Source organism: Mustelus asterias, chromosome 6 (genome assembly GCF_964213995.1).
Source record: "Mustelus asterias chromosome 6, sMusAst1.hap1.1, whole genome shotgun sequence".
NCBI lineage: Eukaryota > Metazoa > Chordata > Chondrichthyes > Carcharhiniformes > Triakidae > Mustelus > Mustelus asterias.
Genome location: NC_135806.1, coordinates 82,923,545 through 82,995,633, shown reverse-complemented (window position 1 = coordinate 82,995,633; position 72,089 = coordinate 82,923,545). Strand labels below are relative to the sequence as shown.

Here is a 72,089-nt window from a genome sequence, read left to right as displayed (position 1 = left end):
TCTAGCCCTCTCGACATGAATGCTAACATTACGTTTGCTTTCCTAATTGCCGACTGAACCTGCACGTTAACCTGAAAATAATCTTGAACAAGGACTCCCAAGTCTTTTTGTGTTTCTGGTTTCCTAAGCATTTCCCCATTTAGAAAATAGTCTATCCCTCCATTCCTTCTTCCAAAGTGCATAACCTCACACTTTTCCACATTGTATTCCATCTGCCGCTTCTTTGCCCACTCTCCTAGCCTGTCCAACTCTTTCCGCAGCCTCCTTGCTTCCTCAATACTACCTGTCTCTTTACATATCTTTGTATCATCTGCAAACTTAGCAACAGTGCCTTCAGTTCCTTCTTCCAAATTGTTAATGTAAATTGTTAAAAGGTGTGGTCCTAACACCGACCCCTGAGGCACACCACTAGTCATCGGCTGCCATCCTGAAAAAGACCCCTTTATCCCCACTCTCTGCCTTCTGCCAGTCAGCCAATCCTCTATCCATGCCAGGATCTTACCCTTAACACCATGGGCTCTTAACTTATGCGGCACCTTGTCAAAGGCCTTCTGGAAATCTAAATAAATCACGTCCACTGGTTCTCCTTTAACTAACTTCCTTGTTACCTCCTCAAAGGCATGACCTCCCCTTGACGAAGCCGTGCTGACTCAGTCCTATTTTATCACACACTTCCAAGTACTCTGCGATCTCATCTTTAGTAATGCACTCTAAAATCTTGCCAATGACAAAGTCAGGCTAACCGGCCTAAAATTTCCCGTCTGCTGCCTCCCACCCTTCTTAATCCGTGGTGTTACATCAGCTACTTTCCAGTCCTCTGGGACCCTTCCTGCCTCCAGTGATTCCTGAAAGGTCACCACCAATGCCTCCACAATTTCCTCAGCATACTAAATGAATACTTTGCAACTGCCTTTGCTAATACAGCAGCCAAACAGGAGACATTAGCAATATTTTATTGGATAAAAATAGGTTATGTGAAGGTACTTAAATGGTTAGCTGTCCTAAGCTTAAAAAAATACCCAGTCTGAATGGTATGCATAGAGAACCTGCAGAGGGTTTAGATAGGTTTGAGTGAATGGACAAAAATTTGACAGATGGGGTATAATGTGGAAAAATGTGAATATGTCCACTTTAGCAGGAAGAATAGTTTAGAAAAACAGTATATTTTTTAAATGGAGAAAAATTGCAGCACTCTGAGGTACAACGGGATCTGAATGTCCCAGTATATGAATCACAGAACGTTGGCATACAGGTATAGCAAGTGATTAGGAAGGCAAAATGAACATTATCGTTTATTGCAAGGGGAAAGGAATATAAGAGACAGGACATTCTGTTACAGTTGTACAGGGAATTGGTGAGACCACATCTAGAATACTATGTACAATTTTGGTCTCCTTATTAAAAGGATGCAAACACGTTAGAAGCAGTTCAGAGAAGGTTCACTTGACTGATACCTGGGATGGGAGGCTTATTTTATGACAAAAAGTTGAAGAAGCTGAACCTGTATCCATTGGAGTTCAGGCAAATGAGAGGAGGTTTGAATGAAACATGTAAGCTCCTGAGGGGATTTGACATGGTGAATGCTGAAAGGATGTTTACCCTTGTGGGAAAAACTTGATCGAGGGATCCAATTTAAAAATAGGGCCACCCATTTAAAATAGACATGAGGAGAATTTTTATCTCTCAGAGAGGTGTGAGTCTTTGGAACTCCCTTCCTTAGAGAGTGGTGGAAGCAGGATTGTTGAATGTTTTTAAGTCAGAGGTAGGTAGATTCTTGACTAACAAGGGAGTCAAAGGGTATTGGGGGTAGGCAGGAATGTGGAGTTGAAGCCACAATCAGATCAGCCATGATCTTGTTGAATTGTGGAGCAGGCTCATGGGGTTGAACGGCCTGCTCCTAATTCATATGCTCATATGTCTCTGATTGGATTAGGACTTAATGCCATGGTCTCAGTGATTGGCACTGTCCTGATTGGCATAAATGGCACACATCAGGCAGTGTGTTAGTGACATTCCAGCATAGGCAGGCCAGTAAACAGCAGAGGCAAAGAACAAAACAAACCTGAAGCAGTGAGAAATGAGGCAGTGTAGAGTTACAGCTGAAATTGTGTCAGAGAGTCAAAAGGAGCCATTAAGCCAAATTTCAATCCAGGAAGAGCAAGGAGGTGCCGTGTGGTGAAAATATTCAACAGACATGCTGTGGAACCTGTTAGGTTACCTTTCAGCTGAAAGGAAGATAATAGATTTCACATGCAGAGAAATGTGAAGTGATACATTTGGGTAGAAAGAATGAGGAAAGAATAAACTAAATTGTACAGTAGAATTTTAAAGGGGATGCAGGAATAAAGCTATCTAGGGCTGTAGATACACAAGTCTTTGAGGACAGGTTGAGAACACTTTTAAAAAAGAACACATGGGATCCTTAGTTTTATTAATAGAGGTAAAGAGTACAAAAACAAGGAAGTAATGCTATTCTTCCAAACCACTCACCTCAGCGAGACTATTATGTTCAATTCTGGGCATTACATTTTAGGAAGGCTATTGAGACCCTCGAAGGTCAGAGATTTACTGGAATTGAGACCCTCGAAGGTCAGAGGCTTACTGGAATGGTGTCAGGGATGAGGGATACGTGGAGAGATTGGAAAAGCTGCTGCTTTTCTTCTTTAAGCAGAGAAACTTAAGAGGTGTTGCGGTAGAGGTGTTCAAAATCATGAACAATTTTGATAGAGTAAATAAGAAAGTGTGTGGAATCATACAGATTTTGTTTTTAACAAGGAATGGGACTACCTGACCCCAAAAGGTTTCTGACGTCCACCCATCTGCATAATCTTTCTGTGTAGCAGCCTGTTAATTGATGGTTCCTAGAGCCCCCGCCCTTAAGGAATGCAGCCAAGCTGCACATAGAGAAGGACAGCCACAGCCTTGCTGTGATTGGTAAGCTTTGCAGGCTGGAAAACATAGAGAGGCTCTAGCTCTGAACACTTTCAATAGATTTAAAAATTAAGTATGGTCACAACTGCCAGGACATCATTGTACAATGGTACAATGGGCCAAGTGGTATTGTTCTATATGCACGATTCAATGAAATGCTCCATCCGGTTTCTGCTACACAACCCAGCGCTGGGCTGTCCTAAAAAACAAGATCCAACTTAGAAGTACATAATAAAAACAGAAAATGCTGGATAAACTGTGTAGAGAAAAACAGTTAACGTTTCGAGTCTAAGTGACCCTTCTACAGAATTGGGTTCTGTAAAAGGATCATTTAGACTCAAAACAGTGGCTGCGATTCTCCCATCGCAACCTGCAACGTTTCTGGCGGATCGGGGTGGGATTTGCGCGTCGCCGGCCTTGTTCCGGGATTTGCACATGCGCCAGGAACGCATGTGCATCTCCCAGAGCCGACAAACAGTCACAGGCCAGACCACGCTGGAAACTGATGGGAAAGCAGGTAATTTGAATCTGTTTTTAATATGTTTTAAATGTAGTTTGAATATAATTATCGGGAACTTACCGGTCCCGATTGAATCTCCCATCCTGCCGGGAGTACTTCATTCCGGCGGGGTTCGGACTAGATCCCCATGTTCAGGGAACTAGCGGGAGACCCCACCGGAATGAAGGGGGGCCAATCGGGGCCCCCCAGGGGGTCGGGCAGCAAGGGGTGGTGCCCCCAGGCATGGGCACCCTGGCAGTGCCAAGGCTTGGGGCCTTTTGTGGCCTAGGGGGCGATCAGTGGGGGTGGGGGGGGGTCCCGCTGCCACTCTGCAGACAGGATCGGTCTGGGATGGAGGGAGGGCAGTAATTGGAGAAGGCTGGGGGGGAGGGGGTGATCTGCTGGGGGGATCTGACCCGGGGGGGGGGGGGGCGGGGGGGGGGGGGTCAGTGGGGGCGGGGTCTGCCGGGATGAGGGGGGTGTGCGGATCGCCACTGCTGGACGGGGTGGGCTGGACATCGGGGCGCTCTGGAGCGGGATGGGTGGGGGTGTGGGTGTCAGGGCTGGCCTGGGAATTGCTGTGGTCAGGCCGTGGAGGGGGCTGGAGGGGCAGCACTGCGGTGGTCCCAAGCTGGCCAGCAATCAAGCTGGTCAGCAAACAGGGAGACTGACAGATCGGAACCACTGTGCAGATTTCCAGAACTGTCAGACTCCGGTGGGAATAGGCCCCGCCCCCCTGGGTTTTTAATGAGATTCACATTGGGACCTCTGCAGTGCACAGAGTGGGGAGATCCTGGTGAGAAGCTGAATTGACAAAACAGTCGGGATCTTGAATAGTTTTCCCGCCAATTCAGCGCTTTTGGGAGAATTTCGGCCATTAACTCTGTTTCTCTCCAAAGATGCTGCCAGATCTGCTGAGTTTATCTAGCATTTCTGTTTTTTATTTCAGATTTCCAGCATTCTCAGTATTTTCCTTTCATTAGAAGTACATATCTGTGTTAAAATAGTCAAATTTTTGGAGTTATGACAAATTCCAATTGATGAAGTTCACATCAGCCTGGACCTCACTTAGATCCAACTTCAGCATAGATGCTTGCCCCAGTGCACAAATATCACCTCAGGTTTAAATCTAAGTCTGTGACCTGGGATGTTTAACCATTATGACTGCTCTATTTCCTAAATATGATGATCCCAGTATGTTGCACGGAAATTACAATGCAATGTCCTAATACCACTCTAATTCATGCAAAGCCCTTTATTCATAAATATTCAATTGAGCATAAAGGCATGAAGAATTGTAAACAAGAGATTAACATCACAATTGTGAATATTTGATCAGAGTTGACAGTCGACGTTTAGACATATACATGTTAAAAAACAATTTGCAGCCTTTTATCTACTGTAGGTGGGAGTTTTGGGGTGCAATGGGTAGTATTCCTGCCTCTGAACCAAAAGCTCTGGGTTTAAGTCCCATCCCAGAACTTGATGGCCATGAAAGGTACATTCATAATGTGACTAAACAGTTTGAGTACCAACGTGCAAATCCTTACAATACACGTCAATGGTAGTTGGAGGAGCAGGAGAATTTCCTAGTTAGCCATGTGATGGAAAGAACATCAAAGCCTCTCCCATCACTACCCAAAGCTCCAAACTGCAACAAGGGCAGCATGTGGCACAGTGGTTAGCACTGCTGTCTCACAGCACCAAGGACCCAGGCTCAATTCCAGCCTTGGGTGACTGTGTGCAGCTTGCACGTTGTACCCATGTCTGCATGGGTTTCCTTTGGATGCTCCGGTTTTCTCCTTCAGTCCAAAGTTGTGCAGCTTAGGTAGATTGGCCATGCTTAATTGCCCCAAGATTAGGTTAGGGGGATTAGCGGGATAAATACATGGGATTACAGGGAAAGAGTGGAGGGTGGGTCTGAGTAAGATACTTGGAGAGTCGATGGAGACTCAATGGGCTGAATGGCCTCCTTCTGCACTGTAGGGATTCTATGATTCTACACAAGTACATGTTGCCACAGCAACTCAGATTTCCTGAGTGAATTGTAGCACGCTAAATCCACCATCTACTGTGGAGTCAACATTAGATAAAAGGCACTTTAAATGATTTAATAATTGTTATGATCTTATTGGATTGGAAGTTAAATGAGAAGGACTCAGAATTGGCTGCAGCAGAAAGAAAATTAATCAAAATCTGTAAATCAGTTCAAGATGCTTTTCTTTCTGTGGCAATAATCGTTCAATCATGAACTTTATTAGTTGAGACATGGGAAAAGTTCTCTTGTCATAAATGTTGTTTATTTCAGCAACATTCAAATTTAAATAATACCCTTTAATGTTGGAAAATGTTTCAAGGGCTTTGCAGAGTAAAAAAGAACACATGATCAGCCTTTGTGTGTAAGAAGGGGCAATGTTTCATTGACTTTGAAGGAAAGAGATTGAAATTGTTTTTGATCCTGCTGCAAAAATGTGGAGTTTTTGTTCAATTTCACTATTCTCATTTTGTTGTATTTTTAAAGTTTTCGTGTGTTCACCAAGCTGAAGCGCGTCAGTGCAATGGATTGTAATAGATCATTTCCAAAATATCCAATGAAAAGCAAGTTAAGTCATAATCTTCTCTACCAGTTGGTGTCAGGTGTGTCCTGCATATATAACAATAATAATTATTATTTTTGCTACCCTTGATATTTTGTACTAGACTATTCCCACCTGAAAGGATAGGTAGCAATCTACGTCTACATAACTTCTAATGGTCCAAAACTAGACACAGGGGAGTCATTAGTTCCTGTGCAGTGGTGATCAACATTCCATTCTTTTGTTGTGTGAGGCCTATTCATTTAAGAGTGCAGGCCCTTTAAATTTTTTGTACAGTCCCTCACATGGGGAATTAATGGGGCTGATCAGGGGGAGATGGTGGTTTTGTAATAATGTCACTGGACTGGTAATCCAGAGATCCAGGCCCAAAGCTCTGGGGACACAGGTCCAAATCCCACCATGGCTGCTGGTGAAATCTGAACTCAGTTAATAAATCTGGAATATAAAGCGAGTCTAAGTAATGTTGATTGTCATAAACACCCATCTGGTTCACTAATGTTCTTTAGGGAAGGAAATCTGCCATCCTTACTTGGCCTGACCTATAGGTGACTACAGGCTCTTACATACCATCTGAAATGACCTAACGAACCATTCAATTCAAGAGCAATTAGGGATGGGCAACAAATGCTGGCCTTGCCAGTGACACCCACACTACTTGAATGAATAAATGAAAATAAAACTGACATGTACTCGGCCTGTATGGGAACTTTCAGGCCACGCAGTTTACAAGGAACATTGGTGGTGATGCCCCACCTCCAACTTGCAGGAAGCTAACCAGTTCTCATTGATACTTGCAGTCAGGCTGTAATTAGAAACAAAGAAACTAGGAGGAGTAGGCCATTCGGCCCTTCAAGCCTGTTCCACCACTCAACATGATCATGGCTGATCGTCCATCTCAATGTCATATTCCCGTTTTCTCCCTATATCCATTCATGCCATTCAAATCTAAAAGAAATCTATTCTTTCATAGATACATTCAGTAAATTTTGCGGATGTCATTCATTCTGTCCTCATCCCAAGTGAAAGCCGGAGTTTCCTATCCACTTTGTTGTTCATGGAATCATAGGCCAGAATTTTTTGAATGCCAAAGTTGATGCCAACCCAACTCTAGTCCTGACAGCTGCCCCGCATCCATTTAATGTTGTCTGGAATACTTATTGGCTGGCAGTGGGCCTTCTGCCCCCTTTCTGGGCACAAAGTCTTCCTTCTGAGAATTGCAAGGCAATTAGATTGGCCGGTAATTCCCTAATCCCAGCAGCACCAGCAGGAGTGGTGGTCACAAAGTACTGGGAGGCCAGAATGCAGGTAAGTTTGGGGAATTTTCACCAGGGACAGGAGAGGAGGCTGCTGCATGGGGGGAAGGAGAGGAGTGGTGTTGGATTGCAAGACCAAAAGGAAGGGACAGTTGGGCAGGGGGACTGGCGGACCATGGGGGAAGGGGGGGGGGGGGTTCCCAATCAGGAAAGGGGGCCCAAGAGAGAGACACTTGTCTCTTTCTGCCCAAGTCTGAACAGGCTCGGCTGCTGGGCATCCCCGCTACTACCATCCACCATCCCATTCCTGACCTCCTCCATCCAAAACATTGCAGCTGGGTGGGAAGCAGCCCTCAAGGGCCTCAATGAGGGCGAGAGAGAGCAGGCCGTCATAGTCCTCACCCATTCCTGTAAAATTGCTACTAAGTCAGGGGCAGACAGGCAGGTGGCGGGAAGGACACCTGCAGAATTTTAGAAGTCCGTAGCCATTCAGCCCATCATGTTAATGCTGGCCAAATAAAATCCAACCTAATTCCATTTTCCATCTTTTGGTAGATAGCCTTGGAGTTTACAGCACTTCAAATGCATATCTAAGTGAGGCTTTCTTTCTTTACCACTCTTTCAGGCAGTGGATTTCCAAATCCTGACCACACTCTAGGTGAAATCATTTCTCCTTAACTCCTTTAATTCTTCTATCAGCTAATTGAAATCTATGCCCTTGGCTATTGACCCCTCTGCTTAGGGAAATAGCAACACTAGGCCCCTCATAATTTTATGCATTACAATTAAATTTCCTCTGTGTCTTCTCTGTATCTAACAAAACAAACAAAGCCTATTAACATTTTTTCTCTTGTCTAACATTTTGTAGTCCTGGCAATCTTTGTAAATCTTCCCTTCATCCTCTCGAATGCTATCATATTCTTCCTGTGTTGTGGTGACCTGAACCGTATGCAGTGTTCAAGCTGTGATCTAACTACTGTTTTATACTGTTCCAGCATAATCTCCCAGCTGTTATGTTCTGTGCCTCAACTAATAAAAAAGCATTGCTTGCCTTAATCGCTTTGTCTACCTGCTCTACGACCTTCAGGGATCTGTGGACATGAACTCCAAGGTCCATGTTCCTCTACATTTCCTAGTATCCTATCATTTATTGTAAATTTCTTCATCATGTTTGTTTCCTCCTGACGCATTACCTCACACTTCTCTGGATTGAATTCCATTTGCCACTTTTGTGCCCATTTGACTGATCCATTGATAGCTTCTTTCATTTACAGCTTTCTACCTCACTATCAACATCATGGACAATTTTTGTGTTATCTGCAAACTTCGTAATCATGTGCCTACATCTGAGTCCAAATCATTCATATTTGCCAATTTAACACTTTGAAATATTTTCATGCATCTGAGCCATTTCCAGCTCCCAACTCCACCTATGTTGGTGTGCGCACCCACCCTCCTGTGTGATCATAGGAATGTGGTTAAATGATGGACGTCCTCCACATTCGCCATCCAATTAGAGACAATGGGGATGAGGGGGCATTGGTTACAGATCAGCCATTCAGAGCAACCAAAGCAAAGGGCAGCTGAAAGCCCCACTGAGAATGATTAGGGCTGCTCAGGGCAATGGAGAAGGAGAGGGAAGTACAAAAGAAGGGGCAATATTAGTGCTCTTTGACCGGCAGCCGAAACCTGATGTCCAGCACAGTTCATGTCTGTAAGTGAAACATTTCCAAATGAATGCATTTCCCAGCAGATGTGCTGCGATGAACAATTTAGCTTTTTAAAAGTAGACGCAGCATGTGTCTGCCATGTCACTCCAACTTCCCACACTGCATGCACCTCCTGTGAGCAGACAAAGTGTGACAACCATAAGGGGCCTGTGTGATATTCAGAAAAGAAAAGTGTGAAAATAGGGCATAAGTGAACTTTTAATGATCTTAATTGACTCCCCATCACTGTCAGGGGATTTGCTGTTGCTAGTGAGAGTCAACTTCCGGGGAAAAAAATTTGGAGGTCAGAACACATCAAGAAGCTGGTCTATTCCCAGCGCCCTCATTCCATTTCAAAACATCCACCTCAGAGCTGGGGAAATTCCAGCTACAATTCTAACATGACTTACTGGGTGTTATGATGGCCACGGGGGATCATCAATTGATCTCCTTGTGGGCCTCATAGATTACGAGTCCCCTATTGAGTGAGTGGAGGCTCACCCAAAAGGGAAGGAGCAGTGCTGGGGGAGGGGGAGGGGGAGGGGGTGGTTTTAAAAACCAACTGACTTCACTCAGGCTGACAGTCAAAAGACTTAGGCTGATCTGTACTCTGTAGCCACAGAATGGCATTCTGCCACACTGTAAATAAAGGGTGATTGGTGACGGAAGACATTTTGGTAAACTTGAAGCCTATGAAGCAAGCCTAGAACAGTGGGCCCAATATGCAGAGTGCATGCTTTACTTATTTTGGGCCAACAATATTGAGGGGGCCAAGAAGCAGATAGCCATCCTGTTGACGGCATGTGGGGTCCTGACCTTCAGTGTCATAAAAAGCCTCACCTACCTGGATGCTCCTGGCTCCAAAACCTTTAATGAATTGGTGGACTTGGTTAAAGGCTATTTTGACCTGAACCATCCATAATACTCCAGCAATACTGCTTTAATACAGCTTTCCAATGGATATGCACATTAGGACAGCACCCTATCACCCTTTATCATAGAATCGTAGAATGCCTGCAGTGCAGAGGAGATCATTTGGCCCATGGAGTCTGGACCGACTCTCCAGAAGAGCATCCCACCAGGCTCTATCGCCATAACCTCATGTGTTTACCCTACTAATCCCCCTAACCTACACATCTTGGGACATAAAGGGCAATTTAGCATGGACAATCCACCTAACCTGCACATGTTTAGAGTCTGGGAGGAAACCGGAGCATCCGGAGGGAACCCATGCAGACCCAGGAAACTCCACAAAGACAGTCACCCAAGGCCAGAATTGAACCCACGTTCCTGACACGGTGAGGCAGCAGTGTGAACCATTGTGCCACCATTTGAATGGGTTGACTGAACGGGAGTTGCAGACTTTTAAGCTTGGCATGAAGAAGCAACCTGCAGTGTCCATAGAGACATTTTATGCCCATAGAGAATTTTTATTCGACTACAGGACTACCCCTCACACAATGATAGGAATCGCCCAAGCAGAATTGTTAATGGGACGGAGGCTTCAGATAAGATTAAGCTTACCTTTTCCAAACTTGACTGGAGGGTGAAGTCCCAACAAGAGAAGCAGAAGAAGAACTATGATTCTGCAAGGACAGAAAGAACGTTCAAAACCAGCGACCCAGTCCATGTGGCGGCCTCAGTTGGGACCCTGGGATCATAACAGAGAAAACAGGGCCTGTGTCTTATGAGGTGTGAAATTCCAAAGGAATAGGGTTGAGCATTTGTCCTGTAACTGCTGTTGGAAATTTTCAGAAACTGTCGCAAACTTGTGAATCATGTGACCTGCAGCAGCTATCTTTTGGTTCAACAGAGGCCATTTTGTAAATAAGCAAAGAAATACGGTTTGACTTTACAATCTTTACAATCTCTTTCATATCTTAGGGACATGACATTAGCCTTTTTTTATGTGCCTGTAAAACATTTCACTTTTATAGGGCGGGACGGGGGTATAGTGGTTAGCACTGCTGCCTTACAGCGCCAGGGACTCGGGTTCGATTCCAACCTGGGTGTCTGTTTGTGTGGCATTGCAGGTTCTCCCCATGCCTGCATTGATTTTTGCAGGGTGCTCCAGTTTCCTCCAACAGTCCAAAGACGTGCAGGTTCGGTGGATTAGCCATGTTAAATTTTCCATTAGTTTGTCTGTGTGAGAGTGACTACGCTTGATGTGGTGTAGTGCCCCTCAAGCTATAAGCCACTGGGGACAGACTAGAAACCTGTTTCAGGAATAATTAGCTACAGCCACAGGTGGAAGTCTGACCAATGCACTGTCGGGATACAGAAAGGTTGAGAGAGAGGGAATTTTTATGTTCTTTGATAATTTAGTTTCTTAGTTCTTCTTTGCCTTCCTAATTGTTTTTGACATCTCTTCTAAACTCTTTTTATCCTCTGCTGTCTCTGTATTCCTCTTTCCTAATCATAAATTATTCCCTTATATCTTTATTCATCCATTGAGTCTCACTGGTTAGCTTTTAGTCCCCAACTTTCTCCACTATAATTTCTTTGCGAATATCCTTGTTGTCCCACAACTCATTTTTACTGTCACCTTGAGTTCCCACTACTTCTGGAATGGTATATTGTGTCCTCAATCATGAAGACAGGTCAAAGGATTATCTCATGTATTTGCCATTTCCTTATTTTCTTCCATCCTCTATATCCGCTTCACCAAAAACAGCTTAAAAGGTTATTTATCTCTCCTTTTTGTCAGACCTCACAATGCACAAATTAATCCTGATAACAACAGCGACATTCATTGGCATTTAGGAAGTTGTGACAATGTGAAAAATGTTGTATAAATGCAAGCTTATTCTTTCTTCCAAACATAATGGGATGTAAGTGGCATTTGACAAGAACTCCGGAGATCAATTTTAGTCTTGAACTGTAATAAGAACTCTTTCAATTAAAATGTGTTTACTAATCTTGTTTTTGGTGTGTGCTCACCAAATGTGGGCATGTGGGGAATTTTGCCCACTACCAGCCGCATATTGGCCACATTGTAGTGTTTTTCCAATTAAAGTGGCAGGAGCGGAAGTTCCCTGCTATTTGCAAATGCTTAGAAAATTATCCCCAAGTGTTTCCAATTAGTGTTATCATAATGGAAGCTATAAATTTCAACTTTAATTGAGGATGGAAATTTTGTGGGTGTGGCAACAGCCTGGAACTGACCATGGGCTGAACAGTACATTACGCGATTGGGAGTGCTTCCTGCTTCATTAAGCATATTTATAGTGCTTGATGACTTGCGCTCCATTGACGATGCCATTACACCAGTTTCCAATAATACCATATGTGGGCAGGTCAAAAAATCAGAAATCCTCATCCCCCATGTTATTAAAATGGCAATTTAAAACCCAATTGTACCAAATAACTACCTAGCTCACTGGAATAATATGGCCAGAAGACAACAATACGCTTTCAGCATGAGATTTACAATAGCCTGGGAATCTGTTTATTCAAGGCATGCTTGCCTGTGCGTGTTTTTAAACTGCAGCTGAGAGCTTTGGTGTTCAAAATCCATTCACTGCCGGGATATTTCAGTGGGCAGAACTACATTTTGGATATGTTCTCAGTAGAAGGACACTTCTCTAATTCAGAGGGCTGTTTTGATTGTTCATTAACTATTCTCCTGTCCATAACTCAGGGGTGAAGACTCTCAGAGAGAGAGAGGGATGATGGTCTCTATTGGAGACACAACCTCCAGTGTGAATGAGAGAAGGGTTAGGAGGAGCAGGGTAAGAGGAATAAAGGATCACAGGGAGGTTCAAGATGCTGTGGGTTCTCAGGAAGGGAACAGAGCAGTACCAGGCCCTACTGGTCAGGAGGAGCTTAGAAACCTCATTGGAGACACAGATAAGTTTATGGTGTCCCTGGGGTATATATTAGTAATTCAGCTACGTGTAACTGAATGAGACTCATTGCAGAAGATGATTCAGGCTTTCAAGAACAATAAAAGGTTTAGTGAAATATATCCCCACCACCTCCCAGTTGCAATGTGTGAGTCCTGAATCTCCTTATCTCCATGTTTGTGTTTCCCAGCCCAGATTTCCGGCGGCGTCTGCGTGGCTAGCATTTAAATAGTATCTTACATTAACCTCTCCCACCCCGCCAGAGTATTTCTCTCCAGCGGGGATTACAGGAGCTCCCCACTTTCGAGAACCTGTGGCCCCTGAAATATGTGGCACTGGGACCAGGTCCTCCTCACAACGCCCACCCACACTGTTGACCTCATCGGCCATTTCCTCCTATACAGCATGGGTCTGCTTGGGCTTCCTTCTTGGAATTAACTGGTCATGTCTACCTTCAACTGCATGCAGCAGGACACCAAGGGCAACCTCACTGAATTTGGGGGCTGCTTTACCCCTTTTGAAGTGTTTCTCCCATGTTCTGATGGCATAGACATCCACGCATGGAAATATGTCATTAATGTACAACTCTTCAGTGTCTGAAGGTGGGAGACTTGCTGAATTATGAAAATTTTGACACCTATGAAGATTGAGATGGTTGGCAGACATAAGCTGAAATTAAAATAGACTTGCATGGATAGACTGCAAAACAGAAAAAATCTTCAGAATACAGTTTCTCTTCTTCATGATGGGTCACCTGACATTGATCTGTGCCGGGGGTCACGGCACGGCTTGCTGCCTCTGAGACCGGACATCCCACCCTCCAGCACACTTTTGGTGGGATGAATGTCTCTAACCCAACCTTGCCACTAATAGGTGGCAATTAGTGTATTATTGGGCACGAGACGATGGCAGGCCCAAAAGTTGGAAAGTCGCCGACTTCTGGGTGCAGAGCCCGCCATCGGCATGGATTGTTGTATTCAGGTCCATGTCTTTGTCAGTGAGAAGCCAAAGCCATCTTGAAGGAAAGGCTGCTCTCCTGATCACCAACAGAATTGGGTACTCATTGAACACTATCTGGCAGTTGTTGGTACTTTTCCAAAGTACGGAAAATGGAATTGAAATCCTTACTCTACAACTGTGGAAAAGAGCAAGATTAAGGGGTATAGTTCATCCAAGCCACTTCAGCCATTCAGTTAGATCATGGTTAACATGTCCCACAACTCCATTAACATCTTTTATCTCTTTCTCTCTCTCAGGAAATCAAGTGGAGGAGAATTTATAATGGACACAGTGTACATTGTCTGTGAAAGAAGGTGTGGTAGTGCAATTCTTTTGTACAGTAAAGTAGTTAGGCAGTGGGACCAAAGGAGTAATGATGTGGTTGGTGGTTGAGTGAAAGAAGTATGAAATCAGTGCAGCATTAGAAGAGCTGACCAAGTATAGGCAGTTCATCTCTTTAATACTAAAACACATGGTTGATTTAATAAGCGTAAATAAACAATTCCTTTGTTACTCCTGTATTTTACTTCAGGTAAGATTCAGAAGTTCATGACAAATTGATTCAGTGTTTTAGGAATTGTTTGCTGCAGAGATAAGTCAAAGAATTGCTCCTGATGCCTTTGCTGAGGTCCTACTGGAGGAAGTGAGGACCAGGGACTAGGTCATTTTTCCCCGTACCTGTAGTTCCATCCCAAAGACTGCTATCAAGCAGGCTTAGATAGAAAAGACTGTTGGTGTCAATGCCAACAACATCACCTCCTCCACTTGGGATCAATGTAGAAAGAAGCTTAATTACCTCACAAGAACAGCAAGAGTACAACTCTTCATCTCATCTCTCAGTAATAGCTGACGACAGACCTCTTACATCCCATCGCACCACTTTTAATGATTCTACCCTCCAGCATATTTTTCAATATGTATTAACAAAGCTGCACTAAACATCTCTCTTTCTCATTCCAAAAGTACACTTCACTCTTCCTTTCCTGTCTTCACATCTCGCACTAGCATTATTCCTTTCTCACACATTACCACTTGGCCAAATACCAAATACTCTAATCATTCTTTGCCCACTTCACATCATACACTTCCATTTGCATCTCCATCCTCAATCCATCTTGCTTCTACTATACCTATCACCACATCCACTATATAGACAAGCCCCAAACATCTCCACTCACCTTTCCATTAACTCCTTCCCTCTTTCAATGTCAGCCTGTGGCTCAGTTGGAAGCACTCTCACCATTTGAGATACAGGTTCTGAGCTCAGGTCGCACATGAGGGCTTGAGCAAAACAATACTGAGGGTGAAATACTGAGGACGTGCTGCACCACTGGAGGTGCCATCTTTCAAATGGAGCATTAAACCAAAACCCTATTTGCTTTCTCAGATCGATGTTAAAGATCCCATGGCACGGTTTTGAAGAAAGGCAGGGAACTATCGCAGGTTCCCTCAGTTATCCCTCAGTTAACATCACAAACAAATTATTTGGCCAATTTCATATTGTCGTTTGTGAGAGTTTGCTGTGTGCAAATTGATGACCATGTTTCCTACACTATGACGGGACTACACTTCAAAAGTACTTCATTGATTGGAAATTGGAGGTTGGTGATGCACCCAAGTAGGAATTACTCATATTCTTTCATTCAACTCAGCACAGAGCTTTGTTCTTTTACTTGCTGATAGAGAAAATGATGCATTTTTTGGTCTGGCAAAGGAGTGCATTAGTCACCGGCTTAACATAGCCAAGAACTACACCTGCAAGATGCTGTTGATATCCTCTGTTGCAGGCTGAATGGATCCAGTGGAAAATTGCAGGAGCACTGGCATGACATATCCCCAACTGGTCCAGCGGGCAATGCGTCCTATTGCAGGGATTTCTGAAAGCCTGTCAAAAGAAGCATAACTTCTTCTTACACTGCTCCTCAGATGGATTTAAGAAGGTGACTCCTAGGTGCTTGTATGGTGTCCCTTCACCTTTTGTCTGGCAATGTTGTGTGCTGAGATTGCTGTTGTTTCTCCTCCTCTAAGTCTTACTCCATCCAGAAAAAGAGACAGGAAGCAACACTCACAGTAAATGGAAAAAGCTGACTGAAAGGTTGTAAGGAAACCAAAGTGTAGCAGTAGAGATGGAGCTAGAAATACTGAGCAAGTCACTAGTTCCAGAATTAGTCAGAGCTGCAATTCAATCAGTGAAAACCCAATGATTGGGTTTGTATTTCAAAATGTTAACTGAGATAATGCACAAAATAGTAGCCAAGTTATTGATATATTAGCTACAGATTGCCAATGTGTGGACTTTAGGATTCAAAGCTTTTGTTAAACAAGACTTTTTTCCAATTTTATTTGCATGAGTAGATTAATGGAAGCAATAATGTTTCCATTTCAAACTTATTTTGAAATTCCGAGTAGAAATAGCTTGTTTAGTTTGGCAAGCTCATATCCAGAAGAAACCATGAATAATCCTGCTGATGCCACTGTACAACAATGTGGTACAGTCTAATAGTGGAGCAGCAGGCTGCGCCAGCAGCTGATTTCTTCATAGCTTCTTCTCGTAAGAGCACAATGACTTACCAGGAAGCTATTTTTCAGACAGGGCACATGGAAAGAAAGTGGGCTATGAAGCAAAAGGAAATGATGAATTGGAGTACGTCCATGGCTTGGATCACATTCTTAGACTTTGAGTGAAAAATATATAAAATGTGTAGAAAAATATGTTGTCTGTTTTCAGCTGAAATCTGGAAAGGAAAACAAACTGAAAAGCTTGTAAAAGTGACTCACCCATGTATGGAGAGAAAAGACAAGTTATATTATGTGCGTATAGCCTTCATTAGAACATTGTAGTGAAGAGTGCACGCACAATTGAAACAATGCAAACATGTGACAGATCCTGTAATCATTATCAACGGCTTCTAAGTTACTTCTCTGTAGCATTCTATATTCAGATTATCATATGATATGCATGACTTAAACCACGCTGTTAACCTAACTTGCCAACACATCCAAATGACAGCTAATAGCAGCTGTTGATACCATGTTCTGTGTGACACCACATGAAATAAGTTTTGGAACGTTTAGTTACAAATGCACCTAATGCACTGCCAATCTATGCTATAATCGTGGTTATGGGTATCATAGCTTGATCTTTTCAGATCATTGACCTCTTTGATATCATGAAATTTCACTGAATACCAGTGGCATTTTCTTTCATGTGTAGCCAGTGAGTTATTACTGATTTCAAATGCCACAGTTACAATTTGGGAATCATAGTATCATAGAATCCTACAATGCAGAAAGAGGCCATTTGGCCCATCGAGTCTGCACCAACCACAATCCCACCCAGGCTCTATCCCCATATCCCTACATATTTACCCACTAATCCCTCTAACCTGTGCATCCCAGGACACTAAGGGGCATTTTTTTTTAGAATGGCCAATCAACCTAGCCCGCACATCTTTGGACTGTGGGAGGAAACCGGAGCACCCGGAGGAAACCCACGCAGAAACAGGGAGAATGTGCAAACTCCACACAGACAGTGACCTGAGCTGAGTAGGGAAGCTAAGTTTATCAATATTGCTGTGCATAATAGAAATTATTAACAGTAACAATCAGTAAAATGTTCGATATCCTGTATAATCAATTGAATTACTTTTCAACTGTAAGTAACTTGTAATGCAGAATTATGAATTATGGAATATTTAAAAAGAGAAATGTAGGGCAGGATTTTCTGGCTGTGCTCACCCCAAAATTGGAAAATCCTGCCCGAGGTCAATGGACCTTTGCATTGTCCGCCCCCACCCAACACGATTCCCGTGGCAGGTGGAACGGGAAAATTGCCCCCATAATATTTTCTATTGGGAAGCACTCAAATATTTCACATAAATTGTCAAATTGTGATTACAACCTCCTGCCAGTGATGGTGCTGTAGTATTTAAGTTTGCACCTCCATTTCACAGCCTGTACAGCAAAGGTCCTCCTTATGTTCCAATCAACACTATTTGTGCTTCCCAAACTGGGATTAGTTAAACTTTTGTATCAAAAACTTGCATTTATATTGCACCTTTAACATAGGAAAACATCCCAAGACACCTCATGTGTGTGTTATCAGAAAAAAAATGATACTGACAGCCCTTTCTCTTTTAATCAATGAAAACCATGAAACTCAATCCCGAGGAAACTGCTTATAATATATTAAATGCATCGGTTATTTTGGGAAACCCAAGCTCTTCACAACCCATTAAACTGGGGCAATTAGCTGAATTACTTATTCTTCTGTCCCCACCATTTAAAGTTATAGTTTGAAAGGAATAAATGAAACTCATCTTTGAAATTTATTCAGCTCAAAGGGGAGTCTGTCAGTGCTGCAGGGCAATTGGAAACATTCCTTGCTGCCTACAAATTGTTTCAACATTCCTGAAATGCTGCTCATGTTAATCTCTTTCAAAAATTGACACAGAAATTTCAACCCCGGTGCCATCTAATAAGGAAGTACAATCAATTGCGACTACAATTATTTAAACACATGCCTCATATTCAAGTATAGAATATGTGACTTGAAACATATTCATATTACATTCCAAATTACTGGCCAGATTCCTAGATTTTAATCTATCAATGAAGCATAAAGCCTTGAAAGTCTAGCCTAGCCATATTACAAGCATTTGTAGAAATAAAGCCTAAGACAATAAGACATAGGAGCAGAAGTAGGCCATTTGGCCTGCCGAAACTGCTCTGCCATTCAATGACTGATCTGATCTGATAATCCTCAATTCCACTTTCCCATTTTATCCCTATAAGCCTGGATTCCCTTCCTGATAAGAATCTGTCTCAGCCTTGAACATACTTAACGCCTCAGCCTCTACGGTAAAGAATTCCACAGATTCGCTATCCTCAGAGAGAAGAAATTCCTCCTCATCTCTGTCTAAAATGGGCTACTCCTTGCTCTGAGTCTATGCCCCCAGTCCTAGACTCTCCCACAAGAGGAAACAACCTCTCAGTATCTACCCTGTCAAGGATACTATATATTTCAAAAAGGTCACTTCTCACCTAAACTCCTATGAGTACAGGCCTAGCCTACTCAACCTCTCCTAATAAGAAAAGCCCTCCGTACCCGGGATCAACTTAGTGAACCTTCCTGGACTGCCTCCAATGCCAGCATATCTTTCCTCAGATAAGGATAAAGCTGTAGCTTATATGTGCTACAGCACAGCAATAGGACATTTGTTTTCTGCATCAGGGTAAGAGACACAACATTTTCTGTTTAGCTAGCTAGATACATTGCTGCAACATCAAATTACATTTTATTAATAGCTAACCACAAGCTTATTTGGGAAACATCCATGTATTGTGGAATGTTGTGGTCAAGGAAATATACATGATATTCTAAAATAACCAAATATTCTGAATATGAAAGGGAGCTGGCAGTGTATTCTGTTTGCCTACAAAGTGTCTCATGCAAATAGAATAATCTACATTTATATGACATAATAAACCAGCCAAAGCCACTTCACAATCTTGGTGTTATGCTTGACCCTGAGATGTGCTTTCAACTACGTATTCAATCTATCACCAAGAGTGCCTACTTCTGTAGCATTGTCCAACTCTAGTCCTGCCTCAGATTATCTGTTGCTGAAATCTTTGTTGCCACTACACTTGATATTCCAATGCTCTCCAGCTGGCCTCTCATCTTCCATCCTACATAGAGTTATGCTCATCCGAAACTCTGCTACTTACATCTTAACTTGTGCCAATTGTTGTTCATTGATGATATTCACAGTACTTTATTATACTTGCTGGCTCCCAGTATAACAACATCGCAATTTTAAAATCTTTATCTTGATTTTCAAACCCCTCCATGGCATCACCATCCCTTTTCTCTGTAACCTCCTCCAGCCCCACAAGTCTTTGAGATATTTATACTCCTCCAATTTTGGCCTCTTTTGTATTCCAAAGTTTGGATTTCCCTCTTTAAAGCCTCTTTTGCTCCAAAGTTTGGATTTCCCTCTTTAAAGCTCTCAGCCTTGCAACCTCTCTTTTCTATTAAGATTAAAACTTTTGGCTATCCCATCATTTGGTCTTGAAATCTCCTTCTGCGGCTCGGGGTCCATTTAAAAAAAAATCATAACATTAATCCTGATGATTCACTCAACTGTCAATTATAGCTCCAAGTGCCACATCCCAGGAACCATTGGCGTATGAATAACCAAGAAACAATGGTAGAATACTTGAATTCTAGTCCTCCAGAACTAAATGTTGGCCCATCAATGGTACAGGGTTGAAAAACAAAATGCAATTCTAGCAGAGATAATGCGCTCCATTCATAATGTCAGCAACACTCTGCAGATCCTACATGTGCTTGTGCACAAATGAACTGGCATCGACAAATAACATGACATCAGCTCATTTCTATAATTTTCTGGTGCTCCAGATATATTGTTCATGACAAACCAAGGGGATAGTGCAAAAACTATGAGCCCCGACTACATTCTGGTAATAGTACTGAAGACTTATGCTCTAGAACATGCCACGCCCCTAGCCAAGCTGTTCCAGTACATCTAAAACACTGGTCTCTACCCAGCGATGTGGAAAATTCCCCAAATCTGTCCTGTGCAGAAAAAGCAGGACAAAGTCAACCTGGCCAATTATTGCTCCATCAGCCTATTCTTGGTTATCAATAAAGTATTGGAAGAGGGTATTAACAAGTGGTAGTTGATTAGTATAACTTGCTCATTGATGTTCAATTTGGGTTCCAACTGACTTACTCAGCTTCAGACCTCATTTCAGCCTTGATTCAAACGTGGAGAAAAGAGCTGAACTCCTGAGGTGAGGTGAGAGTCATTGCCCTTGACATCAAGGCAGCATTTGACCAAGTATGGCATCAAGGAGTCCTAACAAAACTGGGGTCAATGGGAATGAGGGGGCAAACTCATACCTAGTACAAAGGAAGATGGCTGCAATGTTTGCATGTACCTACACCACAGGGACTACAGCGATTCAAGAAGGCAGCTTCACACCACCTTCTCGAGGGCAATTAGGGATGGGCAATAAATGGTGGCTGAGGCAGGGTTACAATATAGGTCACCCACAGCCAATGAAGGGCTGTTCACTTTGCAGCAGGTAACTGTCTGAAATGGAGGGAAAAAATAGGACAGAGGATGTACTAGGTAAGTGGAGGCCAACTGTTTCACCTTTTTACAGCAGAAAATTTCAGAAAATTTTGCAATGCACTTGGGAATCCAATACCTGATTGTCAGTTGCAGTCAATGGGTTGTCAATACCCCCTGGCATTATTGAGGATTCAACGGCCATTAATAGATTTGGAAAGTAAAGCTGTCACTGAGGCTGCAATCCAGGTAACTGAGAAAGACAGTCCTGTAGAATAGGATAGTCTTACCAGACAAGCAGTGGCAACTTGCCAGTACTGAGTGTTTCTTTTTTGCTTTGAAAATACGCTCTGGGAATTTAAGTGTGTCATATCCCTTCAGGGGGAATTTGACAAACAAAACTGGATTTTCTATTGGCTTGATTTGGACTTTCTTAAACCCGATGCATATCAGATTTCCAGCTACCAAAAGAAAATACTGTAAATGAGTGTTAACATAAAAGACGCAACCACTCTTGGTATAGATTGGGTGGATTCTCAGAGGCTTTTTCCCAGGGCTGAAATGGCTGCTACGAGAGGACACAGGTTTAAGGTGTTGGGGAGTAGGTACAGAGGAGATGTCAGGGTAAGTTTTTCACTCAGAGGATGGTGGGTGAGTGGAATCGGCTGCCGTCAATGGTGGTGGAGGCAAACTCGATAGGGTCTTTTAAGAGACTTCTGGATGAGTACATGGGACTAAATAGGATTGAGGGTTATAGGTAAGCCTATATATAAGCCTAGGTAGGTAGGGACATGACTGGCACAACTTGTGGGCCGAAGGGCCTATTTGTGCTGTAGTTTTTCTATGTTCTATGTTCACTCAATAATTTGATTAGGGATAGTCAGCACGGTTTTGTGAAGGGTAGGTCGTGCCTCCCAAACCTTATTGAGTTCTTTGAGAAGGCGACCAAAGAGGTGGATAAGGGTAAAGCAGTTGATGTGCTGTATATGGATTTCAGTAAAGCGTTTGATAAGGTTCCCCACGGGAACCTTATCTATTGCAGAAAATACAGAGGCATGGGATTGAGGGCGATTTAGCGGTTTGGATCAGAAATTGGCTAGCTGTAAGAAGACAGAGGGTAGTGGTTGATGGGAAATGTTCATCCTGGAGTTCAGTTATTAGTGGTGTACCGCAAGGATCTGTCTTGGGGCCACTGCTGTTTGTCATTTTTATAAATGACCTGGATGAGGGCGTAGAAGGGTGGGTTAGTAAATTTGTGGATGGCACTAAAGTCGGTGGAGTTGTGGACAGTGCGGAAGGATGTCGCAGGTTACAGAGAGACATGGATAAGCTGCAGAGCTGGGCTGAGAGGTGGCAAATGGAGTTTAATGCGGAAAAGTGTGAGGTGATTCACTTTGGAGGGAGTAACAGGAATACAGAGTACTGGGCCAATGGTAAGATACTTGGTAGTGTGGATGAGCAGAGAGATCTCGGTGTCCATGTGCATAGATCCCTGAAAGTTGGCATCCAGATTGATAGAGTTGTTAAGAAGGTGTACAGTGTGTTAGCTTTTATTGGTAGAGGGATTGAGTTTCGGAGCCATGAGGTCATGTTGCAGCTGTACAAAACTCTGGTGCGGCCGCACTTGGAGTATTGCGTACAGTTCTGGTTGCCGCATTATAGGAAGGATGTGGAAGCATTGGAAAGGGTGCAGAGGAGATTTACCAGGATGTTGCCTGGTATGGTGGGAAGGTCATATGAGGAAAGGCTGAGGGACTTGAGGCTGTTTTCGTTAGAGAGAAGAAGGTTAAGAGGTGACTTAATAGAGGCATACAAGATGATCAGAGGATTAGATAGGGTGGACAGTGAGAGCCTTTTTCTTCGGATGGTGATGGCTAGCACGAGGGGACATAGCTTTAAATTGAGGGGTGATAGATAGAGGACAGATGTCAGAGGTAGGTTCTTTACTCCGAGAGTAGTAAGGGCGTGGAATGCCCTGCCTGCAACAGTGGTGGACTCACCAACATTAAGGGCATTTAAATGGTCATTGGATAAACATATGGATGATATTGGAATAGTGTAGGTTAGATGGGCTTTAGATTGGTTTCATTGGTCGGCGCAACATCGAGGGCCGAAGGGCCTCTACTGCACTGTAATGTTCTACGTTCACTGCTTTGTAGCATTTCAAACTCATTAAATATTTCACTTTTAATATTATTTCTCTTCCTACGATCTGTTTTAAGTTACCATTGGGTTATCATTAAGCTACCATTTTAGGCTTTGTCTGTGTCTGTTCTGTGGATAGAAAATGTAAAATATACAGTTTCTTACCAATTCAAAGCTAGATAGGAATGTAAACTTTGAGGAGGACATAAAAGGGCTGCAAAGTGACATAAATAGGATATGTGAATGGGCAGCAAGATGGCAGATGGAGTATAATGTGGGGAAATGTGAGGTTATTCACTTTGGTAGTAAGAAGAAAGCTGATTTTTTAAAAAATCATAAAACTTCTAAACATTAATATTAAGAGACTTAGCTGGACTCATACAAAGTACGCAGAGTTTGCATGAAGCTACAGCAAGCAGTTATAAAGGAAAATTACATCTTGGTCTTTGGAAATCTTGTACAGTGCTTTGGGGAATCCACACCTGGAATACGCAGATACTGGTGTAATTTCAGCCTCCATATTTAAGGAAGGAATTATGCACCAGAGGCTATGCAGCGAAAGTTCACTTAAAGGGTTCTTGGGATAAGATTCTTGTCTTACAATGAGAGGCTTAGTAGAATGGACCTATATTCTTAGGAGTTTGGAAGAATGGGAGGGAATTGAAGGATTGATGCTGAGATGTTGTTTCCACTTGCTGTGGAAGGCAGAACATGGGGGTACAGTCTCAGGTCAAGGGGTCAATCAGTTAGGATTAAGATTAGGAGAAATTCTTCACCCAAAGGGATTTGAATGTTTGGAATTCTCTACCCCAGAGCATTGTGGATGCTACATCATTGAATATTTTCAAGGCTGAGGTAGACAAAGTTTGGATCTCTCTGTGCATAGGACAATATGCGGAGCAGGTAGGAAAGTGAGTTTGAGGCAAAAGATTTACCATGATTGAATTGAATGGCAGTGCAAGCCATATGTTCCACTCTTGTTCCTATTTATTGCTCTTGATGGCTATTTACTATCACCAGAACTATCATTTGCCTAATCAGATATACCTCCTAACTATGAAAGATGGAAAAAGCATAAAAAGGATAACTCTGCAAAGTTTCCTACCTGACTCTCAAAGAGCTTCTGGCCCCATAGCCTTTCCATCACAATAGAGTACGGTTTCACCGCTGCTTCCACTGAGCTATTGCTGAAACCCATATCCATGCTTTTGTTACATTCAGACTTAACAATTGCAATGCTGTCCTAGCTGGCCTCTCATCTTCTGCCCTTCACAATCATGAATTCATCCAAAATGTTGTTGTCCCTGTCCTACCTCAAGTACAAGTGGGGCGGCACGGTAGCGCAGGTGGTTAGCACTGCTGCTTCACAGCTCCAGGGTCCCGGGTTCGATTCCTGGCTCGGGTCACTGTCTGTGTGGAGTTTGCACATTCTCCTCGTGTCTGCGTGGGTTTCCTCCGGGTGCTCCGGTTTCCTCCCACAGTCCAAAGATGTGCGGGTTAGGTTGATTGGCCAGGTTAAAAATTGCCCCTTAGAGTCCTGATGCGTAGGTTAGAGGGATTAGCGGGTAAATATGTGGGGGTAGGGCCTGGGTGGGATTGTGGTCGGTGCAGACTCGATGGGCCAAATGGCCTCCTTCTGCACTGTAGGGTTTCTATTAAAAAAAAGTGCTGCTCACTCACCATCCCTGAGCTTGCTGAGCTACATCATCTCCTGGCCCAGCAATGCCTTAATGTAAAGATTCCCAAAGTCATGTTCAAATTCCTACACAGCCTCGCCTCCCTCCTCCTTGCCTCCCTCTCCCTCGAACCCTGAAACCCTACAGGATCTCTGCATTCACCCAACTCTGGATGCTTGTGCATTTTTAAAATTCCTACCCTCAATCGGATTGTCAACTATCCAGCCTTAAGCTCTGAAATTTTCTTACTTGACATTTCCAGTCTCCTTTAGGATGTTGTTTAAAGCTCTTTAGTGAATCTTTTGGTCATCTGTACTAATGTATATTTTTGACTCTGTGTCAATGTTCATCCTAATGAAACACTTTGAGGTGCCATACTACATTAAAGACAAATGAATACCAAGTGTTGTAAAAAAAATGGAATAGCTGTGCACAGGGACCACTAGAGATTGAGGATTGTAAATGTGTTATCACAGTAGTGGATAATGGTGTCAACAAAGGAGATGGCAGTCAGTCATAGTTAGGAAAGATAAAGTTGTTTGTCTTTATAAATCCTGATCTGCTGAAAGGAATCATTCTTAATTTTGCCAATTTAAACAATGCCACTCTACATCCCCACAGAAACTCCCACTCCCTCCTTGACTGTCCTAATGAATGCACTACATATCCCACATTCTTTAAGATTCGCCACATATCAATTTCAATTAAAAAAAACAAATATCTAGAAGTTCTAAATCATAACTATCAAGGGCGGATTGTTCTCAAAACAATTCAAAGTGTTGAAGAGTGAGAAAACGAGAGATTTTTCTTGCACATTTTTTCAGCGAGGTAAGTTGAGGTCGTAATCTAATTCTCGCCAGTAGGGGGTGTGGGCGGAGCTATTCACTCCGGGAAGCCTGCTGCAGACTACAAAGCATATGCCCTGATATGGGAGATTTGTCAAATCCCCACAGAGATCACCCCCCTCCCCCAACGCCCCCCCACGATCACTACCCCCCTCACCCTGATCGTTGCTGGCCCTCTGATTGCTGGCCGCAACCGCAGATCCTCTGACCGCTGGCCTCGACCCTGCCTCTCCTGTTAGGCCCCACCTCCATCAGACCCCGCACCCTTAGACCACGGCCTCTTGGCACTGCCCTGTACCCAATGGGCACTGCCAGGGTGCCAGGCTGACAATGTCTGGTTGGCCCTGCCTACGCCTGCCCCCAACCACCTGGGGGCTTCAATAGCCTCTGGTTTGACTGGCGAGGCCATCGCATCTGGTCCCAATTGGTTGTTACCATCTGTGATCCTTGAGGTGAGCGAGGTCGGAAAGGCAAGTGAGCCTGGACTATAACATTCTGGGCTCACTAATGATATTAAAATCAGTTAATAAATATTTAAATCAGCCTTGTGCCGATTTTTTGCCTCTTGCTCATATTTCCCACCCTGCTACACTACTCAACCAGCACAGTGGGGCAGAAAAGTCCCGCCCCAAATCTTTAAACAGTCTAGTCATCCGAGTATGTTGGAGATCTCTGGTTTCTGAAAGACTAGGTAGATAATATTTGATGCAAGATATTAAAACCTGGATCATTCAGTTTATGACCAAAATCAACATTATATTCAGTCAGTATGAGGTTCAGTAGCCAGAAGGTTCATAGAATCCCTACAGTACAGAAAGCCATCATTTCTAGTCATTTAATTTGATGGCACTGTCATCAACTTTGATTTCTCTTTATTGGACTTGTACATGAATTTTCAAATAGCAAGGGCTTGTAACACATCCCTACCACTCCAGCAGCTCCAATGCCATATCATACTCTAATGAGGATTGATAGGCAGAAAGCGGGACTTGCACCGCCACTCAGGAAGAAGTCCCACCTTCGAGAATTGCTGGCCAATTCTCTAGTCCCCCTAGACACTGCACTGCTGTGGCTGGAAGAGGCACTGCAGGAAGATGCCCGGGACTAAGTGCCAGGAACCAGAGGACAGGTAAGTGGCAGGGGTTTGAGGGCGGTGAATGTAGGGAACAATTGGGCTAGTCACCAAGGGGAAAATCTCAGGAAATAGGCCTTGGAGGATGAGAGTGGTCTGGGGTCTTAAGGGGAGGGTACCCCAGTGTGAAGGGATCTTCCGATGGAGGTGCCCATCCCATCCCTCCACTTCTTTCCATCCAAAATTCAACTCTGTTCAATTATGGGTTTCCCTTCCTGAGCTATAATCTACCCGCCAGGTTGCTACCAGGTTGGGTCAGGTGGGATTCCGGAAAGGATTCCCTCCCAAAATTTCACACTCTCCACATCCCCCACCACCCCCCCAACACCCCCACCCCTTAGAACCCACCAGGGAGAGCATACTATTCTGGCAATCATGTTTTCAGTCGGTATAGACCAGTGGTTCCCAAACTTTTTTCACTGGGCCGCACTTTCGGAATAAAAATTTGCTCGCGCCCCACCGAATGTTTTATTGATAAGAAATCCATTCAAAAACAAAAAAAAACAACTCCGAGCAGTGCTTGATTCATAACATAGAACACAACTACTTTATAATATGATCATGGGACATCCAGAAAGTATAAAACAATGCTTGTTTAAACCATGTCTAAATGTTTCTTTGATTGTCCTTGAATCTTCCCGCCACACTTGCCACCCTCTCTCACCGCACCAGTGTGGCGCACTGCACCCTTTGGGAACCACTGGTATGGACCCTCATTCTTGCCTTTGCATTACAATAATATATCACAATACTGTCACTCTGCTTCAAAATGATTGAATGAGGCATGGTCAGGTGAAATTGGTAACGCAAAATGGGCAATAGCAATTTGGCAGCCCACCCAATGTGGAGTGCTGTCTCTTTGTGCTGTAGATTTTGGGTGTGTCACTGTGCTGCTGATTTACAATCACTCATTTTGTGCTATGTGCAAATCTAATTTCATGCTCTGTGATTAAATTTGTAATGAAACAGCGTAGTAGAGTAAGGCATAACCAAACGGTTATGCAGGAATGCTCAAAAGTTGCTCTTGCCAAGATAAATATTCGAAGGGTGTATTCTGGACACACTTCAATGCTTTTCATGAATCTTTCAGGCTGAGTGTTTGTGATTATCCATTGTGGTGTGATTTAATGATGACAAAATCCAGGGTTTACTGCCAACTGAAAGAATGTTTAAGTTTCAGTTGGAGATTTGTTGTCTTGGTTAATACCTCTGGAATTTTGTTTACTGGAAATATCATACCGGCTGCGGAATTGAGGCTGTTCTTGCTCTAGAATTGGTTCTTGCAACTACTAAAGTCACATGGAATTATGAACTGTTGAGCGCCAGTCTCCTGGTGAAAACATCTTCAAAGATCAACACTAATTCTCTGTCATGAATAATCAAATAGTTCTGATATGCTATCATGCATTCAACAGCTGTCACCTGACAACAAAGACATTTTAGCTTTTTTAAAATCTTATTGTCTATGTCTGGGAATCATATTTTAGTCCTGTGGGTGGCTAAAATATTGTCTACCTGTTTTGGCTATTGTAGGAACCAGATATTATTCCATTCTGCAGCTCCTTTGAAATGACTAAAAACTCAATGTATAGAACACAGCTGGGTGGAACTGCAAATACCTGGGGTGCAATTCTCCGGGGCCATTAGCCCCAGCTGGGATTCCCAATGGCCCGCTGAATCTAGTGAGAGGTCCAAATCGAGATTCCCGCCGAGTGTTAAGCCTGGTTCAAGTCTCCCAGTCCACTGGGCCTGGTGAAATCATGTTCTCGCCCTCTAATCTACATTCATTTTAATATAATCACAGGATTGAAGCCTGAATCTCCAGTCTCCTGATATGCTTCCACTTCCCCTCCGACCTCCTGCCACTGGAAGTCCAGCGAGCATCAATCTCTTCTGGTCCTGATAAATAGGGACCAGGTGCCATGGACTCCGAAGGGACCAAAGGGGTAGGTACTGTCTCCAACTGCGCCCATAGGCTCCTCTGCCACTGCCAGGTTGCAGAGGGTGGTCGCTCAAGGGACCTGGGGGTTGTAGGGGCTCAGGCTGGGGAGAAAGTGTTGATCTTTAATGTCTCCCCCAGGATACTGATCTTGTGGCTGGACTTCTCCTTGTTAAGACGTTTAACAACACCAGGTTAAAGTCCAACCGGTTTATTTGGTAGCAAAAGCCACAAGCTTTCAGAGCCTTAAGCTCCTTCTTCAGGTGAGTGGGAATTCTGACTTGGAGTTTGTGGTGTCGATGGTAGTCATGATGTGGAGATGCCGGCGTTGGACTGGGGTAAACACAAGCTTGTGGCTTTTGCTACCAAATAAACCTGTTGGGCTTTAACCTGGTGTTGTTAAACTTCTTACTGTGTTTCTTTGGGAGGCAAGGGATGAGATTGCAGAGCCTTTGGCTTTGATCTTTGGCTCCTCGCTGTCCACGGGGATGGTGCCAGAAGACTGGAGAATGGCGAATGTTGTTCCTCTGTTTAAGAAAGGGAATAGAAATGACCCTGGTAATTATAGACCGGTTAGTCTTACTTCGGTGGTTGGTAAATTGATGGAAAAGGTCTTAGGGATGGGATTTACGACCATTTAGAAAGATGCGGATTAATCCGGGATAGTCAGCACGGATTCGTGAAGGGCAAGTCGTGCCTCACAAATTTGATTGAATTTTTTGAGGAGGTAACTAAGTGTGTTGATGAAGGTAGGGCAGTTGATGTCATATACATGGATTTTAGTAAGGCATTTGATAAGGTCCCCTGTGGTCAGCTTATGATGAAAGCAAAGAGGTGTGGGATAGAGGGAAAGTTGGCCGATTGGATAGGTAACTGGCTGTCTGATCGAAGACAGAGGGTGGTGGGGATGGAAAATTTTCGGACTGGAGGCAGATTGCTAGCAGAGTGCCACAGGGATCAGTGCTTGGTCCTCTGCTCTTTGTGATTTTTATTAATGACTTAGAGGAGGGGGCTGAAGGGTGGATCAGTAAATTTGCTGATGACACCAAGATTGGTGGAGTAGTGGATGAGGTGGAGGGCTGTTGTGGGCTGCAAAGAGACATAGATAGGATGCAAAGCTGGGCTGAAAAATGGCAAATGGTGTTTAACCCTGATAAATGTGAGGTGATTCATTTTGATGGGACTAATTTAAATGTGGATTACAGGGTCAAAGGTAGGGTTCTGAAGACTGTGGAGGAACAGAGAGATCTTGGGGTCCATATCCACAGATCTCTAAAGGTTGCCAGTCAAGTGGATAGAGCTGTGAAGAAGGCCTATAGTGTGTTAGCTTTTATTAACAGGAGGTTGGAGTTTAAGAGCCGTGGGCCTATAATGTGGCAAAGAGTAGTGGGAAGTCAGAAGATTGGGAAGGCTATAAAAACAAACAGAGGATAACAAAGAGAGAAATAAGGAAGGAGAGGATCAAATATGAAGGTAGGCTAGCCAGTAACATTAGGAATGATAGTAAAAGTTTCTTTAAATACATTAAAAACAAACGGGAGGCAAAAGTAGACATTGGGCCGCTCCAAAATGACGCTGGTAATCTAGTGATGGGAGACAAGGAAATAGCTGAGGAACTTAATAAGTACTTTGCGTCAGTCTTCACAGTAGAAGACATGAGTAATATCCCAACAATTCAGGAAAGTCAGGGGGCAGAGTTGAATATGGTTGCCATCACAAAGGAGAAAGTGCTAGAGAAACTAAAAGGTCTGAAAATTGATAAATCTCCGGGCCCAGATGGGCTACATCCTAGAGTTCTAAAGGAGATAGCTGAAGAAATAGTGGAGGCGTTAGTTATGATCTTTCAAAAGTCACTGGAGTCAGGGAAAGTCCCAGAGGATTGGAAAATCGCTGTTGTAACCCCACTGTTCAAGAAGGGAACAAGAAAAAAGATGGAAAATTATAGGCCAATTAGCCTAACCTCAGTTGTTGGCAAAATTCTAGAATCCATCGTTAAGGATGAGATTTCTAAATTCTTGGAAGTGCAGGGTCGGATTAAGACAAGTCAGCATGGATTTAGTAAGGGGAGGTCGTGCCTGACAAACCTGTTAGAGTTCTTTGAAGAGATAACAAATAGGTTAGACCAAGGAGAGCCAATGGATGTTATCTATCTTGACTTCCAAAAGGCCTTTGACAAGGTGCCTCACGGGAGACTGCTGAGTAAAATAAGGGCCCATGGTATTCGAGGCAAGGTACTAACATGGATTGACGATTGGCTGTCAGACAGAAGGCAGAGAGTTGGGATAAAAGGTTCTTTCTCAGAATGGCAACCGGTGACAAGTGGTGTCCCGCAGGGTTCAGTGTTGGGGCCACAGCTGTTCTCTTTATATATTAACGATCTAGATGACGGGACTGGGAGCATTCTGGCCAAGTTTGCCGATGATACAAAGATAGGTGGAGGGGCAGGTAGTATTGAGGAGGTGGGGAGGCTGCAGAAAGATTTAGACAGTTTAGGAGAGTGGTCCAAGAAGTGGCTGATGAAATTCAACGTGGGCAAGTGCGAGGTCGTACACTTTGGAAAAAAGAATAGAGGCATGGACTATTTTCTAAACGGTGACAAAATTCATAATGCTAAAGTGCAAAGGGACTTGGGAGTCCTAGTCCAGGATTCTCTAAAGGTAAACTTGCAGGTTGAGTCCGTAATTAAGAAAGCAAATGTAATGTTGTCATTTATCTCAAGAGGCTTGGAATACAAAAGCAGGGATGTACTTCTGAGGCTTTATAAAGCACTGGTTAGGCCCCATTTGGAGTACTGTGAGCAATTTTGGGCCCCACACCTCAGGAAGGACATACTGGCACTGGAGCGGGTCCAGCGGAGATTCACACGGATGATCCCAGGAATGGTAGGCCTGACATACGATGAACGTCTGAGGATCGTGGGATTATATTCATTGGAGTTTAGGAGGTTGAGGGGAGATCTGATAGAAACTTACAAGATAATGAACGGCTTAGATAGGATGGACGTAGGGAAGTTGTTTCCATTAACAGGGGAGACTAGGACGCGGGGGCACAGCCTTAGAATAAAAGGGAGTCACTTTAGAACAGAGATGAGGAGAAATTTCTTCAGCCAGAGAGTGGTGGGTCTGTGGAATTCATTGCCACAGAGGGCTGTGGAGGCCGAGACGTTGAGCGTCTTCAAGACAGAAATTGATAAATTCTTGATTTCTCGAGGAATAAAGGGCTATGGGGAGAGAGCGGGTAAATGGAGTTGAAATCAACCATGATTGAATGGTGGAGTGGACTCGATGGGCCGAATGGCCTTACTTCCGCTCCTATGTCTTATGGTCTTATGGGTTATGCTGCAACTGTACAGGACCTTGGTGAGACCACATTTGGAATATTGTGTGCAGTTCTGGTCACCTCACTATAAGAAGGATGTGGAAGCGCTGGAAAGAGTGCAGAGGAGATTTACCAGGATGCTGCCTGGTTTGGAGGGTAGGTCTTATGAGGAAAGATTGAGGGAGCTAGGGCTGTTCTCTCTGGAGCGGAGGAGGCTGAGTGGAGACTTAATAGAGGTTTATAAAATGATGAAGGGGATAGATAGAGTGAACATTCAAAGACTATTTCCTCAGGTGGATGGAGCTATTACAAGGGGGCATAACTATAGGGTTCGTGGTGGGAGATACAGGAAGGATATCAGTGGTAGGTTCTTTACGCAGAGAATGGTTGGGGTGTGGAATGGACTGCCTGCAGTGATAGTGGAGTGAGACACTTTAGGAACATTTAAGTGGTTATTGGATAGGCACATGGAGCACACCAGGATGATAGGGAGTGGGATAGCTTGATCTTGGTTTCAGATAAAGCTCGGCACAACATCGTGGGCCGAAGGGCCTGTTCTGTTCTGTACTGTTCTATGTTCTATGTTCTACTTTTAGAATGGTGATTTTGGGCACCTTTCTGGTAAAATTCTTTATTATTGTCTGTGTTCTGCAAAATCTTGGAAGTGGCCTGGTCCCATTAAAATCCACGCCCCCTGAACACCTGGAAGCCTTCAAAACCACCAGCAATCCATTGTACAGTAGAAATTGACATTGGTTAATTTCAGAAGCCCTAGGGTTTAGCAGACCTCTTTGAAGTGCTTTGATTAACAAGAGCATTTAATCTTACTGGGGAGATCTGCATGCTTTTTCCCATAAGCCCCACCTGCTCTGAAACCTCTTTGAGCTAACTTGATCGACAGCTCAAGAGCAGATCAAAATGGGGATTAGCCAAGGTTTGTTTACACACGGAACTGATGGTCCATTAGCTGCTAGAAGTTTTTTTGACTGACATCTCCAGAGCAGATCAAAAAGTTAATTGTTGATACAATCAGTTCACACTTCACTAAGGTGAACTGCTTTCTCTTTTCACCACACCTGTTCTATCTGGCCTCATATTTTTAACACTTGACTCTTCCTAGAAACCAGATATACTTCCTAATACTGTTTTTTTAAACAATTTTTGTTTCTTGCCAGCAAAACTTTTCTTCGAATTCATAGGGCAGCACGGTGGCACAACGGTTAGCACTGCTGCCTCAGCGCCAGGGACCTGGGTTCAATTCTGGTCTCGGGTCATTATCTGTGCGTAATTTGCACATTCTCCCCGTGTCTGCATGGGTTTCCTCCAGGTGCTCCAGTTTCCTCCCACAGTCTAAAGATGTGTGGGTTAGGTTAATTGGCCATGCTAAATTCACCCTAGTGTTAGGAGTTTAGCAGGGTGAATGTATGGGGTTGCGGGAGTCGGGCTTGGGTGGGATTGTGGTCGGTGCAGACTCGATGGGCCAAATGGCCTCCTTCTGCACTGTAGGGATTCTATGATAACCTTAAGTTAAAAGCAAATTTACGAATGTTGGAATGTGAAACAAAGGAAACAAAGAATCTGATGAAGGATCATCCAGACTTGAAACGTTAGCTCTGTTCTCCACAGACGCTGTCAGACCTGTTGAATTTTCCAGCATTTTCTGTTTCAGCTTAAATTACTGTTTTTCCCTCTTACTGTAGTTTTAAAACTCTGCCAAGCTTCAAGATTGGATAGGCTGGGGTATTTATCATTGAGATAGAGGAGGCTGAGGGAAGATTTAACTGGAGTACATAAAATAATGAGGGGGATTTTGACAGAGTGGATTTGAAAGGACCTATTTCTAAAAATAGAGGAATCACGAGGGGGCATAGGTTAAAAATGATAGGCTGAAGGATTAAATGGGAGTTGAGGGGAAATTATTTTAATCAAAAGGTGGGTGGGGTGGGGTGGGGGGGGGGGCAGGCGGCGCGATGGTGGTAGAGGCATAAGAGGTTCTAAAACATGCAGTGCATGGTAATCCATTAGAAGTACCATGATCTATGGGGCTACTGCCAAGGGCTGAAAAATTAATCTTTCAGCCAACAGACACCTGATGGCCCGATGAGCTGCCTCCTCTGCAATTATTAATCTATAGCCAATCTCCTCACTTAATCCAATGAGACCCTCAACAGGACCATTCACATTAGTTAAATAAGACATCAAAATTTTGCCAATGACATGAGATGAGGATGTAGAATTTTGTCCATTTGAACATTGGCTCTTAGGAACTTCACAGGTCTGACTTTTGTTGTGGCTACCTTGGATTTGAAATTGACCTTAGAGTTATGACAATACCACACTAACAACAGATCCTACATAAGAAAACAAATAATTAAAGCACTGGACTCTTTCTATATGATTTTGCTTTCTCTTCATCAAGAACTGTTAATAATATTTCAAGGTAATTCATTGCCACTCATGAGGACATGATAAGGTGCTGAGCAAGAATTCAAGTCTTTTCGTGATGGTTTTCTCCTGATTTTCAACATCTACAAGTGAAATGGTGGGCAGCTGGTCACTAGGAGGCATGCAAGAGCTGGTATTGGGGTAACTCTCCCTCCCTGTGTGGGGAATGTTTCCCTTCCAATGATTAGGTGAGATAGGAAACTCATGAGATATTATATGTGCCAATCTATATATCTGCTTTTATTGTACAGAAGCTCAAAACCCTAGTGTACTGTGCCAACCTGATGCTCCTGCACTAGGTACAATTTCAGAACTACATTGTTTTAGGTTGGGCAGAATATAAAAAACAACAAAGAATGATTTAAAAAATAATTAGGGAGAAATTCGAGTATGAAAGAAAAATAGTTAGAAGTACAAAAACAGACTGTAAGAGTTTATACAGGTATTTAAGAAAAAAAGAGTAACCAGAATGACTGCTAATCCTCTAAAGAATGAGTTTGAGGAACTAATAATGGGAAATAAAGAAATGGCGGATGCATTGAATAGAAATTTTGGGGGCAATTCTCCCAGCCCCCTGCGCTGCTCGAGTAACGCTGCAGGCTGGGAGACATCAGTGGGGGCTGTTTCGCAGGATTCCCGGTGGGCGTCACAGCCTCCACGAGTCTCTGAGACTAAGATTTCCAGTGTAATCAGCTCCACGCCGGAAATTGTGTCAGTCTTTGGCATTGAAGACACAGATAACGTCCCAGAAATAATTGTGAATCAAGAGATGAAAGGGAGGGAGAAACTTCAAACAATTACAATCACTAGGGAAAGGATACGGAGAAAATTATTAGAACTAAAGACTGACAATCCCAATGGTTTTCATCCTCGGGTCTTAAAAAAACTGGATGCTATGATAGTAGGTACATTGGTTCTAATTTTCCAAAGTTTCCTAGATTTTGGCAAGGTCCCATCAGATTGGAAAATAATTTCTCTGTTCAAGAAAGGGATCAACGAGAAAGCAGGAACCGACTGGTTAGTTTGCTTAATATTTATTACAGGGAAAATGCTAGAATCTATTATTAAGGAGATTATAGCAAGGCACTTAGAAAATCTTAATGCAATTAGGAAGAGCCAATGTGCTTTTGTGAAAGGGAAGTGCTTGAATAATTTATTAGCTTTCTTTGAGGAAGTGACAAGTAACGTGGATAAAGGGTAAATTTTCTTGGATTTTCAAAAGACGTTCAACAAAGTGTCACACTAAAAGTTACTACACAAAATAAAAACTCATGGTCTAGGAGGTAACGTATTAGCATGGATGGAGGATTGGTTAGTTAACAGGAAACACAGAGTGGGCAAGCTGTGACTAGTGGAGTGCCATGGGGATCAGTGCTGGGGCATCAACTATTTACAATTTATATAATTGACTAAAATGAACAAACAAGATGGTGCTTGTTTTAAATAATGCTCCTTGTGGATGAGGAGATGGCCAGTCTTGCTGAAGTAGCCTGATTTAAATTTGCTGCATCAAGTGCAACTCGGTGGTGCTGAACTCATCATTTTTCTCCCTAATACCCCTTTTCCCAGATCAGTATTTTGGCTAACACTGGATCTGTGAACCTATGGCCGAGGAGGCGAGAGTCACTGCATTGGAGCTGTTGCCATTCAGCAGGGGGCTTTTAGGCAGGAACTTCTGTACAGAGAAAGAAAACCTCAGCATGCTTCAAAGACACAATAGCCGAGAGCAGAAATTTTCAGCTTTTTCATTGAGATTTACCCGTAAGCAAAAGGATTTGTACCTTACACACCTGGGTAAGGTGCACTGTTGAAGAGTTGGTGCAGACTTGATGGGCCAAATGGCCTCTTTCTGTACTGTAGGAATTCTATAATTATCCTCAATCTATATCTACCCTCAACCAATATCCCCCACTGCCACCTCCTGCCTTAACACTCTCAGACCACCTCCCAGCCTTTAAAATCTACTACTGTGACTCTTAAAATCTTATCCCACCCCAATGTGAGCGACAATGGGATGAGGTATTGGATGATGATATATTAGACTGAGTGCAGGGATCTTCAGATACACCATCCATAGATCTGGTAAGGCTTGAACCTCTGAAACCAAGATCGGCTAATATATTAGCATTGAAAGATAAGCTAACCATTGCTAAATTCTATGTTAATTGTTCCCTTCAATAGGATTCTGGAGAAAAAAGGGTGCTGCTTCATTAAGACACTGTTGATGACCTTGGGGCTTGTGGAGGATCAATCATATAGGATCCATGTAGATGACTTCAAATGTGATTCAATCTCAAGCAATTGGAACCAAATAAAATCAAAACACAGCTTCATCATTACTAATGATGATTGCTACTGACAAAGCTGCCTGACCTCAGTAAATGTGAGGTCATCCATTTTGGTAGGAATAACAGCAAAATGGATTATTATTTAAATGGTAAAAATTGCAGCATGCTGCTGTGCAGAGGGACCTGGGTGTCCTTGTGAAGGAATTTCAAGGAGTTGGTTTGCAGGTGCAGCAGGTAATTAAGAAGGCAAATGGAATTTTGTCCTTTATTGCTAGAGGGATGGAGTTTAAAAACAGCGAGGTTATGTTGCAGCTCCTTACTTGAGAAAGGATATACTGGCACTGGAGGGGGTGCAGAGGAGATTCACTAGATTGATTCCAGAGTTGAGAGGGTTGGCTTATGAGGAGACACTGAGTAGACTGGGGTTATACTCATTGGAATTCAGAAGAATGAGGGGAGATCTTATAGAAACATATAAGATTCTGAAGGGAATAGATAAGATAGAAGCAGGAAAGTTGTTTCCACTGGCGGGTGAAACTAGAACTAGGGGACATAGCCTCAAAATAAGGGGAAGCAGATTTAGGACTGAGTTGAGGAGGAACTTCTTCACACAAAGGGTTGTGAATCTGTGGAATTCCCTGCCCAGTGAAGCAGTTGAGGCTGCCTCATTGAATGTTTTTAAGGCAAGGATAGATTCATTTTTGGATAGATAAATTTCTGAACAGTAAAGGAATTAAGGGTAAGTGGAGCTGAGTCCACAAAAAGATCAGCCATGATTTTAATGAATGGTGGAGCAGGCTCAAGGGGCCTGATGGCCTACTCCTGCTCCTAATTTTTATGTTCTTATTTCTTATGTTTATGCATCACATCATGGCCAAAATATACCCTGGATGGTGTGCAAGATATTCTTTTAACTTTCCGTGACAAAATTTCCATTTAAGCTCCTGAATTTGTGAATGTATCCTGAATTGGGCAGCCAGAGGCTTCATGCTGCTTTGAACAGTAAATGTTTCCTCTTGACCCTAGCTTTGAAGAAGGTTTTTAAAAGGACTGGTACTGCAATATAGGATGGCAATTAGCCTTTAACTGAAACTAAATTAATGCCATGTTCCTATATCTCATGATACCATTCCCACGAACACTGTTTCACGTTCACTCACTGCTTTCCTTTGCACATGCTTAATAAACACTTGGTCATGAAGCTGAAGAGAGTCAACAAGAACAAGGGCAGTTGATGTTGTCTACATGGACTTTAGCAAGGCCTTTGACAAGGTATCACATGGTAGGTTGTGCATCTCACGGGATCCAGGGTGAGATAGCCAAACGGAGACAAAATTGGCTTGATGACAGAGACAGAGGGTGGTTGTAGAGGGTTGTTTTTCAAACTGGAGGCCTGTGACCAACGGTGTGCCTCAGGGATTGGTGCTGGATCCACTGTTATTTGTCATTTATATTAATGATTTGGATGAGAATTTAGTAGGCATGGTTAGTAAGTTTGCAGATGACACCAAGATTGGTGGCATAGTGGACAGTGAAGAAGGTTATCTCGGATTACAAAGGGGTTTTGATCAATTAGGCCAGTGGGCTGATGAATGGCAGATGGAATTTTATTTAGATAAATGTGAGGTGATGCATTTTGGTCGATCGAACCAGGGCAGGACTTACTCAGTTAATGATAGGGCATTGGGGAGAGTTATAGAACAAAGAGATCTCGGGGTACAGGTTCATAGCTCCTTGAAAGTGGAGTCATAGGTGGACAGAGTGGTGAAGAAGGCATTCGGCATGCTTGGTTTCATTGGTCAGAACATTGAATACAGGAGTTGGGATGTCTTGTTGAAGTTGTACAAGACATTGGTAAGACCACACTTGGAATACTGTGTGCAGTTCTGGTCATCCTATTATAGAAAGGATATTATTAAACTAGAAAGAGTGCAGAAAAGATTTACTAGGATGCTACCGGGATTTGATGGTTTGAATTATAAGGCGAGGCTAGATAGACTGGGACTTTTTTCTCTGGAGCGTAGGAGGCTGAGGGGTGATCTTATAGAGGTCTATAAAATAATGAGGGGCATAGATCAGCTAGAGAGTCAACATCTTTTCCCAAATGTAGGGGAGTCTAAAACTAGAGAGCATAGGTTTAAGGTGAGAGGGGAGAGATACAGAAGGATCCAAGGGGACAATTCTTTCACACAGAAGGTGATGAGTGTCTGGAACAAGCTTCCAGAGGTAGTAGTAGAAGCGGGTACAATTTTGTCTTTTAAAAAGCGTTTAGACATGGGTAAGATGGGTATAGAGGGATATAGGCCAAACGCGGGCAATTGGGACTAGCTAAGGGGTTAAAAAAAGGGGCGGCATGAACAAGTTGGGCCAAAGGGCCTGTTTCCATGCTGCAAACCTCTATGACTCTAAGACGAAATCAGTGAGGGCCGCTGGAAGGGCATTCATTCCATTAATCATTCAATGAGCTACTGTTACCAGCATGCCAATGCATGAGGGCAAAAGCAATGTTGTCGGTTCTAATGTCTGACATAAGGCTCTGTTTATCATCTGCTGCGGTGTTTCATTCTGCAACTTGTAAATTCATTATCGGAGAGTTTGATATTTAAGTCCAAAAAGTTAATTCTCAAAAAATTATTTTCCAGCAATGCAGTCAGCTTACAACTCCACTTCCATTGTCTGGATTTCTATCGTCATGTCTGCTCTTTCAGAACTCTAGAAGACAAAGAGGTACCATGCTCCAATTATGAGCAGATATATGTCATTAAGAATCCAACCATTGACAACTTTTTTGTCACTTCAGATCTCAAGTCATAAATGCAGAAACTCTTCTGAAGAGACAAAGTGAGAGAGTATCTGAAGTGCAGAGAAAACTAGGGGTGGCACAGGGGCAGCCCAGCACCAGGGGACCGGGTTCAATTCCTGGTTTGGGTCACTGTCTGTGCAAAGTCTGCACGTTCTTCCCATGTCTGCGTGGGTTTCCTCCGGATGCTCCGGTTTCCTCCCACAGTCCAAAGACGTGCTGGTTTGGTGCATTGGCCATGCTTAAATTCTCCCTCAGTGTACTCGAACAGGCGCTATTGCGTGACAACTAGGGGATTTTCGCAGTAACTTCATTGCAGTAATAATGTAAGCCTACCTGTGACACAAATAAATAAACTAAACTTTAAACTAGAAATTTGGAAGAGGGAAATACTGAGGACATACATTATGGAATGCATTACAGAATCAAAACTGAGGAAGGCCAACCACTTAGTAATAACTTCTCATGCCTAATCAATGAAGATGGGATTCCAGTATTTAACTCTTCCAAATGCTCATTATGGCCTTTGTAATTAATAATCACCACAACACTCCGAATTAGTAATCAATATTCCAGTTAGATTTTGGTTCAGGAAATGTGAACCGAAAATGTAATTATTCTTGGATAAAGTTTCAATGAAGCAAGGAGACTGTCAGAATTGTTTGAATGGAATTGAAGGGGAAAGTGGTAATCTTTGCCGCTGTATGGATTCTCCTGCATGTATAGCAATGCAGAACAGTCACATTTAATGGATATCATAGATGTGGCTTGTGCTACCATCCTGGGAAGACAGTAGACCAGGTTGTGAAATATCCAATAAGTGTAAGGAAAGGATGGATGATGAAATACTTAATAATATGACATGGGGACTGGCAGAGGGAAGGACAGTTTGAGGTGTTAAGGGATCTAGTGCCTTTGTGAACTTGTCACTCTTTCCATTATCTTGGGGATTTCCCCAAACTTCATGCACTGTCTTGATCAGCCATGATCATAAATGAATGCTGGAGCAGGGTTGAAGTGTCAAATGGCCCCCTCCTGCTCCTATTTTCTATGTTTCTATATCTTCTACTGGAAGTTGCAGGACAATTAACTGAATTGTGGCTTTCCTTACCAACAGATAAGAAATTTTATGTGTGGCCTCCCTGTAGTAGTGCTGGATGAGCGTCTGCATTCCATTAGGCCGCCAGGTTTTGGAGCAAGGTCCCAGAGATGATTAGCTGAAAGGAAATACTGTAAAGCCTCCAAGGGTACATGTGGCTATTGTTCCTACAGCTCGCCATATTTAAGAGGGAAACATTCTGATATGTATTTAAATCACTGGATGCTGTCATGCAGTCTCTTTCCTCCATTTACAAAAATCAATATCTCCAGGTGAGGTAAACAAATGTGATGAATTGATGTATTAATTTATTGGCAGGGCAAATTCTGTGCAGTGATGCTGCCATGACCTTTAATGTACACTTGCTGACACATCTTCAAAAAGTATAGAGTTGTGGGGTCCTTCATGCAGTGATTCATGCTTCCCTTTGAGGCATACAACTGGCAGTTGCAACAAGAACTGAAAGGGTATAGGAGATTTATCTCACAACTGATGCATAAGTTTCTCCTTATGTAAGATATGCCATGCACGATGGGTGAGTTTGCAGATTCACCATTAATTTAAAGATTCTGTTGTGCAATGCTAAGCCCAAAAGAGGGTGAGGACAGTACCCATAAAACTGTCAGAGCGGTAGATCTTTTTGGCAAAGGTGACATGCAGGCCTTAATCCTCAAGAAGTAACAGCTTTGGCTTGAAGGAGCCATACTGCTGCTGGGATGAAATGGTTCATGGATACAATAGAATGCGCAACGATAGTGTGTTCTTTTGTACATCGCAGTAGAGTTGAAATAACTCTCTTGTTTTATTTGGCAACAAACAAATTGGATAGCTATAAATCATCTTGACATTTTGAGGTCATTGCTAAATTATCAAAAAACTAATGATCCATGACATTGGCCCATTGCAGGATCTGGAAACAGGATGCATTGTACATCTGAGGGTTTGCTCAGGCATTTCTCTTGGCATCCAAGCAGTGCCAACAGAAGAAGCAATGGCCACCTGTGTTAAAATGGAGATCAGCGATATACGCTATGTTTCACTGTTTCCAAATTACATGGCTCTGAACTAAACCTCTGTTCATTTGAACATTTTGGAACCGAGACCTAGTTGTTCTGTGCCAAGGGAGCCAGCAATTCATACTTACAATAATGGGAGAGAAATTTGTTAATTAGGACGTCAAGTTATACAACCCCATATTCGTAAAACAAGGGTGAATGCTTTCTAAGGGACTGCAATGGAATAAAAACAAAGTACATGATTGATATAAAGTAATTGGTTTATTGCCTTTGTTGGAATGATGCCAATAAAACAATAATACATCACTTCACATAAACACTGACTCTGCATATTAAAGTACAAAGATGAATAATATATGAATGTACAGATATATTTCCACACGTGAAAATCTCCATTGAAATTGTCATTTATGTAATTTTTGTCATTTTCCTTCTGCAATGAAAATAAAAAGGGACGATCAACATGCTCTCGGACAGAACTTCATTGAGACAATATATCAGTCATGAGACAATATAAAATTTAGGGTTTGTGGGAGTGGGGAGGGTAAAGACTAGAGAGGGGAGGGTAAAGACTATTTCCTCGGGTGGATGGAGCTATTACAATCAAAGACTATTTCCTCGGGTGGATGGAGCTATTACAAGGGGGCATAACTATAGGGTTTGTGGTGGGAGATACAGGAAGGATATCAGAGGTAGGTTCTTTACGCAGAGAGTGGTTGGGGTGTGGAATGGACTGCCTGCAGTGATAGTGGAGTCAGACACTTTAGGAACATTTAAGCGGTTATTGGATAGGCACATGGAGCACACCAGGATGATAGGGAGTGGGATAGCTTGATCTTGGTTTTAGATAAAGCTCGGCACAACATCGTGGGCCGAAGGGCCTGTTCTGTGCTGTATTTTCTATGTTCTATGTCCTATGTTCTAGGGAAGAGACTGATGGAAAGGAATAAAATGGAGTGGGGGGGGGAGGGGGGGGGGGAAGCAGCAGTGTTCGCAGGATGGGAAAGATAGCTGGCACTGGGGACATAGAGGGAGAAACACTGCCAGTTGCTACACTGTGGGAACAGGGGTTGTGGTGGTGGTGGCAGCGGTAATGTCCATTTTCTGCATGGAGTAGCAGGGAAATTGCTGCATCTAGTTGGCAAGCTGCATACAACCCCAGGGAGATTCAGCTGGTGGGCACAAGGGTAACCCCAGAGCTGAAGAAAAATGGAATTTAAATGAAAAACAAAGTCAGTGACTGAAATTATGATGTAATCAGAGAGGGATGGGAGAAAGGCACTCGTTACTGTTTAGTGAAGTAAAATTGACAGTGGTTGCCACATGATTCTTGGATTCATTCTTTTGGATTTCTAACTTCTGGACCAATACACAGGTCAATGTGGGGTAAGTAACAAAGGTGAAACAAATGAAGAGCTAGTTTGAAAATGAGTGGGAGAGAAGCTGTTCACTGTTCATCAGGATTTAATTGCAAAGTTATGACCATTAATTGCATTGTTTGTATTATCTGAATTGTACTGCTCAGCAATGTCAAAGTATCTGATCTTCACCCAGAGATAGCAGCGGAATCTACGAGTCTAATCAAGTTACCGTATAACATAGTTGTGTGGTATTTGTCTAGAAATATTGTACTGTCTAATTTGACAATTTGCAGAAATGTTACTGCAGGAATGGTACAATGGCTCAAAGTTGTGAATCTCATTCAATAAGTTTCTAATCTCAGCAAGTTCTAACAAAGGGTCATTTGCCTGAAACATTAATCTAATATTGTTACTTTTTCCACAAATGCTGCTGAGTGCTTCCAGCATTTTGGTCTTAAATCCAGTTTCACTCTGGCTATTCCAAGATGAAATATTTTCTTATATGTAAGGAAGGAACAATGATCCCACTTATGCCCAATTCTTTAACACCTGAATTAAGACTGACAGTAGTAGAAAAAAAGTAAAGTAAAGTTTATTTAGTAGTCAGAAGTAAGGCTTACATTAATACTGCAACAAAGCTACTGTGAAATTCCCTCAGTCGCCACAGTCCGGCACCTGTTCGGGTCAATGCACCTAAGCAGCACGTCTTTCAGAATGTGGGAGGAAACCGGAGCACCCGGAGGAAACCCACGCAGACACGGGGAGAATGTGCAAACTCCACACAGACAGTGACCCAAACCGGGAATCGAATCCAAGTCCCTGGCACTGTGAAGTAGCGCAGTGCTAACCACTCTGCTACCATGAAGCTGAGAAGCAAGCCATCGAAGAAAACTGCAAAATATTTTGTGCATGATCGTGTTTAAATTCACTGACAACAGCACTTTCAAAAGCGCAACTGTAGTCTTTGGTGTTTCCCATGCCACAATATTTCTGCAAGTACTTATTTACCCATCTGCCCTCTCATCTCCACCTAGTACGCTATAAAATCATTACTGTGTCTCACCAGAAACAGAGTTAATGTTTCGAGTCCATATGACTCTGTTTCTCTCTGCACAGATACTGCCAGACTTGCTGAGTTTTTCCAGCATTTTTTGTTTTTATTTCAGATTTCCATCTTCTGCAGTATTTTGCTTCTGTTTTAGGATTGTCTTTTCTGTACCGAAAACTGTCGTCTTAAACACCTCGCCTACATTTTACATCCAACAATAAGTGTGAAGAGTTTGTGGATTTCTTCATCACTAAGACTGAAATCATCTGCCTTTGCCCCCTCCTTCCTTTCCACTAGTCTACTAGCCCAAATATCCCCCAGAGTTTCCCACTACCCTTGTCCTTAACTCATATCCTTTAATCTCCTTTCTATCTCCCTTCATGTCCTCTCATTTTGGCCATGGGACCCACCTCCTGCTTCTGTTGCCCTATTCTTATTTGATTGCTGACCACCCAACTTCCCCTCCTGGTCAACAAGTTAACTGATATTGCTCATGGTTCTCTCCCTTCAGGTGCTGTCCCTTGCCTCTTTAAATCTACCATCATCATGCCTCTCCTCAAAAAAACTACCCTTGGCCCCAATTGCCCTTGCAAGTTACGTGTCCATCTCTAACTTCCCTTTCCTCCCCAGAGTCCTTAAACATGTTGCCATCTCCCAAACTCTCTCCCATCTTTCCAGGAACTCAGTGGCCCATAACATCCTTTGAGTGGAAATCAGCAGCAGATTGTCACTCTGTAGCAAATTACCTTTGTTTGAATTCCAAAGTGACGTCTCGCCCAACCTTCCTGAATCAGACCGTGTGAGGCTGAAAAAGAGAAGCAGGTCAGTGGTGCCAGCAACAAAGTGCAAAAGGAGTAGAATGAAGGAGGACACGCCCCTTTTCACAGCACTAGTTGATGTAAAGCGGGTGAATTTAAAGGGACCATTGAAGGGGAGATGGTTTTGAAGTGAATGGGTTGCGGGTGTTGAAACATCGGCGAGAGGGATGTCAGGTCGGGGGGGGGGGGGGGGATTCGGGTGAGGTCGGGGGTGCGTGTTAGGATTCAATCAAGTGGATATCTCCACATTGGTAACATTCTTTCAACTTTGATGATTGATCGCCTCTTCTAAATCTTCTTGTCTTATTTATGGCTGAACTTGTTTCTCACCTTGTGTCTACTTCAGCTCTCCATTGCCAGCGATATCTTCATTGCTCGTTTAAAATTTATATCAATCTCTGCAAGTAATTTCCATTGAATTGCCTCATTATTCACCCCACATACTAATCTGTCCTGTAATGTATCATTCAAGCTGGCCCCAAAATTGCAATGCTCTGATATTTGTTCCAATTTGGTGACATTAGTCACTATTATTCATCTGGGGCTCTCCCCCTTGAATTAAACCTGAATCTCTGAAGTATGGCTGATAGTTTAGGCTGGAAATGTGTCTTCACCAATTCCATAAGCTCACTGAATGATTTAGAGTCAAGCGTTCTTGGGGCTGTGAGTCTGCGAATCAGATTATAATTTTGAGTTCCACATGCACTCAGGAGAATTGCTTTGTGCTTCACTTCCTCCCCTATTTCATTCCCCTGGAAGTAATACTCAAGACACTATACCTATTGGGTCCAGTCCTCCTGGATCCATCCATCCATGATGTGGAGATGCCGACGTTGGACTGGAGTAAACACAGTCAGAAGTCTCACAACACCAGGTTAAAGTCCAACAGGTTTATTTGGTAGCATATATGCCCTGTTTGTGAACAGAACTCCCACTCACCTGATGAAGGGGCAGCGCTCCGAAAGATGTGGCTTGTGCTATTAAATAAACCTGTTGGACTTTAACCTGGTGTTTGAGACTTCTTACTGTGTCCATCCATCCATGATGTGGAGATGCCGGCGTTGGACTGGGGTAAACACAGTAAGAAGTTTAACAACACCAGGTTAAAGTCCAATAGGTTTATTTGGTAGCTTGTGTGGCTTTTGCTACCAAATAAACCTGTTGGACTTTAACCTGGTGTTGTTAAACTTCTTACTGTGTCCATCCATAGAGGGGCATTTTGGTAAGTACTCGTTTCTTTTCTCAACTTCAATGTAAACTGAGTATTCACAGTCAGAAGATCGCTTTTACACTAATTGCCAAATGTAAAAATGCTCATTCACCAGTGTAGGAAAAACACCCTCATTTATTTACAGGTTAAAACTATTCAGAGGCTTGCAAGGAGTCTCAGTACAGAACACCCCCCGCTCCCTAATTGGTTCCCTGGATCATGTGATCCTTGCTGTGTAGCTTGATCTTTAAAGGGGCAATCACCACAATATCAAATTTTGTTTGATAACAAGTGCTTTAGATGCTTAACCAATGTCAAATTGTTGTACCATTGGGAGGCATATAACAAACATTCAAATCATCCCATTGTATCTGGAACTCTGGCCATTCGCGGTGAAATTGTTCATCGCAAACTGAAGGGGGTGATTGTGTGCGGGTAATTCATTACCCGAGCACAGTGAGGTAGCTGCTTCATTCTATATAGCAGTGTGCATTAACACTGCTTTCACAGCTCAAATGTCTTCTACGCATGGCACTGAAAAGTTGGAAAACATAAGTTATTCAGTGAGCACAGAAAGGAAAATCCCCCTCTTGACGTGGTGCTTGGTCCTTTCCCAGCGCTGTGATTGATTCCATAAATAGCAGGGAGCCGGCTGCTGGGCTGGAGCAGTGGAAGGAATTGTGTTGGGGAATTTGTTTTTGATAGTCATGGAGCAGACGGAAATGCCGAGACCTTCGAACTTGGCGGATTTAATTCGGGCTTTGCATCAAATTTTTGCGAATGATAAGATTGACGTGGAAGAGGTGCAGAATCTGCTGGAATCATACAAGAGTGACCCTCGCGAATGGTTAAAATACGCCAGGTTTGACCAGTACAGGTGAGAGATAGGGCGAGCTGCGTTTCCAGCACTGTAATAGAGTCAGGAGTGGAAGGAGAGCTCACGTTAGGCTTCAACCAGTAAACAGTCAGTGTCCTTTGTGTTAACCCAGGGCTGTTGGGCAAGCCTGCAGCTGGACAACTGACCACTTAGCAGATCCTGCTCTTTTGTGTGACTATGCGGAGATTCCGCGCTAGTTTCCCCCAAACAGATAAAGGAATACTGTATTTTAGAAAAGTGACGCCAACACCGTAAGTGTAACTGGCGATCCACTTTTGCATTTCATGATTAATTCGCACAGTTTTTAAAATCACGGATTTTGCACTTTGTAACGGGAATTTACATTCCCTGGGCACGACTTTGATTCTGTTAAACTCGACGTATGTTTTTCTTGAGATCCTGTACTAAAGTATTTCTGGAACATGCTAGTCTCAAATTGTTGCTGCACTCCGTGCTGGAACTGTGGGAGGCTATTACAAAACAGAATTTCGAAATCGCACCACTTTCCTTGCAGCCTGATTACCCACACCATCTGGGGTGTTTATCAAGGAGTAAAGTAAACCAAGAATACCGGTTAACTTTGAAAATAAAGTTGTATTACAGAGGACAGGTCACAGCCCTGAAACGTTCGCATCTCTCTCTGGTATCCTGCCAGACCAGCTGAATGTTTCCAGCATTTTTCTGTTCTAGTTGGAATGGATTTTTAAAAAGGTGTCTTGCCCTCCTTGTCTAAGTGTAACTTTTGGCCGCTGTCCTGTAATACTCACTTGGCTTTCCCGATTTTGCATGTAGAAGTGCAATAAGCGTGACTACAAAATTCTGGTGCGAAGGCCACTAAATGATTATTGTTGCAAGGTTTTGTTTTCTGATAAGGTCATGATAAATATTGCAAAATATGTTGTTCAATGAGAACTCTAGGAGGGATCTGGCAGTTCAGTGTATGAAACAGTTTGGGTTTATAATAAATTAATTGCAACTTCTAGCTAAAGGTTTCCTTCTCCATTGGGTTACTCTTTTTCTCTCCCCCCCCCCCCCCCCCCCATCCGGTTTATTTGGGTAGTAAAACCAAATGCCTACATCAGATTATATTTTGTATTTTAAAAAGATATAATGGAATGGAGGTGTTGAAGCTATCTCGTGTAGAGAAACAAAAGTGATAGACCACAGATGCTGAAAATCTGAAATGTAGCAGTTGAATATACTCAACAGGTAAGGCAGCATCACTGGCGAGAAATAGATTTAATACTCTTTAAGATCTGTCCGTTGTATAAATGAATGGCACTTAAGATCACCAAATGCAAGTGATAGGTTTGTCAGGAATGCTTTGCAAATGGTATGTGGTTTTTCAAAAGGAAACAATTCATCATAATTTGAGCACATTGGGGGGGGGGGGGGGGGGAGGAGAGAGCAGGGGATGGTGTGAAGAAAGTAGCTGAGAACCATTGCAGTTTGGGCTGATATTTCAGCTATCAATTTTAATTAAAGTTTAAATCTTTATTTTTTCCTTGTTACTCACTGATCAGTAATTCTATTTCCTGTATTTCATATCTGGAGCATTTGCAGTTTTTATTCTAATCTGGATTTCCAGTACTTAATTTATATTGCATTTATAAAAGCTTGAATGGAATTTACTGCTAATTGAAGTACTATAAGTCAACTTCAAACTTTTATTAGACAAGACCTTTCTTCTACATGTACTTGCTCTCTCCTGATTAACTTTTAGCACTAAGCTTTGAAATATCTCGTTTCTTCATTTGCGGAGTGAGCAGAAAGGTTTTGCTTTGCACTGACGCTGAGGTTGTCAGTGTAAAATTGGACATCTTCAAAGATAACTTGCTTCTGCACTGGTGGGTTCTGAGACAAGCTAATTAATGTGTGACCTCCAGACTGTCAAATACAGGGTAGGTGGAAGTTTGTGCTCTCCCTTTGCCTCAATGTCGTCCTTGTAAGTTCTCAACAAAGTCAGTGTGGGACTTTCCCAAATGAAACTCCATTTTAGTTGGTCACAAACCAGGGACTCCAATGAGTAGGCAGGGATGCTTTGAAGATATCCGTAAAGTGTTTCTGCTGTCCTCCTGGGAGTCCCCTACATGATGTTTTTCAGCAGCCTAATCTTGCTACTTACACCTGCTTCAAGTGCAATCATGGTAAATGGCCTCTACCACCACCTTGTGGTAGGTGGAAGGGTTGGTGAAGGTCATGCATCAAGAGTTAGAGACCCAGTGTGATGGAACTCTGTTCCTTTTTCTGTCCCATATGCTGGATTTAAATGTGTACCAGGAATGTACAGAAAAATCTTTTTCGCTATCTACTCTGGCACTTCTCCCAATTTATTACAGGAAATGAAAGTTCATTGGTAGTACTGTGTAGAATAAAAGGCAAACCGATTTGGCATTTGAATTTAATTAGAAAAATATTGGCATAATAAGAGTAGTTGAAATGGCTTCAAAAATAGTGGAAGTTGTTCCACAAATGATTCTCAGGTGAAGGTCACATCTGGGAAATGGTCAGCTCCAAGGCTTTCAGATAACTACACTGGAGGCCTTTGTGCAAAGGAGGAGAGTTGCTCTGTATCCTCTGACCAGGAGACTTTCCAACCAAATACTCAAGACCGTGGGAGCTGATAGCTGTGCTAGGAGTCATAGAAACTTAAAATAGGACAGGATTCGGCCTTTTGGCTGATCATCTAACTCAATAGCCTGAATTCTACCCCCCACCATTCCTTTGATCCATTTCACCCCAAGAGCAATATCTAACTCCTTCTTGAAAACATATAATGTTTTGGTCTCCATTGCTTTCGTAGTAGTGAATTCCACAGGCTTGCCACTCTCTCAGATTCTAATGGGGTAGATGCAGCAAGAATGTTCCCAATGGTAGGGGAGTCCAGAACTAGGGGTCATAGTTTGAGGATAAGTTTTAGAACTGAGGTGAGGAGAAATTTCTTCACCCAGAGGGTGGTGAATGTGTGGAATTCACTGCCACAGTGTAGTTGAGGCCAAAACGGTCTGATTTTCAAGAAGGAATTAGATGTAGCTCTTGGGGAGGGGGGTGGGGGAAGAGAATCGGGATATTGAATTTGATGATTAAATGAATGGTGGAGCAGTCTCGAAGGGCCAAATGGCCTACTCCTGCTTCTAGTTTCTATCTTTCTCTGGTAAAGAAATTTCCCCTGATTTCAGTCCTAAAAGGTTTACCCTTGGACTATGACCCCTGACTCTGGACAGCCCTACCATCAAACATTCTTCTGAACCCAGTGAACATAATCCTGACTGACTCCATCTCTCCCTTTTGTGTCAGTCCTCTATAGCAAGAACATCCATCCTCCAATAAGGAGACCAAAACTGCACACAATACTCCAGGTGTGGCCTCCCCAAGGCCCTGTATAATTGCAGCAGGACATCCCTGCTCCTGTATCCTAATCCTCTCATGAAGGTCAACATACCATTTGCCCTTTTCACTGCCTGCTCTACCTGCATGTTTACTTTCAGCATCTAGTGTATGAGGACACCCAGTTCTCATTGCACATTCCTCTCTCTGTCTATTGATAATCTGCCTTGCTGTTTTTGCTACCAAAGTGGGTAACCTCATTTATGCACATTATACTGCATCTGCCCGCTCACTCAGCTTGTCCAAATCTCACTGATGCATCTCTGCACCCTCCTCACAGCTCCAAGGACCTGAAGTTCATTGATGGCTAAGATCAGTGAATGGACCTTCAGGTGTACCACTAGCATTGGCCATTTGATTTATTATACGCCTCCCTGTCAGTCACAACTCCTACCTAAATATTCATTGTTTCATTTCACCCATGCACTTGGCACTGCAAGCTTTGCATCCATAATAGATGACAAACTACCACCTGTTCAATGTGACAGCCACATCTGTCAAACACATTACCAACAGTGTCATGCATCCAAAGGCAGCAGAAGTTATCTGCTGCAATGGCTTTTGCAGTTGTTTGCCTCTTTCAGGTGGACTTAGCAGGTCAGGTGGGATCTGGGATCACGAAGGTGTCTTGTTTATTCACTCGTTCTACAGTTACAACACAGATTGCCTGTGTGTGTGCTTGCCTCCATTCTGTTTCCTTCATATCCATACAGCTGCTTATTCCACCAGCTTCACTTTTGTCCATCAGGGCACTTATTAGATGCTTTTTGGAAGTCTATGTACAATACATCAACTGCATTACCCTCGTGTTACCTTTTATTTTCCCTGAATGAATCCACACTGGTTTTCCTTAATTAACCTACAATGTCCCAAATTATAATTTTTAAAAGCTTCACCACTGGGGTTAAAGTAACTAGCCTGTAGTTGCTGTAATTGTTTTTTACACCCTTAGAATTTGCAATTTTTCAGTTTTCTGGCACTACCCCGTATGTAAGGTGGTTCAGAGGATTATGACCAGTGCTTCTTCAGTTTCCACCCATCCCTGTATTCTTGCTTGAATCTCATCTGGTCTTGATGATGTATCAACTGTGCAGCTTGTCTTTCTAATATGACCACTGCCAATCTGTACCCCATCCAGTGTTTTAAGCACCTCCCCTTTCAGTGGGACTTGGCTAGCATTTTCTTCCTTGATCAAGACAGATCCAAAGTGCCTCCATGCAGAAAATCCCCCTTGAGGTCCTTGATTTGCCCCTCCTATAGATATCTTTAAAGTTTATTTATTAGTGTCACAAGTAGGGCTTACATTAACACTGCAATAAAATTACTGTCAAAATCCCTAGTCGCCATATTCTGGTGCCTGTTTAAGTAAAAGAGAAGAATTTTGGGTTCCCTTAGTGCCAGTCTATCATTTTCTTTGCTGCTTTTTTTGGTTCTTAATTCTCATTTCAGCCTTATTTTCACTTGTATTATCCCTGTTGTATACATCTCTTTTTCTGCTTCATCTTGCACTTTGGACTCCTTGGGTGATGCAAGCAATTTTTTTCCTACTATTCCTCTTCATGAGAATATATTGGATTCAAGAGCAACCCAGTGTTCAGTTCCATTTTTGACCGAATATTTAATATCAATTTATCTGGGCTAGATCTGTTCTCCCTATTGAACTCCACCCCTTCCCCAATTAACTATCATTAATCTGGATTATGCCATGTCTTTTTCCATAGCCAACCTAAAGCTTTTAAGATACAATGATCATTTGTTCACTCTGCTTGAAGGGAGGTCTTTGGCCTATTGAAATGTTTCCTTGGCAATTTTCAGTGGTAGTTTGCCATTGCCTTCTACTTCCAGGGCAGGGGGAGGTTGCAGACTCTAAATCTACCCCTGCCACAATGAGAATCAATCTGGTGTTTGCTGTAGGGATATTAATAAGGATTGAATTATTCCACAACAAAGGGTTGGAAAATACCTCAAATGAAGAAATCAGAAGTCCAAAAAATACCTTTTTGCTTACCGAAGGGTGGTAAGAGCAGAAATCAGGGCTGTTTTGAAATTTACCCCCCTCATTTTTTGTAACAAAGAACTACTGTTCGCTCACTTCATAACTCCAGACTAAAGGACAGAGGGGTAATCTAAAATGAGACTGGGAAAGTTAGTCACTCATAACTACTCTATTCTTGGACTGCTTTGCAATTGCCTTGCAAATTTGTTCTTGTAGCTTTATCAGTAATTGATGGCTTATAGAATGCACTTGAACAATTTAATGGTGCCTCTATGGTTTCTGGGCTCTGGCCAAATAGCCTGTCCTTGACCAATGCTTCTATCTAAGCAACCACTTATTTTATGACCCTAGAATGAAGACCTGTCGGCTTTTAATTCTAAAAATTTTCGCCATACCCTTCCTCTGGTGGTTGTAATTGTTTTCAATTTCTCCTTTATTTGAAAGTAGATAAATCTGTTCAATGCATCTGTCATTTTCTTCTTGCCCATTCTCACTCTAGGCGACCCAACTTCCTTTCATTACTTTTATTACCCTTTTAAATATCTGTGGTACCTGTTTTTAAAATATTTTTGGCTTGCTTTCTCTCTTATCCCTCTTTATTAATATCTAATCTTTTTTTGCATTTTGTGTTCTGACCTCCCACTAATCTTTGTGGAATTGTATGCTCCTTCTTTCAGTTTGATAGTATCTTAGCCATGGATGATGTATCTTTCTCAAGATCTTTGGTTGGCATTAATGTTTTAAATATATCCTTGAACACCTTCCACTGCACCTGTACTGACCTACCCCTAATAATGGTGTATAGAATTGGTGTTAGAACTGTAAAAGAGGTATGGTCAGTGGAGAGATAAAAGTATAATTCATGCTAAAAGCCTGGTCCAAAGACATCAAAGGGAAGAAACAGTATATCGATAGTAAGGTAACTTAAGTACAGGAGGAGAGAGAGAAACAGCTAGCAAGCAGGACTCTCTCAAAGCACAGAACACCAGTCTAAAAGCTGCATGTTTTTAGATACCTCAGAACCACTATGTTGAATGGAAGATAGACTTCTCCCAAACTGAAAGATATCACATCGGTGGTAACTATTGGCTGGTTTTAACTTGTAAAGTTATACGCTGTAGGATTTTGCTTCAGACAAGGGATGTTTCTCAAGAGTTCAGGAACATTGATAAACAGAAATGGTTAACTTCATAAGATGCTGTGTATAGTCATTATTTCAGTTAAGTGTACTGTTGTAGTGTATTGCGGTCAGTCTTGTTAATTTAATTGATTACAACAAGCCTGGACTGTTCAATCATGTTATGATCATTGCTACATAGAGGCCCCTGTACTGAGATTATTAATCCTGTATCATGCCACATTACTGGACCAAGAATGACCTGATCTTCGGTTGGTTCTTAAATGTGCTGCTCTAAGCAACTGAAAATGCCCTATAAACTCTGAGATTACTGATTAATCCAATTCATTTTTAGATTAAAACCATATGATTTATTGCCGTGCTGTTTCACAGGCCCCCTTTCTGTCATGGATACCAATGTGGACCATCACTCCTGGCTGTTCACCATCCCAGGCTTTCTCCACTTCCCCCACATCAGAATACTTTGCCACCATTGAGTGACAAGGGGGTGTGAGGGAGGCAAAATACCATCCTGGATTCACATCTGTAGCTACAAACACCTGTCTGTTCCCCAACTATCTAATGCTTTATAGCTTTACCAATCTTCCTTGTACAACTGAGCCAGCTACAGTGCCTTTCAGTTGGTTCTGACTGCACTCCCTGAATGGGCTAAAACTATCTATTGTTGGAACCTGAGATGCACTCAGGACTTCGGCACTGCCTTCCTGGTCTTTCTTGCCTGTCTGACAAATCAGCCATTTGCTTGCTGCTTGTGTACCCTTAACCTGGGTTGTGACCATGCCTAGCAATGTGCTATCCACAAAAATCTCTCAACCTTCTGGATGTATCAGTGATGCCAACTGCAGCTCAGGTTCTGAACTTGCTCAAGCTGCTAACAATACTTCTGGTTATCCAGGACACTATCCTGGACTTCTCACATGGAGCAGGATATGCACTCCATGGGACTACTAAACATGCTACTTAATTCACGAGCTATTCATCATTGAGCTGCTTTTCATGTGCTAATGTCACTTTATAGAGGGAGAATAATTGAAATGAGTAAAACTCTGATTTTCATAATTTATAGTTTATATTAAAGCTTATTAGCGTATTTGGCCGCCTGCCTGGTTTGTTTGTCTCTGTTCATTGAGGTGTCACTCCTCAATCCCAAATTTGGTTTGGCTCCTGGTCAGTGCTCTCCTCAGTTGCTGCTGGTGTCTCCAGTTGCACCCTTGCTATTTCCCTGCTCTCTGGTAGCAATTTCCATGTTCTTATCAAACCAATGTTTTAAGTACCTAGCAGGTCAGGCAGCATCTGCAGAAAGAGTTATTGTTTCAGATCCAACATCCGCACCACTTTGCTTTTGCTATATTCTTGTCACTCTCTGGATAATGACATTTCTCTTGAATTCTCCATTGGATTGATTTGGAGTGTTTGTTATCTCGTTTTAAACTTGAACAAGTCAAAATATTTTCCCATCTATCCCCTCGGGTCACTTTCTTCAGCCTTCTCTCTGGAGAGCCCAACCATGTTCAGATATACAGTTCTTGTGAATGTTTTCTTGAACCTTCTCCAGTACATCTATATCTTTTTTTATAAAATGAAGATTAGAACTGTACTTGGTACTGGTCTAACCATTGCTTTTACTGAAGTTTAACAAAACCAAGCTTTCCAATTCTATACCTAATAGAAATGTTTTATGGCCATATTATGTGTACTGCTGTATATCATGTGTCCTTGGATCTCTTTGCTTATTTACCTCTGTTAATAGATACCTTTGCAATACTGTGGGCAAGATTTGGCATTTAACAACTGAGGAATCTGAGTTCTTGAAACATCATTATGGGAAATGATGTTGGCCTCTTGACTTTAAGAAACCCAAATACACCAAGGTCAGGAACTCCGTTCCCCCTGCATATCCAGCCCACTCCACAGATTCAGTTTATGTTTTCACATTCTACAGGCAAGAGAGAAGAGACAGGAGGTTTATAAAACTTGGGTGAGGTGACTGGATGTGAAGCACCACCGCCAGCAAGTGTCTGAGGAAGGGACAGTAAGAAGTCCCTAGGAGGGGACAAAAACACGACAGAAACTGGCCAAGTAAAGGGGGAGGAGGGGGGGGGCGGGGGGGCGGAGAGAAAGAAATAGAAGTAGGGAGCAGAGAGGTAAAGAGGGCTCAGGTAAAACCTTGATAATTGAAGAGGACTGTTGGGACAAGGGCACCCATCACAAGTTGTGTCTGGTGTATATTTGGAAATCTAGGGGAATAGAATGTCAGAAGGCTAGGTTGAAAAACTTCCAGATGAGCTATCATTTGAAGTTATTTCAAATGACAGAATTGCAAGGCATGATCTTGAAAAATTTTCAGAGAGATTGGTTGACTCCTCAGTGTGACTAACATCTGGGTGGATTGTTGAGAAGTCCATAAAATCAGTTTTGATTGCATCTGTCACTTGTGCAGTAAGGTGTCTTATCAATGTGCTTATTAATTCTCATGTACCTCATTAACCCTAAATGTATAATAAGATAGATGTCGTAAGTTGTTTTTCTCTTTCTAACCTTGTATTGTTTATTTTTCTTTAATACTCATGGAAAATTTTGGCCCTTTTTCTATTCTTTTAGCAAGTGTTTTAAATCTCAATGTTTATTATTTCACAGGATATAGGTGTCGCCAGCTAGGCCAGCATTTATTGACCTTGAGAAGGTGGTTGTGAGCTGCCTTTTTGAACCACTGCAGTCATTGTGGTGAGGGTACACCCGCAGTGCTATTAGGGAGAGAATTCCATGATTTTGACTTCGCAACAGTGAAGGAACACTAAGTCAGGATAGTGTGTGGCTTGGAGGGGAACTTGTAGGTGGTGGTATTCCCGTGCATCTGTTGCTGTTCTAGGTGGTTGAGGCCATGAGTTTGGAAGGTGAAGTCAAAGTAATCTTGGTGAGTTGCTGCTTGCATTTTGTTGATGGTGTACAGTGCACGGTAGTGAAGGGGGTGCATGTTGAAGAGAGTGGATGGGGTGTCAATCAAATGGGCTGCATTATACTAGATAATGTTAATTAGAGTTGTGCTCATCAGGTAAATGGAGAGTATTCTATCATACTGCTGACTTGTACCATTGGGTTTTGGTGAGTCAGGAGGTGAGCTTTATGCCGCAGAATTCTCAGCCTCTGACCTGTTCTTCTAACTACAGTTTTATATGACTGGTCCAGTTCAGTTTCTGCTTCATGGTAACCCCAGGATTTTATTGGGAAATCAGCAATGGCAACGAGATTCTGTCTTGTTGAGATGGTTTATTGCGTGTTACTTGCCACTAAGCATCCCTAGCCTGAATGTTGTCCAGGTCTTGCTGCAAATGGGCAAAGACTGATTAAGTGTCTGAGGAAGTCACAAAAATTTCAGCATCAATCATTAGCGAACATTTCCACTTCTTGTCCATATGATGCAGAAAAAGTAATTGAAGCGGCTGAAAATGGTTGAGCCTCAGTCTACATTAGACAAAACTTCATTGGTCCCAAACCAGATCACACCAACAATTTGGTCTGGCCAAGGATCATAACCTGTATTTCAAATAATTCTAAACTCTGTTCATTGGTTGAAAAATTAACATTTAAGCACCTCCCTTCAGATGTAACATTTGAATGCAAACATTAACTTGGCAAATTGAAGTGATTAAATCTTGTGCTTTGGTTTTATCAACATTTTCTATCTTGGATGTTTTGGCACTAATTTTAACTACATGACAAATAGTTTCTTATTTGTTTACAGGTACACAAGGAATCTTGTTGATGAAGGAAATGGAAAGTTTAATTTGATGATATTGTGCTGGGGTGAAGGCCATGGCAGGTGAGCTGATTAAATGATTGAAAAATCATATTTTGAGCTTTGACTTGATATTTCATTTATGTTAAAGCATTATCAAGCTGAAAAGTCACTGTTTGAAAGCTCTTTTTTTTTTCCTCCCATATTATAGCAGTATCCATGATCATGCTGATTCCCACTGCTTCTTAAAAATGCTTCAGGGTCAGTTGAAGGAAACACTTTTTAAATGGCCTGATGGTGAGAAAAAAGAATTGACTAAGAAATCTGAGGCAATCCTACAAGAAAATCAGTGTACCTACATCAGTGGTAAGGCTTCCATATTCAAAGATCTCAAAAAATATATAATTGTAATAAAATTAAGTTTTGCTTTTGATGATGTGGGCTCACTTGCGTTTCCTGTGACCATTGCTTATGAATCTTGTTTGTTATTTTTGATCTTGGTGTTTTCTTGCATGTCAAGTACTATTCTGTAATTGGTGGGTAGAAATATAATCATATGTCATTCAGTAACCAGCTGTTAACTATATTGTAAACGTATATCATTCTTAAATGCAAGAGGCTTATTTTCACATTTGGAATTGGAAACCCGAGCCTGTCACTTCTGCCCATACCCGCCATATTTTCATCTCCTGGAGATGTGGGCTGACCAAGTTTGTATTGTGTTACTGCAGGTTTGAAGGTAGGCTGTCAGAACATCCACTTTGGTTTGCCAGGACAACAGCTCAGCTCTCCAACATAGTAGTTCTGCCACTCGCCCAGTATTCAATTTGTACTGTCCCCTGATGCCATGTAATAACAATGAGGATCCTCTGAAATATATTTTTTAAGATATACCACGAACTATCAATGGAAAAGCAGTCATGACAATCCTGATCATCAGTCTACACTCTCTCTCTTATCAGCAAAGTTATGGAAGGGATCATCAAGCAGTGCTCCATGATGCTCATTTTGGGCTATACCAGGCCCCTCAGCTTCTGACCTCCTTACAGATTTGTCTATACATGGACAAAAGAGTTGCATTCAAGGGAGGTAGAAGTCATTGACATCAAAATCCTAGCAGAATTGGGGGTGGAAAGTCTCAGCACATCACTACAGGAATGATGTCCTAGGCCCAACCATCTTCAGCGGCTTCTTCAATGACCTTCCCTCCATAAGTTAGAGCTGGAGCTATTCACAGATTTATATTCTGCACCGTTCACAACTCGTCATACATAGACTGCTTCAGTATCTATGCAGTAAGACCTGGACCATGTTCAGGCTTGAGCTGATAAATGGCAAGTAACAATGACCATCTCCCCTTGACGTTCAACAGCATCACCATACTGAATCCCCCACTATCAAACTCCTGGGAGTTTTCACTGACCAGCATATAAATACTATGGCTACAAGAGGACAGAGGGTGGGTTAGAGCAGAAATAGGCCATCTAGCCCATCACATCTGCTCTGCCATTCAATGAATTGATTTATTATTGTCACATATATTGGGATACAGTGAAAAATATTGTTTCTTGCAAGCTAAACAGGCAAAGCATAATGTTCGCCTACATAGAGGAGAAGGAAAAGGTAGGATGCAGAATATAGTGCTGCAGTTCTCGATTGGGTGAAGAGAAAGATCAGCTTAATATATGGTAGATCCATGCAAAGGTCTGATGACTGCAGCAAAGAAGCTATTCTTGAGTTGGTTAGTACTTTTGTATCTTTTTTCTGACAGGAGAAGGTGGACATGCCCAAGGTGTGTGGGGTCCTTGATTACGCTGGCTGCTTTCCTGAGACAGTGGGAAGTACAGATGGAGTCATTGGATAGAAGGCTGGTTTGCATGATGGACTGGGCTACGTTCACAACTCTTTGTAGCTTCTTGCAGGCTTGGTCTGAGCAGGAGCCATATTAAGCTGTAACACATCCACAAAGGATACATTCTATGGTGCATCTGTTTTTTAAAAACAAAAATTTGAGCCGCAATGGACGTGCCAAATTTCCTTGGTCTTCTGAGAAAGTAGATCCATTGGTGGGCTTTCTTAAATATAGCATCAGTTTGGAGGGACCATGGCAGATTGTTGGTGATCTGAGCATTTAGAAACTTGAAGCTCTGTGATCTGACCTATTATAGTGGCGTCATCAGCAAACTTGAACATGAAGTTGAACAGAATTTGGCTACACAGTCAGTGTATAAGGAGTATAGTAAGGGGCTGAGGACAGTCTTGTGGGGCACTGGTGTTGAGGATAATCGTGAGAAGGTGTCATTATTTATCCTTGCTGATTGCAGTCCAATGGTTAGGAAGTCTAGGACCCAGTTGCAGAGGGAGGAGCCGAGCCCTAGGCCATGAATTTTGTTGGGATAATGGTATTGAAGCCTGAACTGTATTCAATTAATAGGCGTTTGACTTAAGTGTTCTTGTCCAGGTTTTCCAGGATTGTATGGCCAGGGAGATGGCATCTACTGTGGATCTGTTGGGGCAATAGGCAAACTGTAGTGGATCCAGGCAATCTGGGAGATTGGAGTTGGTGTGCCATGACTAATCTTTCAAAGCATGATGGATCTGATATCCTCAATTCCATGTTCCCATCTTAACCTTTTGATTCCCTTACTGATTAAAAATCTGTCTATATCAGCCTTGAACATACTTAATGAACCAGCCTCTACAGGTTCTGCAGAGAGTAACTCCCCTCTTCCCAAAGCCAATTCACCATCGACAAGGCATATATCAGGAGTCTGATGGAATATTCAGCAGTTACCTGGATAAGTGCAGCTTCAGAACACAGAGCTGATACTATCCAGGACCAAATGGCCTGCTTGATTTTCACCACGTAAAACATTCTATTTTCCCCCTTCCCTATCCTGACCATTGCTGCACAGTGGCAAGTGTGCACCAGCTATAAGGTGCACTGCAGCAACCTTCAACTATCTTCCAAACCCTCCACCACCTAGAACGAAAAGACAGTGGATGCACAGGAATGCCAACTCTTTTGTTAATGCCATTGTGGCTATGAATACACCACATGAAGGGGCAATTATAAACATGAACAAATTAACTTTCTTTTCCCTATTGTGAATCTGTCTCCTTGTATGCCTCAGTTAAGAAGAATGAATATACTGTTCTTACTATGCCTTTAGCCTTTTGACCCACTAATTTTTTTTTGCTTAATTCCAAAAAGATTCCATTTGTGCACAGCCTCCACAGTTTCTCTATGTCTCGTTAATCGAATGATTAGTACTTGAAACTATTTCTCAACATACCATGCATATAACTTCATATTGCTGTTGTCACCATCTCATATTTCCTGAGGAAGTTGTATAATGCTGTTGACACATTGTAGAATGCCATGGCCACCAGTTGCTAAGCTTGACTTGTTTATTTTAAAATATTAGCAGCAGGACTAAGATGTGGGCTGTTTTTGACCTCCCCATCCCACTCTTGTCCTCTTTCGCAGTTTTGCTGGATTTGACATGAATACTCCCATATTTTGGTGAAGGAGGAGCAATATATTTTAAACTACAGTAACAACAATGTATAGCATTTTTAACATAGCAAAATATTCCAACCCATTCACCACCCTCTTGAGGGTAATTATGGATGGGCAATAAATGCTCACCTAAGCATTAACACTACCTAATTTGAAAAGTAAGACTAGTCTAACTCAATATCAACAATAAACTTTTTAAGCCTTTGGAATGCTTGTTGCATTGGTAATCATTATCTTCTAACACGCAGAATGGTGGTGGCCTTCATTTAATGTTATGCCTTATTTTGGCAATAGAAAACGTGAATCTAGAAACATCAGTTGGATTTTCCATAGAATTCCTAGAGTGCAAAAGAAGGTAATTGGGCCCACCAAGTCTGTGGTGACTCTACAAAAGAGCATCTTACGCAGGCTCCCCCCCCCCCCCCCAGGGAGAATGTGCAACTCCCCACAGTCACATCACCCAAGGCCAGAGTTGAACCCAGGTTCCTGGAGCTGTGCAAAGTTACAATTTGATTATCCCTCGCTAACTATCAAATCTATGTTGGTGTCTGATTTCTTCTTTGTGCATCTTGTGTTCTTAGTTATTGTAAAATATCTTTTCCAAATAAAGCTGGTGGATGAAAAGTGAGCCAGGCAGTGCAAGTCCAAGCTTGTTGCTCAAATTGAGATTTTTTTGGAAAAAGCATGGCAACTAGTTTATATTAAAGGGGGGGGGGGGGGAAGGTTAGTGTTCTTTCAGTTACTTAAATGAGCATCAACAAAAGTTGTGCCTTTTTTTCTCGTTGTTAAATGACTCATGACGGATTAAATATATTTCCCAACAGGCACTGTTGGACCTGAGTATTTTCACATTTTGTTTTTAATCTACATTGTGCTGCTTTTTGTCTTTTTAAGATTCCATTGGGTTGCACAGAGTTGAAAATGTGAGTCACACAGAAGTGGCAGTCAGCCTTCACTTGTACAGTCCTCCCTTTGACTCTTGCAACTGCTTTGATCAAAGAACTGGACACAAAAAGAGAGTGAGAGTTACTTTTTCAAGCAAGTACGGGGAAATAACTCCTCTTGTAAGTATTGTGTATAAATAGTCAGTTGGTAATACAGAATGAGTATTGCTTGAAAAAAAAAGTGATGCTTTTTGCCTTGCACTCACCAGGACTGAATTGGTAGAGAATGCTGATTGACAAAGCTGCTGTTCTATGGAGAATCCTCCAGGCAACAGTTAACTGCCAAGTTTTTGTTTAAATTCAAAATTGGCAGATCAGCACTGATCAAGCCATTGCCATGGGGCATGAACCAGGGAATGGCTGTATCCCAAGCTTTTATTCAGTGGAAAAAAAGTACAATGCAGGGATATGCTTTTTGCAAACGATAGCCCTGTGTGAAATATATGTAGCTTCCAGCACATGTTTGTGAGCCACACTATGAGCTCAACTGATCACCTTAAATTGGGTGTCAGTGTACAGGATTGTTAGCAAGTAAATTTCCAATCGTGAAATTGCATCTAATGTTCGACACTTCAGAGTTTTGCAAGCCCAAGATTGTTTGGATAAATTTTGTACTTCGCCTGTGGCAAACAGTTGAAGGGACATACTGTTAGATTACAATCTGCCAGTTCTAGGACGTACAGCCAATGTACCTGGCACTGAAATTCACCTCCCACGTTACTGATTGGCATCATCCAATGCCAGTGGGACAGGAAGGCCATCTACAATGCTTTCTGCCCAGAATTAATGCAGGGGGAGAGATGGGAAGGTGGTGCAGTCCCCACCTGTGTCCAGTCACCAAACTCAGGTGAGCATTAAATTTTGCCCAGCATGTAGGTCATCTTCATGTTTTGTTTTTAATGATGGAGCACTTGTACTGCTTCACAGTAATATCTGTAAGCTGCCTGGACTGAGTTTGGTTTCCCATTTTAATGCTATATTTATACCAGAAGTTTGAATAATTGTTCACCAGAAGGTTGAGGCTCAGAAAAATACAGCTATTCTCGTATTGATTACATTAAATCAAGACTTGTTTTTCTCTGCTCTTTAACCAACTTAATTTTGCAACATTATAGTATTTTCCAATTCATATTGGGCATCAAGGAATCGTACTGTTTAAACTAATATTTAGAACAACTCCTTCCAGCATTTGTGGAATAAGTGCATGGCCTTGACCATTTTGCAAATAAACTAGAATATTTAATATTGAAAATCCAAAATTATTGTTTCTTTATAACTGGCCCCTATAGTCAGCAGGGGAAAGGAAGTATTCTCTTTCTGCAATAGCTCTAATTAAAAAAATAAATAAATTTGCAAACCTAGTTGGTTATAATCAAAAACATTTCAACCCAATCATGCTCAGTTTGAGTAGCCAATAAAAATTGTGGCTTAGATTGCACTATTGAGGACCTTTTCCTGTGGTGTTGGTACCTTGCACTGTATAATACATTTCAAAAATAGCTGCAGAATAATTCCCAATCTAAATATTTTTCTCATTTTGTTGCAGTGATAGGCAACCTAGGCTAGTGAGTGGGCCACATGAGAGGCCCTCTTTATCTCAGTGGACTGCAAGATTGAAATCCGAGTTATTCATGGGGTCATGGTTAGTGAATAAGATTAAATACATTTAATACACACTGAATATTTCATAATGAGTTGAAGTCAAAATAAATATTTGCACTTTGGATGCATGGCTCTTGCAGTCAATGAATGCACCTTACTTCACGTGACCTTGTTTTATCATGGAATCGCTACAGTGCAGAAGGAGGCAATTTGGCCCATTGAATCTGCACTGACTCTCTCTGACAAAGCATCCAACCCAGGTCACATCCCCATAACCCCACATAGTTATCCCGCTAATCCCCTTAACCTACACATCTTGGGACACCAAGGATCAATTTAGCATGGCCAATTCACTTAACCTGCATATCTTTGGACTGTGGGAGGAAACTAGCACACCCAGAGGAAACCCACACAAGGCGAATGTGCATACTCCACACAGTCATCGAAAGTGGGTCCATGGTGCTGAGGCAGCAGTGCTAACCACTGTGCCATCCACAGTACATGCATATCATTTCAGTACATGCACTGGTAAGAAAAATACTACAAATGGAAATCAGCTGAAAGTAGCAATCCTGTCCATGGGCCATGGTCAGATGGGTCGCATGTGTTCCGCCCCTGGGCTGCACATTGCCCAAGTCTGCTCTGCCACCTATATGAAATTTGGGGTCTGCCACATGCAGCGTTAATGTGGTAGTGAGTACAATACTACCCACAGTGATGTAAGAAGGCACATAACCCAGACCCAGGGGGTCAGTGTGACATTGAGTAGAGATGGGTTAAGACCCAAGCATGGGGACAGCTCCTACTTTGTACCTTTTTACTGTGCGTGTATAAATAGTTATACTTTAATAAAGTCATGCAGTTAACTAAGACTACTTTCACGTCTGTAACCAGCACCTCAACTGGTTTGTGATGCTCCTGCCGGGAGTTTTCATTGCCACAGCAAATTTATATCGTTAAAATTGGATTAGAATGTTCTTAAAATATTTCATTCACTAATGTGGAAAATAAATGTTTCAATTTACCTTCAGTAATTCGACAAACCCCTAAAGTTTGAGCATTTATCAGACTAATGTTATGATAAAGCACCATGACTTAGTCAATAAAAGCATGAATGTAATAATAATTGGTAATGGACTTTCCTCTTTAGCCCAGTAGTTTTTTTGGGAAAGCAATGGTTAAACCACAGTTGGCATGAACGAGGAAAACCTCTTGAACTGGTAGACTGTGACATCAGTCTAAATTTTTGTTTTTATTACTTGCAGGTGAAGACAGATTTTCAAGAGAACAACTGATTTGAACTACCAGGCCAGCTCTGGAATTTGTGAATATGCTTGTGTAATGTTGCAGTACATGTGAAACTGACCACGTTTTGGTCTTTTTTTGGGGGAAAAAAGAAAAAACATGTAATTCTAATCAATTATCTCTGTCCCTGTGTTGCGATTTTAAATGGTTAATCTTTACTTACTTCAGAGTCTTGTATAACTATTCCTTTTCATAGAAAGTCGTTATTATTCACTTTTCAGCTTGGGGGTGGCAGAGTTTAGTGTTACACTTGTAACAATGTGCCAATGGTTCATGAAGACTGACTCCTTTTAATGCTAACTGAATTTCATAGTATTGACACACGCACTCTGAAAATGCCAAAATGTTCTTTCCCTTAGCATTTTGGAGACTGCAATAGCAATTTGATTAAAATATACAATATATCTTTCTGCAAGAAGACCTCTGTAAATGTACTGATTATATTGCAAATCTGTTGGCTTAACTTTTTTTAATTTGTGTATATATTTTGAAAAAGCATTTAGTTTTTAGATGTTTAGTTTAATAAACTATGAACTTGTAGTTTATTATTACCTGTATACATGTGCCTTTAGTTTGTGTAGGTTATGAAAATAGAGTGCAGTTGGTGGAATTAACTTATCCTCCCTTGGTTACCTGAAAAGTTCATTGAAGTATACCATGCAAATGAGTTTAAATGGATCTATTTCAAGGAAAGGAACAGAGGAATATGGTGGGTACAAAGTGCAGCATAGGAACAGGCCCTTTGGCCCTCCAAGCCTGCACCAATCATGATAACTGTCTGAACTAAAACACAATCTGCATTCTTCCATTCCCATCCTATTCATGTATTCATCTACTTGCCCCTTAAATGGCGCAAATGTACCTGCTCCCACCACCTCCCCAGGCAGCATATTCCAGACATTCACCACCCTCTGTGTAGGAGAAAAAAGAAACTTGCCTCGCACATCTCCTCTAAACTTTTCCCTATGCACCTTAAACCTATGTCCCCTAGTACTTGACATTTCTACCCTTGGAAAGAGCATCCGACTATCCCCCCTGTCCATGCTGCTCAATCTTGTAGACCTCTATCAGGTCACCCCTCCAACCTCCACCGTTCCAGTGAGAACAAACCAAGTTTATCCAACCTCTTCTCATAACTAATACCCTCCAGATCAGACAACAACCTGGTAAACCTCTTCTCTCCAAAGCATCCACATCCTTTTGGTAGTGTGATGACCAGAATTGTACAAAATATTCTAAATGAGGCCTAACTAAGGTTCTGTACAGCTGCAGCATGACCTGCCAATTTTTATACTCTATGCCCTGACCGATGAAGACAAGCATGCCGTATGCCTTCTTGATTACCTTATCCTCCTGCGTTGCCTGGGTAGGTTGTGTTTAATCTCTAGGCACAGAACAAAATTGATGCTTTCATAATGTGTCATCAGTTTTGCTGTTACTAAATGCCATTGTTTCTTTTCAATGGGCTGTAACTTCCTTGAAGTAGCAGATTGCTATTCCATACTGATTTTATCTGCACTCAAATACCAATGTGCCTGTCTCGCCTGACCTTCCTGACTCGAGCAGCAAAGTTGTATCCACAGCTCCAGCATCGGGTGTGAAAGGAGCGGACAGAAGGAGGACATGCCACTTTTTTTTTTACAGCACTAGTTTTACTTTTACACTCGCTCTGTTTTCCTTGGATCAGAAGGGTTAAGAGAAAGGTGTTCAAAATCAAACTTTGATTTCCAGTGCCTGACTTGTTTGCTATCTTGAACTTATAATTTCAGACATGTTAATTTTATTACCAGATGAATGCGTTTTTAAAAATTTACTACCAAAATAATGCCTCAGTATGTAAATTGTCCAGCAATTTGTGAAATATTTTGTGAATCGCTATTGATTGCTGCATAATTTGTGATACTTTGACATTTAGCATCACAACAGCAACTCCTGGTCAAGTTTCACAATTGCTACATTTGTGTATTCATTATTAATTAACCACAGGAGCATGTTGGAGCTGGTACCTAACAAACATCTATCCTTTCAATAAAGTTTAGTTTTAGTGTCACATATAAGCATACATTAACACTGCAATGAGGTTACTGTGGAAAACCCCCTAAACATCACATTCCGCCTGTTCAGGTACACTGAAGGGTGTTCCTGCAATGCCAACCAACATCCCTGGTAAATAGGGAATAATTGAAACTGGAGCCTTATTCTTGAAAGTAGCATTTGAGAGCAAGGAAGTGTTTTATTTTTATCTAAACTTTTTTCCTTGTTCTGTAACAATGCATGCTATGAAATGCTTCACTCTAGCAAAACTTGTACAATTCATTTAAATTGGTCAGCATTCGAGCAACTTTTAGCAGCTATCAATCTCAAAGTAGCTTTTCATAATTCTATAACTTGAAATATTATACATTTGAATATACTGTGTGTGTGTGTAATATCACAGCTTCAACAGTGTGACACTTGAAATTGGTAACTTACTGGCTACATAAATTTAAAAGTGCTGCAGTTGTGAAAACTATTGTTGCATTTTGAAGATTGTTTTCTTTTCTCTCCAATTTCAGATATTTAATTTAAATAATATAAAAGTAAATCAAGGAATGACTTTCAAAGATTTGACTTGAGAATTGCCAGCCATGTAACATTATTGGCATATTGAGCTGCGGGAATAGGACACACTTTAACTATAGTGAAAGGACCACCCTAATTTATAACACGTTTGTAACACTGATACCACTTTAATGGCAAATTCAATACTCTTTAAGCCTGTTTCACTTAATATACTCAAAAGGTCAGTGAAACTGTCCTGTGGTTTGTATCAAATATAATGCAGTTTCACTTTCCAATATCAAGTAAATGTTTAGTTCTTAGTCACTGTTGGACAAATGCATATTCAGTTACCTGTTGAAAAACTTTTGTACTGTTTGTGAATGTTTGTCAGTGGCAACCATATATTTAATTTATTTTCAGAACATTTTACAAATGTATCTGTTAAAGTAATAGTATGACCAACCATTAATTTTAGTTTATTTTTTTTGTACATAGTTCATATGAACTATTACCACAACAATTTTGGTGATAATTTTATCACCTGTGATTTATTTTTTCCAAAAGTATCATTTATCTTTCAAACCAAGAGAACAAAAAATAATGAAGCAGTTATCTGCATCAAATAGAGCAGATATGTCCAACCTTTTTATCACTCAAGGGGCTGAGGAGCAAGATAACTTTTGGCACAGAATTAAACTGTATTTCCAAAACAAAACATTTTTAAGGAAAAACAATTTTCCTTAAACGGGCGGCACGGTAGCACAGTGGTTAGCTCTGCTGCTTCACAGCTCCAGGGTCCCAGGTTCGATTCCCGGCTCGGGTCACTGTCTGTGCGGAGTTTGCACATTCTCCTCGTGTCTGCGTGGGTTTCCTCCGGGTGCTCTGGTTTCCTCCCACAGTTCAAAGATGTGCGGGTTAGGTTGATTGGCCAGGTTAAAAATTGCCCCTTAGAGTCCAGAGATGCGTAGGTTAGAGGGATTAGCAGGTAAAATATGTGGGGGTAGGGCCTGGGTGGGATTGTGGTCGGTGCAGACTTGATGGGCCGAATGGCCTCCTTCTGCACTGTAGGGTTTCTATGATTCTATGAATTGCTCACCAAAAATTCAATCAAGTTTTTAAAAAAAAGGCTAAGTAATAAAAATGTGGGTGTTGTATTTGTTGGTGTGCAGTAGCAAAAGTGGGTGAGAAACAGAAAACTAGCTGTAACACAGACTCATGCTCACATGTCAGCTCTGAGTCAGGTGTACCTGTCTACCTGGGCTCTAGCTTCGTTGTTCCACTTCCCTCAACACACTCACCAATGTGGTGTTCACTACTCCTCCAATCAAACACTGCTTTACTCCCTCATTTGCAGCTGATAGGCTCACTAGTTCACCCATCAGAAGGCAGGAGAGAACTGGCCTGTATTTGGAGGAGTAGCTCCAAGAATAATCCATTGAAACTCAACTGTTTGACTGGGATTTTGAAAACTGGTGCATAGTGGTTTCATGGGCCACATCCAACCCCCAGGCCATACTTCGGACAAGCCTGAAATAGAGCATGCAATTGTTTTGGAACAGAGGACATTTTCTTTCTTGTTCTGAGTGAAACATTTTGACAGGTTTTCTGATATTTTCAGCTGAAAAACAAAATTATATTTTGTATTCAGAGTCTAAAAATCATGGCCATACTCCAATTCTTCACTTCCTCTTGCTTCATAGCCCACTTTCTTTCCTTGTGGCTTGTCTGGAAAAATAGTTTCCTGGTAAGTCATTGTGCTCTTACGAGAAAAAGCTATGAAGAAATCGGCTGCTGGTGCAGTCTGCTACTCCACTATTGGACTGGACCACACAGTTATGCAGTGGCATCAGCAGGATTTATTCATGGTTTTTTTCTGGATACAAGCTTGCAAAACTACTTCAACCAGAAATTTCAAAATGTTTAAATAAAACATTATTGCTGCATTTATTTAAATCATTCAAATAAATGATTGAAAAGGGAATAAGTAAAGTTTTAAAATGCGAAGTGCAAACTTTGGCAGTCTATAACTAATCTATCAATAACTTTGCTACTACGCTGTGCGGTATCACAGTGAACATTTCGAAACTTAAGCCCCAACCATTGGATTTTCACTGATTTTTGAATTGTAGATATGCTAACCATTTTTCTTTGAGTTGCTAGGAGACTGACCGGGATTCTCCCCAAAAAAATTCTTAAGTTCTCAACGTGCTGGAAAACGGGAGTAAGTCCCACCAATTTGTTTTAGCGTACTTGACAGACTGTGAGGGTGGGGCTTATTCCCACTCGAGAGACCGACAGCATAGCACTGAGTGGGCCACTGCGCATGAACCGATCAGTGGGAATGAAGATCGGCACATGCGCAGTTCCCCCCTCCCCCTCCCTTTGCTGGCCTCCCCAGGTCAGTCCCCATGTTTCCAGCCCCCCACTGACAGCCTAATCCAATAGCCATCCCTCTCCCAAGGATCCTTTTGCAGAGTGGCAGTGAGTCCTTTCTCCCCCTCCCCACCCACCAATCACCTGACTCCCTTGGCACTACCTGGTGCCAAGGTGTCTGGTGGGCAGTGCCAGTTGGCCATTGTCTGGCACTTAAATGGCATGTGATACAAGTGCCACTTATCAGCCAATCTGAATGTTATCCAGGTTTTGCTACATGTGGACATAGGTTGCTTCAGTATCAGAGGAGTTGCGAATGGTACTGAACAATGCAGTCATCAAATAACATTTCCTATTTCTGACCTTGTGTTGAAAGAAAGTTCATTGATAAAGCAGCTGAAGATGGTTGGGCTTGGGACATCCGAAAGTATTCCTGCAGCAAAGTCCTGGGGTGAGATGACTCTTACAAAAACCACAGCCGTTTTGCTTTGTGCTTGGTATGACTGAAACCAGTGGAGAATTTTTTCCTGATTTCTATTATCTTCAGTCTTGCTAGGGCTCATTGGTGTTATGCTGGTCAAATATTACATTGATGTCAAGGCCAGTCATTCTCACCGCATCTCTAGAATTCAGCTCTTTTGTTCATGTTTGGATCAAGGTTGTAAGAGGTTGGAGATAAGTGATCCTGGCCAAACTCAAACTGAGTATTGGCGAGCAGATTGTTGCTGAGCAAGTGTCACTTCATAGAACTATCAATGACACCTTCCCTCACATTCCTCGGCTGTGACCTTGCTGGCTTGCCGCATCAGTCAATCAGCGCAGTGAGCTGGTAAGATTGCGTGCGAAACCAGAAATCAGGTTTGTGCCCAGTTTCAGTGCTGAATGGGATGCTACTCGCACCGTTTTGCTGGCTGGATCTGCTTCACACCTGAAAGGGGCATGAAGTTGATTTGCATGTTAATGTAATGTTTTGCATGACATGAATGGATTCGGCTTCACTGACACCCCCTCACTGGTCAGACCTCACACCAGTAAGAATCACAGCTGATCTTCATCAGTGGAGACCAGACATGCTGGCCTTGCTGGAAGGATCGGAGACCACTGAAGCCCTCGGGTGGTCGGGGGCATGGCACAGCCCACTAGACACTTCGGCACAGTTATGGTGCCCAGTGCCAAAGGGGTGGGTCCTGACCATTGGGAACATTCATTCTAAATTACCCTATCTAATCTTTGACCCTGCTCCTTTCAGGCCCACCTCTTGGCACTTCTTGGTGCTTGGTGGGCAGTGCCAGATTGGCAATGCCAGGGTGCCAGGCTGGCACTGCGCAAGGTGCACTGACCCCACCCCTGACCAGCTGGGGCACCTCAATGGGCTCCGGTCCCACTGGCGAGGACATCATGCCTGGTCCCCATTGCTGATGGGGACCTCCACTGGTGCAGCCATTAAGGCAAGTGAGCCTGAACGATCCTGTCCCGGTCTCACTAATAATATTTAAATTCTAATCAGGTAGATTTGGCATAGATGTGACTGAGGTTGTATTCTTCATCTATGTGGTATTTAATGCTGACACCAGGGGATAGTTGATCATTGATGAATCGTCACAGGAAGTAGAGGATGCAGGCGAATAGGCCCCAAATTTTTGAAAAATTGGAAAGGCTCTGCACCTTAGCCAAAATAGCAATACAGCCCCAATTCCAGAAGTCCTGCCCCTGCACCCAGCACTCCCCATTTTCACCAGGAGTAGGGAACAGATGCACTTTGGAATGTGGAAGAATGTGGCCCAAAGGAGGATTCTCATTGTCAGATTTCCTCTTTCAAACAAATAACCTACATGGCATTGACAGAGTCTCCCTCCAAACTTCATTAGATCCGTGAAAGCACCTAAGAGGTGATCTTATCATCGCGCTCTGTTGGCTTATGGGTGGGGCGAGCTGGTAAGATCGTGAGAGAACTGAGAAATCAGGTTCGCGCCCGCTTTCCCACCTCTTGTAATCTTACTGGCACCGGATATCCGGTGCGATCAGCCTTGCCCCCATTTCTGGCGTGAGGCTGAATAAATTATTTAAATTTATTGTAATGCTGAATTTGAATGAAATTAATGTGCCTGGAACTCAATCGTCTGGGCTTATTTGCTTGTGTGGCCTCACCGGAGGAGATCCTTTCTGGCGACGATCACGGGAGCCAGATGTGATGACCCACCGGTAGAACTGGAGGCCATTGAAGCTCCACCCAGGAGCTTTTCAAATGCTCTTTGAGAAGCTCATCAAATTCACTGAGATTTTCGAGGCAGATTAAAAAATATACCCCTTGGGCAATGTCAGCCTAGCACTGCTAGCCTGGTACCCTGGCACTGCCAGCCTGCCACTCTGGCACTGCCCACCGGGCACCCTGGAACTACCCACTGGGCACCAGGCAGTGTCAAGGGGGTGGGTTTTGAGGGGGTCGGGCCTACTGGGGGCAGGGTCAGGCTGGGGTTGTGTTGATTGGAGCGGAAGGAAGGGAGAACCACTGCACACTCTGTAGTTACAATCAGTGAGGATGTGGGGCACTGCTGCCACTCTGCATAGTGTTTGATGCAACTGGGTGGTGGGTT

The 72,089-nt window shown here is 42.4% G+C and overlaps 1 protein-coding gene across 1 annotated transcript; it reads left to right on the top strand.

Annotated features, from left to right (window-relative positions):
- The first annotated feature begins 46,303 nt into the window (after nucleotides 1-46,303).
- cdo1 (cysteine dioxygenase, type I) lies at nucleotides 46,304-65,138 on the top strand. Its single transcript, XM_078214632.1, has 5 exons — nucleotides 46,304-46,950; nucleotides 57,214-57,291; nucleotides 57,419-57,573; nucleotides 61,625-61,794; nucleotides 64,542-65,138. Exons 1-5 carry the CDS (start codon nucleotides 46,781-46,783, stop codon nucleotides 64,569-64,571), a joined length of 603 nt encoding a protein of 200 aa, XP_078070758.1. The 5' UTR covers nucleotides 46,304-46,780; the 3' UTR covers nucleotides 64,572-65,138.
- Nucleotides 65,139-72,089: the final 6,951 nt, after the last annotated feature.

Coding starts and splice junctions, on each gene's coding strand:
- cdo1 (XM_078214632.1), top strand. CDS start 46,781: ATGGAGCAGACGGAAATGCCGAGACCTTCGAACTTGGCGGATTTAATT. Junction 46,951..57,213: donor GCCAGGTTTGACCAGTACAG/GTGAGAGATAGG, acceptor ATTTGTTTACAG/GTACACAAGGAATCTTGTTG. Junction 57,574..61,624: donor TCAGTGTACCTACATCAGTG/GTAAGGCTTCCA, acceptor TGTCTTTTTAAG/ATTCCATTGGGTTGCACAGA.